The 72089-nt window shown below is 47.7% G+C and overlaps 3 protein-coding genes and 1 pseudogene across 3 annotated transcripts; 3 read left to right on the forward strand and 1 right to left on the reverse strand.

The window, feature by feature from the left end:
• The first annotated feature begins 66 nt into the window (after positions 1-66).
• Positions 67-1580, forward strand: LOC123412885 (3-ketoacyl-CoA synthase 5-like). Its single transcript, XM_045105844.1, has one exon. It carries the CDS (start codon positions 68-70, stop codon positions 1505-1507), a length of 1440 nt encoding a protein of 479 aa, XP_044961779.1. The 5' UTR covers position 67; the 3' UTR covers positions 1508-1580.
• A 13116-nt stretch (positions 1581-14696) lies between these two features.
• On the reverse strand, positions 14697-17138 carry LOC123408145 (beta-1,3-galactosyltransferase GALT1-like). Its single transcript, XM_045101326.1, has 6 exons — positions 16974-17138; positions 16491-16772; positions 15944-16072; positions 15636-15815; positions 15169-15276; positions 14697-14991 (listed from the first exon to the last, which is right to left on the reverse strand). The coding sequence occupies exons 1-6, from the start codon at positions 17136-17138 to the stop codon at positions 14803-14805; spliced, it is 1053 nt and encodes a 350-aa protein (XP_044957261.1). The 3' UTR covers positions 14697-14802.
• A 5689-nt stretch (positions 17139-22827) lies between these two features.
• Positions 22828-26010, forward strand: LOC123412939 (probable mitochondrial saccharopine dehydrogenase-like oxidoreductase At5g39410). The gene is made up of 2 exons (XM_045105898.1): positions 22828-23550; positions 25214-26010. Exons 1-2 carry the CDS (start codon positions 22876-22878, stop codon positions 25928-25930), a joined length of 1392 nt encoding a protein of 463 aa, XP_044961833.1. The 5' UTR covers positions 22828-22875; the 3' UTR covers positions 25931-26010.
• A 26527-nt stretch (positions 26011-52537) lies between these two features.
• LOC123410490 lies at positions 52538-59573 on the forward strand (annotated as a pseudogene).
• Positions 59574-72089: the final 12516 nt, after the last annotated feature.

The following is a 72089-nucleotide window of genomic DNA, read 5'->3' on the forward strand; positions in this document are numbered from 1 at the left end:
TGGACTTCCCCCCTATATATCCTCGTCGGTCACCTCTGCAGGCACGTAAACTGCACCACCAAATAACATGAGTTCACAGTCTCATCTCAAGCGGCTCACATTGCTATACAATTGCACTTCCAACACCCTTATCCTGCGAACTATCACCAAGAAAATTGCAACATGGCTTGCTGCTGGACCCGACATTGTGCCCCAACCCACTGCTATCTGTCCCATCCACTTATTTCTTGTCATAGTGTTACTGATCATCACATTTACTATGTACCTTGGACTCCGTTCTAGAACTGTATACCTTGTCGACTATGCTTGCTTCCGGCCAAACTCCAACTTAAGAATCACAAAGGCAACCTTCCTCGAGCATGCACATCTCTCTTGTTTGCTTGATGATTCTACTGTCAATTTTATAGCTACTGTTGTTGGGCGCTCAGGCATGAGCGATGAGACATGTGTCCCTCCTGTCCATCACTATATAAAGCCATGTTGTGTGCTTGATGAAGCACGCACTGAAGCAGAGTTGGTTGTATTCTCCGTGATCGATGACCTTCTGGCCAAGACGTGCATCAAACATGATGCAATCGATGGTCTTATCACCAACTGCAGCGCATTCTGCCCCATACCATCCATTGCGGACATGATTGTGAACAAATACAAGTTGCGGGGTGATATTCGTGTCATGAACCTCTCTGGGATGGCGTGCTCGGCTTCGATGATCGCAGTGGGGCTCGCGAGCAATATGCTACAGGTCATGGCTCAAGGGTCGCATGTGTTGGTGGTGTCGACAGAGACCATTGGGCCATCCTACTATTCAGGGAATAAGCCTTCTATGCAGTTGTCTAACATCTTGTTACGCGTAGGTGGAGTGGCGAAGTTGTTGTCGACTTCTAGATCAAAGGCTAGGTTTAGGCTTGTGCATTTCACGCGCACGATCACCGCAGCCAACAACTCTGCCTACCAATGTGTGTATCAAGAGGAAGACGAGAAGGGCAACCTAGGCATCGCTCTCTCTAAAGATCTTACTGTTGTTGCTGGAGACGCATTGAAGGCCAATATCATGGCAACCGGGCCTTATGTGCTACCAATGTCAGAGCTTCTTATGTTTTCGCTCTTCAACATGGCAAGAAAGGTGCCCCGTTGGAGGAAGATCAGACCATACATTCCTAACTTTTGTGTTGTATTTGAGCATTTCTGCATACACGCAGGTGGTCCGGCAGTTGTCAGCTCGGTACAACATGGCCTGAATCTATCTGATCAGTATGTCGAGCCATCGTGGATGACACTTCATCGGTTTGGAAACCAGTTAAGCGCATCGGTGTGGTATGAGTTGGCATACATCGATGCTAAAGGGCAGATGAAGAAATATGATAGGGTGTGGATGATCGGATTTGGTGCAGGGTACGAGTGCAATACAACTAGTTGGGTGTGTATACAACCATCTTCCCGTGCGGATGGACCATGGTCTAACTGCATCAATCATTATCCGAAGGATATCTACAAGAAAAATAAGTGATAGTCTTTATATTGTGTCATATACTATGAGGAAGAGGGAGTAGTATGATAAGCTAATAACAGGCACATTGCTTGGATACACAACCTTTTTTAAGGCTGCCCGTAATGGTAGTATCATAGGTAGTATCATGCATGCTAACTAGGCAATTTCGATGAGATGGCATAGAATTAAATGAAGAAAGAGAGGGTTGAGTATCATATTGATACCGTATCATATTAAATGATGTGCTACTATGTGTCTTGCATGTCAATAAATGAACTACCCTATGATACTAACATATGATAATATGCATTACGGATGTGGTATCATACACTAGTACCATATGCATGATACTAGTATATGATACTATCCATTACGACCAGCCTAAGATGAAGGGTCCGAGGAATTCCATTGGCGGGTGGATCAAGACTAGTGATCAATGATGATGTGGGGAATCTATAAAATAATTAAAAAACAATCCCTAGTTATTCTATGTGGTTGTATAGATGAGCATCTTATGAGTTGAGGGAGGATATATATCCCAAATAGTATAATGAAAATAGCCACACATAAATTTGGTAAATTTTGTAGCAATTATCATCACCAATCATCTAAAGTTAGTACGCACACAACTGAGATGAAAATATTGCAACAACACATGTAGTCCAGAAATTCAGAAATTCGAAATTCGAGTAGTGCGCGACCAGGAAAAGTTTGTCGGTAAACATGCAATCATCTTCTATGAAGCAGCAGAACCCTCACGTTACCATTTATCAAATAGGGGAATACCTGGCTTGCCTCTGCATCACCGGATCAACACAAATATTTTATGAAATATAAAACAAGTTTAAATCATCGAGTACCAGACAGTAATACATGACAAAATGAAAATACAATCACAACCTATCGGACCAGAGATTACATAGCTCATCTACATAAACTACGAGTGGCTCGCCAACCAAACTCACTAGTAGAAAAAGGGCCTTTTGTCCCGGTTCGTAAGGGTCTTCTGTCCCGGTTTTGGAACCGGGACTAAAAGATCGTTACTAATGCCCTCGGCCTTTAGTCCCGGTTCTTACACCAACCGGGACAGATGGGCCTCCACGTGGCCGATGCGGCCAGGCCAGGCAAGGGGGCCTTTAGTCCCGGTTGGTGACACCAACCGAGACCAAAAGGCATCCACGCGTCAGCACCTGGCTGAAGCTGAGTTTTATTTGAAAGGGGCTGGTTTAGGGGTTAATTTAGGTTGTTATATACACCAACCAAGGAGCATCCATGAGCAAGCACAAAAAGAAATGATTTTATCTTTCATCAATGAGCATCCATGAGCATGCACAAAATTTCACGAGGCACACCACCATCATACTTAAAAGTGCAGTAGCAGTTCAACACTATCGTACTTAAAAGGTTTACACTATAAAGATTAAAGCTCCATCAGGTTCTTAAGATCTTCACTCCTGCTTCTTCACCTTCTCCTTCATCATCCTGATGCGCTTAGAGCGGCGAAGCCCCAGGCCAGGCTGTGGGATGTACTCCTCTACCAGAATTGGCATGGCCCTGTCGCCCAGCTGTGGGATCATCATCGCGAGGCCATCGTTACTGCTACTTTTGCTATAGCCAGAGTCGCTGCTACTTTTGTTATAGCCAGAGTCGCTGCTGCCGTAGACATAGCACCTGTCACAGTACTCGATGATCCTGCTCCCATTGCCTTGCCAAATGAAAAAAAGTTTTTTTTTAAAATGAGTGTGAGACATAGCCTAATCGATAGGAAGAAGAGACAGAGCGTACTGGCATCGTCGTCGTCCTGGTAGCGCCTCCGACACATAGTCGTGTCGAACACCTTCACAGCGAATGTGGCGTTGTCGTCGTACCTGAAGACAAGGAAGTACCCGTGCCGCAGGTCGTAGGCACGGACGAACTGCTTCCAGCCACGATCTAGGTACATGCTTCCATCGGTGTCGAACGCCACCTCCATGTCCCACAGCTTGCGAAGCCCGTTGCCGGCCTGCCTCAGCTTCATGTTCTGTGGCCGATGACCATCCAACATCTTCACAAAATTGTCCGGCAACACCTGCCTGTTGGAGGATTTCTCAAGTATAATAATGAAGAACTCCATCTCTGAAAAGCAGCAGAAGAGACCAATTACTACCCTTTACGACAGCTCCTGCTCCCATTGTCTTGCCAAATGCAAAGAAGTTTTTTTTTTTAATGGGTGTGAGACATAGCCTAATGGAGAGGAAGAACAGACAGAGCATACTGGCATCGTCGTCGTCTTGGTAGCGCCTCCGACACATAGTCGTGTCGAACACCTTCACGGCGAACGTGGCGTTGCCGTCATACCTGAAGACAAGGAAGTACCCGTGCCGCAGGTCGTAGGCACGGACGAACTGCTTCCAGCCACGATCTAGGTACATGTTTCCATCGGTGTCGAACACCACCTCCACGTCCCACAGCTTGCGAAGCCCGTTGCCGGCCTGCCTCAGCTTCATGTTCTGTGGTCGATGACCGTCCAGCATCTTCACAAAATTGTCCGGCAGCACCTGCCTGCTGGAGGATTTCTCAAGTATAATCGTGAACAACTCCATCTCTGAAAAGCAGCTGAAGAGACCAATTACTACCCTTTACAACATTGTCATACAACATTTATAGCAACTTGATCATCAGTATTAGGTAGGACTTTTCTGCATAGTGCTCTCCAATTTTAGCATTTAAAGTAGGAGTACTTTTCCAATTTGAGCATTCAATAAGCAAAACAAAATCGTAAAATAAAGTAGTATTCAAATTAGCATGCATTCAATTATAAGCAAAACTACATCATCTCTTGTCATACATATAGTATCACTAATACAACTAGAACCGTAGCGCCCGACGGGTATCGTCGTAGGCGGTGGACACCCAAAGAGAAGGAACCATCACAGGATCATAGCTCCAGTGAGATCCCTGATGAACCTGCCCGGTATTGTCGAACCTGCCGTGCAACGCAACCATGTAGCGACGGACGTGCTCGTCCTCCTCTCTGACATGGTGACGTACCACCTCCGCGGTGTCCGGAAGCCTCGGCACCGTCACTGGCCCACGCGACCGCCACCAAACAAGGATCGGGTCAACAACGGGCAGACTCCTCACCAACCTACGCCCCCCGAAAGGTAGCACCTCCCAATATCAGCCGGGCGGAGCCCAGTCCCGGACAGGGCCCCTCTGATCAAGCAGGTGTCGTCCTCCGCCGAGTCGACGACGAGGATGCGGGATAGGCATCGTAAAATGAACTAAAAAAATAAACTACTTCTATTAATTTTCTTGCTAAAAATAAACTACTTATATCAGTGTGCTTCTAAAAATAAATAACAAATTACCACATCACCACATCACAGTATTTAAAAAGAGTGTGTGTTGACTATATGAGACAATTATGGTCCTATAGGCCATTGATTTTTCATGCTCTTTGCAAGTCAAGGATAAGACAATGATCTTGGTTGTAGAAACAATAAAGTATAGGTATTGGTGAAGCTTCTAAAAATTGGACCATTGCTCTTTGCAAGTCAAGGATAAGACAATGATCTTGGTTATAGAAACAATAAAGTATAGGTATTGGTGAAGCTTCTAAAAACTGGACCGTAAACATGTATTTAGAAGTTGTGCTCATAGCCACAGGCTTTGCTTTATCTAGAGGAATGTACAGTCTATAGTTGCACAATTTTCCTATACATACACAATATGAACATATACATAAATCGACAAAGAAAATACATGAACAAAATAATCATTAAAATTCTACGAACAAAATTACAACAGAAAAAAATCATAAAAATTTGACATATTCGATCTTTGTATATATATGAACATACAAACATGCATATTCAACAATAATATCACCAAAAAAATTCAAAAATTAAAAACAATAAATCAAAAAAAAAAAATAGAGCCGTGGCGGCGGCGGCTCACATCGGGGGCGGCCGGGGCGACGGCGTGGGCGGCGAGGGCGACGGCGACGACGGCGGGGGGAGGAGGGCGGAGGGCGACGGTGACGGGCGACGGCTAGGGGGCGGCGGAGGGTGACGGCGACGGCGGCGGGGGGCGGGGGCGGAGGGCGACCTTTTTATTAATGTTTTATTTGATTCTTTTTAATTCATTCTTTTTAGTCCATTTTTTAACAAATAAATACCAACCGGGACCAAAGGATGTGTGCTGGCGCGGTGCGGTGCTATGTTTAGTCCCACCTCGCTAGTCGAGAGGGGCTCGGAGTGGTTTCTAATTACTTATTTATTTTCTTTTACGATAATTCTTTTTGCTATTAAAGTTTGTAACAAAATTCTAATTACTTATTAATTTTATTTTATGATAATTCTTTTTCCTTTTAATGTTTTGAACAAAATTATAATTACTTATTTATTTTCTTTTATGATAATTCTTTTTTCTATTAAAGTTTGTAACGAAATTCTATATAATTTTAGTTTCAATAATACTAGAGGTTTATAAAAGCTTTTTAGTTGATTCCTTTAGTACCAGTTCTAAGGCTGTTACAAAGGCATTTTATACGAAAACTTGTCTGTTAAAACATGCATATTCATACGGAAACTTGTCTGTTACAACATGCGTTTTAAATGAATTACAAAAAGGTGGAAAGTTGGCATGGTATCATCATAATAGTTGTGGAGAAAGTCTTTACTTTTTCTGCGCTTGTGTCCTTTCTTTATTGCGCCGTAACCATGGATAATCTTTATCATTTATCAGGATGCTTGGGTCAGCCTTGCCTTTGAAGGGAGGAATTTCATGAAACTTTTCATAATCTTCGGACATGTCTATCTTGCCCTCCACTCCCACGATGTCCCTTTTTCCTGAAAGAACTATGTGGCGCTTTGGCTCATCGTATGATGTATTCGCTTTCTTATTTTTTCTTTTTCTCGGTTTGGTAGACATGTCCTTCACATAGATAACCTGTGCCACATCATTGGCTAGAACGAACGGTTAGTCAGTGTATCCAAGATTGTTCAGATCCACTGTTGTCATTCTGTACAGTGGGTCTATCTGTACCCCTCCTCCTGACAGATTGACCCATTTGCACTTAAACAAAGGGATCTTAAAATCTACTCCGTAGTCAAGTTCCCATATGTCCACTATGTAATCATAATATGTGTCCTTTCCCCTCTCGGTGGCTGCATCAAAGCGGGCACCGCTGTTTTGGTTGGTGCTCTTTTGATCTTGGGCGATGGTGTAAAATGTATTCCCATTTATCTCGTATCCTTTCCAAATCGTAACAGTCGAAGATGGTCCCCTGGACAATGAGTACAGCTCATCACAAACAGTGTTTTCATCTCTGAGACGTGTTTCCAACCAACCGTTGAAAGTCCTGATGTGTTCACATGTAATCCAGTCGTCGCACTGCTCCGGGTGTTTGGAGCGCAAACTGTTCTTGTGTTCATCGACATAAGGGGTCACCAAGGTAGAGTTCTGTAGAACTGTGCAGTGTGCTTGACACCAAGAATATCCGTCCCTTCATATTATTGTCTCCCCTCCAAGCGTGCCTTTTCCATTCAGTCTCCCCTCATACCGCGATTTAGGGAGACCTATCTTCTTAAGGTCAGGAATGAAGTCAACACAAAACCCAATGACATCCTCTGTTTGATGGCCCATGGAGATCCTTCCTTCTGTCCTAGCGTTGTTACAGACATATTTCTTTAGGACTCCCATGAACCTCTCAAAGGGGTACATATTGTGTAGAAATACGGGGCCCAGAATGACAATCTCGTCAACTAGATGAACTAGGACGTGCGTCATGATATTGAAGAAGGATGGTGGGAACACCAGCTCGAAACTGACAAGACATTGCACCACATCACTCCTTAGCATTGGTATGATTTCTGGATCGATCACCTTCTGAGAGATTGCATTGAGGAATGCACATAGCTTCACAATGGCTAATCGGACGTTTTCCGGTAGAAGCCCCCTCAATGCAACCGGAAGCAGTTGCGTCATAATCATGTGGCAGTCATGAGACTTTAGGTTCTGAAACTTTTTCTCTGTCATATTTATTATTCCCTTTATATTCGACGAGAAGCCAGTCGGGACCTTCATACTAAGCAGGCATTCAAAGAAGATTTCCTTCTCTTCTTTGGTAAGAGCGTAGCTGGCAGGACCTTCATACTACTTTGGAGGCATGCCGTCTTTTTCGTGCAAACGTTGCAGGTCCTCCCGTGCCTCAGTTGTATCTTTTGTCTTCCCATACACGCCCAAGAAGCCTAGCACGTTGACACAAAGGTTCTTCGTCACGTGCATCACGTCTATCGAAGAGCGGACCTCTAGGTGTTTCCAGTAGGGTAGGTCCCAAAATATAGATTTCTTCTTCCACATGGGTGTGTGTCCCCAAGCGTCACTCGGAACAGCTAGTCCGCCGGGACCCTTTATTACGTGTAAATTAGTGACCATAGCAAGTACGTGATCACCGGTATGCATGGCGGGCTTCTTCCGGTGATCTGCCTCGCCTTTGAAATGCTTGCCTTTCTTTCGACATTGATGGTTGGTCGGAAGAAATCGACGATGGCCCAGGTACACATTCTTCCTTCTGCTTCCCAGGTATATACTTTTGGTGTCAGCTAAACAGTGTGTGCATGCGTGGTATCCCTTGTTTGTTTGTTCTGAAAGGTTACTGAGAGCGGGCCAATCGTTGATGGTTACAAACAGCAACGCGTGCAGGTTAAATTCCTCCTGTTTGTGCTCATCCCATGCACATACACCGTTTCCATTCCACAGCTGTAAAAGTTCTTCAACTAATGGCCTTAGGTACACATCAATGTCGTTGCCGGGTTGCTTAGGGCCTTGGATGAGAACTGGCATCATAATGAACTTCCGCTTCATGCACATCCAAGGAGGAAGGTTATACATACATAGAGTCACGGGTCAGGTGCTGTGATTGCTGCTCTGCTCCCCGAAAGGATTAATGCCATCCGCGCTTAAACCAAACCATATGTTCCTTGGGTCACGTGCAAACTCAGCCCAGTACTCTCTCTCGATTTTTCTCCAATGCGACCCATCAGCGGGTGCTCTCAACTTCCCGTCTTTCTTACGGTCCTCACTGTGCCATCGCATCAACTTGGCATGCTCTTCGTTTCTGAACAGTCGTTTCAACCGTGGTATTATAGGAGCATACCACATCACCTTCGCAGGAACTCTCTTCCTGCGGGGCTCGCCGTCAACATCACCAGGGTCATCTCGTCTGATCTTATACCGCAATGCACCGCATACCGGGCATGCGTTCAAATCCTCGTACGCACCGTGGTAGAGGATGTAGTCATTAGGGCATGCATGTATCTTCTGCACCTCCAATCCTAGAGGGCATACGACCTTCTTTGCTGCGTACGTACTATGGGGCAATTCATTATCCTTTGGAAGCTTCTTCTTCAATATTTTCAGTAGCTTCTCAAATCCTTTGTCAGGCACAGCAATCTCTGCCTTCCACTGCAGCAATTCTAGTACGGTACCCAACTTTGTGTTGCCATCTTCACAATTGGGGTACAACTTTTTTTTGTGATCCTCTAACATGCGATCAAACTTCAGCTTCTCCTTTTGACTTTCGCATTGCGTCCTTGCATCAACAATGACCCGTCGGAGATCATCATCGGGCACATCGTCTGGTTTCTCTTGATCTTCAGCAGCTTCCCCCGTTGCAGCATCATCGGGCACATCGTCTGGTTCCTCTTGATCTTCAGCAGCTCCCCCCGTTGCAGCATCACCGTATTCAGGGGGCACATAGTTGTCATCTTCCTCTTCTTCTTCGCCGTCTTCCATCATAACCCCTACTTCTCCGTGCCTCGTCCAAACATTATAGTGTGGCATGAAACCTGTAAAGCAGGTGGGTGTGAAGGATTTTGCGGTCAGAGTAAGACTTCGTATTCCCACATTTACTGCATGGACAACACATAAAACCATTATGCTTGTTTGCCTCAGCCACTTCGATAAAAATATGCATGCCCTTAATGTACTCGGAGGTGTGTCTGTTACCATACATCCATTGCCGGTTCATCTGCGTGCATTACATATAATTATGTGTGTCAAAATTAAGAAAATCACACAAATATCTATCTAAAGTAAGAAAATCAGACAAGTATCATAAAGAAGATAAGAACAAGAGGCTCACCACGGTGGTGCCAGCGACGAGATCGGCGCGGGCGATCAACGGCAATGAAAACGGGGACGGGGTGTGACGGACCCCTAAATCTAGACAAATCTCGAAAAAAATGGAGCTCCTAGGTCGAGCTTCAAGAGGAGAAAGCTTAACTAGTGTGGCTCGGGCATTTCATCGAACACCTCATGTGCATAGGAGGTGAACTAGAGCACCCAAATGCCCTCTCCTCGCCGGATTGAAAAAACAGAGCACTGTGGAGAGCTCTGCCGCGGCGGTGGGTATATATAGGCAAGTTATTTGTCCCGGTTCGTGGCATGAACCGGGACTAAAGCCACCCCTTCTGTCCCGGTTGATGACACGAACCGGGACCAATGGTTGTGGGCCAGCAGCGAGGACCATTGGTCCCGGTTCGTGGCTCGAACCGGGACAAATGGTTCTACACGAACCGGGACCAATGCCCACGAGGCCCCGGCCGGCCCCCTGGGCTCACGAACCGGGTCTAATACCCCCCATTGGTACTAATGGGCTGGCCAGGGCCGAACGATAGCCCTGTTTTCTACTAGTGACTGTTGAAGAAACCATGTGCAACCATTTATAGCTGCACCCACCGAGAGGTGTGAGGGCCCGTGCATCCATATGTTGGAGTAATGTCCAAATACGGATTGAAGCCATAGTCTTGTAGATAACCTAATACATTAGGGGTAGATGATGTCCCGAAAAGACACTCATTAAAGTAAATTTCATATTGCTTAGAGAATGGCACAAACTCTCACACGGATTTGGCCCTTTGAGTATGATATGTACCACTAAATTAGTTTCCAGACAAATTTGGAATAGTCATTAATGGTGCTAAATTTCATGTCACGTGAATCATGCGCCAGATCAAGGTACTAAACATAAATAACAAAAACAATTGATGAATTTTCTCATCCTCGTCAGGAATATAACATTTTTGCTGCCATTCCAATTGTCTTTAGTAAGGTTATCTTTGGTAAGAACTACCCGTCTCTCCAATATGTATGCAGATTTAGAACCTTGAGGATACCCTCGGGCCCTCAAGGCTACGGACAACTGATGCACTAAAGTTTTAGATTTTTCATTATGTCTGAAATTTTAATTCATTTGGTTAAACTAAGGAGGGTCGTACAGTACCCTAAAGGTTCCAAATTTGCATCCCTAGTATGTAAAACCCATGTAAAAACTTTAATCTTGCAAGGAACATTTGTTTTCCAAATATGTTTTGTGCGAAAAGTAGATACAGAATCCATAAGATCGGCATATATAGACTTCACTAGGAAGAGACTACTACTGGTCAACCTCCAATGGAACGAATTAGACATCCGATTTAGATTAATTGCCATCAAATGAACCCAAATGGATCCACTTAGTCCATCAGTCACCTAGTAGAGCCTTACGAAATTGTATGTTAAAAGGATTGTTCCCCAGAACATAAGCCATTGAATCCTCTTTTCCAAACACATTATTATATAGGGCTTTGTATGGTAGAGCTAACGGAGTGTCCCTCCTCGACTAACCATCAACAAAATTTTCTGAAAATTTTCGACTAGCCTCAACAACTTAAATGAACTTTTCTTAGAAAAGGTTGAGTTTACCTTCATCAAGCCCATCCAAAACGGTGAAGCGGTAGGCTTAGAATCTAGTTGGGATAATGTTTTGCAGTTCATGTACTTCTTATGCAACAACTCTTTCCAAACAATTTTCTTGTTAAGTAGCTTATACGACCATTTCTGGACTTAGCATTTCTTTTTGATTTTTTGTTTTTAAAAGGGCAACCACTAATCCTTCAAATATCAATAGCAAGTTTCTACTTCTACTTGTTCTCCTCACAATGCCAAAAGAATCTAGACCAACAAAAATGTAGCCTTTTCGCAACCCCTTTAGGTATCTTAAATAAAGCATGGCATGAACACCAGTTGACTAGTAAGGACATTGTTGATGAGCGTAGGACGTCCTCTCCATAACAAAAGCTTAACCTTCCAACTTTTGAGCTTCTTTCCAAAGCGGTCTTCAATAATTATAAACTCCTTGTTGGTGACTTTACGATGTTGAATGGCAGTCCTAACATAGTTAAATTAAAGGGAACCCACCCACAACCAATCTGTTGCTTGTATTGACTGTCCCCCGCTTTGGCCATACCGGAATAGAAGAACCCACTTTTATGGAAATTATTTTGGGACCCAATATTTTCACAAAATTACACATGATCAAATTAATATTAATCACTTTTTTAAGATCATGTTCCATAAAAATGGGGGTTCCGAACAGGCAGATATCTGGTAGGGAGTCCCGAACAGTAGACATGGGATCGATGGGTTGCAGGAGAGAAGGGGAGAGAGTATTTACCTAGGTTCGGGTTCTCTTGAGGAGGTAAAACCCTACGTCCTGCTTGATTATACTGACGGGGAACGATGATTACAGAGTTGATCTACCTCGAGGTCGTATGAGCTCAAACAATAGATGAGAAAATTACGGATTTTTTGCTTACGGAGGTCATATTACAGAGGAGAATACCATTGCCCTTAATGTCTGCATGAAATGATCTCCAAATCATAGAAAAAATTATTTATACCAAATTGTATATATGAGAGGCAATTTCCTATGCATGGTGGTAGCTACATACCCTTTGGCATATGTGAATTTTTTTTGATATATGAGGTGTCAGGTTTCAATAACATTGGCACAAGTTCATTTTTGTTGAAATAAATGACTTTTAATACCTCTTCCTCTATTTTTCATTACCTTTTTGACACAAGTGTCTTTCCATTGTGTACAAATGGCATTTTCTCACTTCTCTCAATCTTTATGCTTGCCTATTTAATATAATTGCATGTTTGAAATGGGGCCGTGTGTAGCTACCACCTTGGGTACCAAATAATTTCCGGTGTATATATATGTACGGTTGTATAAAAAAATATTTTATATATGCATCAACGTTTACAATGTAGTAGTGTAAAATATATTTGAGATGAAAAAGAATTGAATGGAAAACATAAAATAAATTGGAAAAATAAACCATAAAACCTATTAAAAAAACACAAAAACCTTAGTCCCGGTTGGTGTCATCAATCGAAACTAAAGGTCCCCTAACCCCCACCACACACTCGTGGTCACATGGAGGGACTTTAGTCCGGGTTGTGCCCAACCGAGACTAAAGGGTGAAGGCCTTTAATCCTCATTCTTTAATCCTGAATTTTAACCAGATACTGAAGACCGTTGCCAGCCGGACTGAAACCCCGTTTTTCAGTAACGTACAAGTGCATGTCCGCATGTTTGCTAGCGGCATGTATGTTATTTGAATACTACTTCCTTTCCAGTTCATAAGCCTTGCGTGTTTCTTTAAATCTACAATTAAACAACATAAAATAAGTTATATAGTCTAAAAGTTATGCCACTAAAAAGTATGTGACTTCAAGGTTCGAATGATATATTTTATGTGATATATAACTTGTACTACTACATTGCTCTATTTGTTAACCTAAAAATGAGCGTAAGCCTTATAAACCAAAAAAAAGTAGTATGAATGATTGGCATGAAAAAGCTTGATATAAGCTCCAAAGTAAATTCCCGAAACTTTGTTCTGATATTTAGCTTCACGTATAGGTTTGCGTACGCCGTCTTCTGCGTATGTGTTTGCGTATGCCGTTGAAATAAGTGCGCCAGTGCACCTCGCTGACCCGAAATGATCCAACACGAATAGATGCTGGGATATGTTGCAAGCGTTGATCATCGTACCAACGAACTGGAAGATTTCGGGATCATCTGAGATTGTGCTCTTGGATATACGCTCTATATTTCTACGACCATGTGAAATTATGCAATTGCAAAATTCAAAACAAATAAAAATGAGAAAAGTCACAGAAAGAAAAAAAAACATCAAGGAAATTACATGTTTTTAAGCATCAAATAGTATCTTCCTCTGAAATAAATATTTACCATTGCATGACTATGTATCCTAGTTAGTACTTCCCAAAACCACAACCTCATCATTCAGCGTCACATAAACAATTCATGGACGCAAATTCTTTCACTCGAGCAACACTGCACCTGCTGACAAACCTAGAACTGAGCATAACTTAGATGGTTATAATTTTTTTGGCGGACCCAACACATCACGGGTTAAGTTTTTCTTAAAAAAAAAGAAGGATGACTAGTGGCCTCTGCATCTTGACGATGCATGCAGCCATTTTATTATTTACTAGTATAGTACCCGTGCGTTGCCACGGAATAACAAAATGTGTGTATCAAGAAAAATGTAATGTGACATGAGGAATAGACTATCCAGATATGATATCTCATGGTACTAAAATGGTAGATAAATACATCTCATCGTCATCCTCTCCCCTCCCTCTTCTGGAGAGGAAACCTCCTTCCACGACCCTTTATTTTCCGTGTTATCTTCCTCATACTTTGCCGTGCACAATCTCTACTACTAAGTATCTTGTCCAATCCCTGTGTCTCGCGAGAGATTAAAATTTACAATGATATATAATATTATACAATCAAATTTCAAGAAATTTTTTTGTAGCTTCTATAAAGATTGTCACACGGGCACATTCCACACACTAAAATATGATGGTGCTTCAGTTATACAGTACAATATTAAAAATGCAGCTGGTAAAAATTAAGTCCTAAAAAATCCTAAACAAAAGGATAATATATTGTCGCTAGAGTCCTTTCTGAATGTGATTATGCGGACCTGGAAAGAAGAAATAAATTTCAATGCACTGGACGTGTATTAAACACATAAACTAAACACCACCTTGTAACCATGGAATGGTTCTCGAATAGCTTTATAACGGATGCAAAATGCATTCACTCATTTTCCTTGGCTAAAGCTGGGCCTCCAACTATCCTAAAAATGTAGCCCTGCGTTCTCGTATAATATGTTACAAGCAGCCACACCATCCTACCTATGGCCAAAAACCGAAGGGAACTACTACATATCTCCTACAAAAATATATGGTTGTAAGCCTCGGAGGTACTCCAGAATGCGGACACAAAAGAATGGCCGATGTCAGAAAAAATATTGTGGCCTGACAATTGTAATGAGAAACCATCAGCGAGAAGCTCTCTGGCTCCTCTTTCATGGATGTTCTCGAGCTCGTAGGTGTCAGCAAGTGGTGGCCATTAGAAAAATACAGAAGTTCGTTTACTCTTACTTGTTGCAACAGGTTCCTCACTTTGTTTTCTGGAATTTGTCCCAGAGGCACATCATCTGCCTAGGCTCCTGGTAGTGGGCAACCACATACCCATCCTCACAGCCTTCCACCAAGATCCTTCCGTCGTTCTGGTATGTGACATCGAAGCCTTCCTTCTTCATCTCATTGATCCATATTCCCATCGCCACATCCTCCAGCTTGAACACCTGCAAGTCAAAATCCCTCGTTAATATTCCACGCCACAGCAGGGAGAAACAGCTGGAGAACGTGGTGTTTTCTCTAGACTGCCTTCAGTATCGTTTCAGACTGAAGCAACTGAAGAGAATTCATTATCTCTGCTCGAAAAGAGGGTACCCTTGTAAAAAAATTAGAAGGGCGTGTACCTGTAGCTCCCCTCTTTTGTGTTTTCTGTAAATTTCTTTTGCTATATCCTGAGATACAATGTATCCTAGTCCATGTGCCCATGGGGAATAGCTCTCTTCAGGCCATTCCTACATAAAGGACAAAAGTAACAAATCAGATGATTAAGAACAGGTAGCATCAGAAGATTTTGCTAAGCATCTGCTACATGATAAATGATACTAATACACATGGCAGTCCAAACCAGAGATAGTGATAAGTTTCCATCAATTGTTTAATACTCCCTCCGTTCCAAAATATATGTCGTGGTTTTAGTTCAACCCGAACTAAAACCAGAACACTTATTTTGGAACAGAGGGAGTAATAAAAAAATAAGGTTCAATCACACAAACAAAGAGATTCCATGTGTTGAAAACACGTTTGCATAATCCCGCAAATAAAGAACACGTTTGCATAATTGTGCAATAGGGAAAAAAGTTTAACACGTTACCTCTGAAGTTATGTACCACTTGCTGTACGGATCTCGATGAGGCTGAGAATCAGAATTGACGCGGCCATACAGCAGCCCATGGCTGATATTTACTTGACGCTGGGACAAAAGTATCTCATCTACACGAACAAAAGCATCATCATCGGTTTTCATAACATACTTGGCTGAAAGCACATTTGTCTGCATGAGAAAAGTGATGTCAGAAAATGCAGGTTGCAGGCAGAATTCCCAGGGTTCCACTATACTCCTAAATAAAGAAATACCCGCAAAGAAATTAAAGAAATTCTACCAAAAAAGTAGATACATACCCCATATATGCAAATAGCAATGGTCTTCCAAAGAATCAAGCTGTAATAATCAACAAATGGCATCAATTGGATGTCTCCATATGTCCGTCCTTCGTTCCAGAGCTCCTCGTTCACCACCTCATTTTTATGCTTTTATCAAAGAAGTCAAAGGGGTACATGAGTATTGACCATGAAGTGAAGAGCGGGAATTCTAGTATATAATAGAACACAAGAAGAGTTATCACAAAACTTCAAAAATTGTTGTCTTGTGATGAGGGGTAAGCAAGTACACAGTGAACGCAAATGCAATCAACAGAGGAGAAAGATCTTCAATAAGGTGGTCACTACACAAGCATGATACCCCCACCCCAACCCACGCACAAAGTAAGGACTAAGCATGTTCGTTTGTGAGGAAAAGTATGAATAAAGCCTGTGTTATGCTGCTATCCATATGCAACTCTACACCTATTATTTGACAAATGTACACATATTGCATATATGTAGGTACAACAACTATATGGTATACAAATTACTGTAAGATACAATATCCTATGTCTTTCATCCTTACCAGGCCAACAAAGAACCGAACTGCGACTTTTCCTGAGCAGACAGCATCGGACTGCATCCAGGTTCTTCGAACCACCATTCTGCGTTTAAAATTATTTTCTGTAGAGAATATCCCAATAAAAATATCAATGGATTTATCCGTAGGGACAGGTGGAGCCTTCAATATTTCCAAGTCAGCGACATGCTCAAAGTCCTCTGTTGTAGCCAAGCCACTTGCTAGCACATACAACAATTTAATATCTCCTTCAATCCTTACTTCACCAACAAACCCAGGCTCCAAATCCTGGTAAAAATGTGGTACATTAGTAATAAGAACATACTTTGAAACAATTACATAAAATAGTTTGATAATGAGAGTATGGAATAATAACTTATACATACCATCGTAAGACGCAACAAAAAAATTGTTACCCTGGCAAAATCAGTTTGCCAGGACACTGTTACAAAATGCAATAGCAAAACGAATGTCTCATACACGACTCGCCTCTCGAAATGCATAGGAAGTGACATGTTTCCCATCTACAGTCATATGGATCCCCTCTGCTCCAACACGAAGAATTGTTATAGCAAGATATCCTTGATACAAAGAGGAGAGGCGGATCCCCGCCCGTGCTGCGCCCTTGTTCTTGGGCCGCCCGAGCACCTCCATCGCTCGACGCCGGCGAGGATGAGGAGAGGCGGATCCCCGCGCCCTCTTCTTGGGCCGCTCGAGCACCACCATCACTCGACGCCGGCGAGGATGAGGAGAGGAGGATCCCCGCCCACGCCGCGCCCGCTCTTGGGCCGCCCGAGCACCACCATCACTCGACGCCGGCAAGGATGAGGAGAGGCGGCCGTGGGTTTTTGGATGGCGCGTTCGGGACGGGGCTGAGGCAGGGGCGAGGCGGCTAGATCCGATCGGGTCCGGAGTGGTGGAACGAATCAGGGATGGGTCGGGCTAAGGATCTGGGTATCTTCTGACATTGTACATCGTACTAACATTTCCCCACATCTAAGGAGCTCTAAATGGTCTAGTAGATTAAAAATCCACTCAAAAATCCACTCAGAAGGTGCAAATATATACCCAGTTGACTGAATTATTCAAATGAGTAGAGATTATTTTGCGGGCTTTAATAGTAGAGATAGCAAAAAGTTCAAGATGTAGGATCAGGTTTCCTTTTCCATTAATTGTACATTTGTTGCTCTTCGTCACCTCTTTGAAAGCACACAGTACACTAAATTTTCTCGTGTTCGGTTCCCATACTTTTACATTGCTTAATACGAACGATGAATGGCTAAGCACCTATTTATTTCTAGGTTTGATATGTTGGTACATGCTGAGGAGAACGATATCGCTGGGTCTGCTCCTAGTTTACGTCGATGCAAAGAAACAATGCAATCTATGTTGCATGTAAGTTTGTAAAATGTATTAGTTGGACACGCTCCTATTTTTTGTTGGCACCACATCTCTTACCTTGCCTCTCAGATTTCTTATATCCGCGGGCGAATGTGGGATGACTCTGTACAGCGTGCTAGATTATGAAATGTGGATTGTTGGAAACTTACGTTGGTGGATACTTATCCTCTCCGAGCCTATTAATATTCGTGGAAGCTGCAAATTCAAGTAGTCAATTGCCATGAGGTGGACACTAACCGTCATCCAGGGTCCAGACTATCAATCTTCGCTAATACATTAGTTTAACCTGCACTCAGTCCAATAGTAATCTTGTATAACAGGAAAATATGATTTTTTCCTTCAGGTTATTGCTTGCTTGTTTTCAAGCATAAACGAGATGGGAATGTGCTATTTTTGGCGAGTAATCATGCGATTCTAGCTAAGCCCCATCAATTTAATTTAGTCCATAGCCATGGATGGTGTAAAGAAAATCCGTACCATTATCTTTACATGAATGCCTTTCTCGGGGCTGATTTTCCCTATTTAAATTGGTTGTTCAAATGTCTCCTTGACGCTTTTATACATGGGCCATCAAATTTCTTAAGCTGGTTCTCAAATTTCTTAGGCCGGTGCTTAGAGTGTGCACAAAAAGAATTACTGGACCATGCAGATGTGTTTTTCATAACATTTAGCATTGAAATATTCCGTACAAAATATTATGCTCCTATTCACATATGTTTAAAGATACTTTTCACATACCACAACACTCGTCTGGGAAATACAACACTACACCAAAATTTTGAAGAAATAAACAGTTGCCAATCCAATGTAAGCTTGTAGGGTAGATGTGTCCAAAAGAAATATATTTGGAGATGTAATCTATCCAAATTCTGCTACCTAGTTTTCTTACTGAATTCAACTTAATTCAAGCAAAATACTTGGCATGGCAGAGTAAATGGAGACATACTCATGTAAAATGACAGGGGGGGACGATACTGAAGAACTCCGCCTGTAACAGCTAGTTACTGACCGTTGTTGTGAGAGGAGATGCAGCCCGCATTAGGAAGAATGCCAACCACCACTGTACCCTGATAACGAGACCACCGGTAATGTTAAAAGATTATACAACAGGAGAAATTGCTACATGAAAACAGTATATAGGCACATAATTGCAATAGTTATACATTGGATGGGTGAGTAAATAGACACATGCTCATATAAGTTGATGGAGTGGGGGCAATACTGATTGCATTACTATGTTCATAGGAAATGGTAAAAAGTACACTGTAATTTCTTTTTTGAAGTTATTACTTGATACAACTTCTGATTTATCCACTAATCTATGTGGATACTTTTGGAGCTAACTTGCCATTTCGTTGATCTAACTTATAGAGGCCCTGGTTGTCCTTTATAAATTTTCAAGTTGTGCATAAAAAAATTCAAGCAGCTAACGCAATATTTATGCACAGAGGTTAGGTTAGCTGAAACCAAATCAAAGTGAATACGATGATAGTCATAAGTTTATTTGACTTTATTCTGTACTCCTTAAAATCAGAATCCGAATCTTAGATCATGATTAGTATTTAATGCATTTTTCTGCAACCACCAAACAGAGCACTTCATGTACAGCCTGTGCATGCGCTCCTGCTTTTTCTTCTTCTATGCATCTTTCTGCTTTTCTTCTTCTATGCATGCGCTCCTGCAGCAATAGTCGAAGATCTGAGGAATACAGCCATCAGCAGGAAACATTTGGGCAACCAATTGAGGTTATTAAGGCATATACAACCATAGTCGCGAGTCTGTGAGATCTCCATCTACTCGATTACTCGGGCCTAACAAAGCAATCTATGCAAACGTTGTAGGAATGAAAAACTCTCTCAAAAATGAATCAAGAAGACATGGCTGGGTCCTCAAGTAATCACTCAGGCATCAATCAGAGACTGTCAAAGTACCTCTTCAAGCAGCAGACACATCTCGCCGCGCACATCCAACCATGACCAGCTCCTCGTCCAGCCAAGGACACCGACACGCCGCAAACTCCTGGCTCATGGAGTTGGCATGTCTTCGGCCGAGTGTTCGTCGCGAGTGACTCGGTCGACGAGGCGCCGTCCAAACGGGAGATGTCCCCGTATCATGAGGACACCAAGCACTACTGATGTCCTCCTCCTCCTCGAGATGGGCAAGGCCAACACCCTCCTTCCGTCATCGCGGTCTCCGCACCATGTTAACCTGCAGGAAGTGGCAGATAGGAGAAAAAGGTGAGGAGGAGAGGGTGGATCCACACAAGGAAGGATGGGAAGGTCCTACCTATGCAATGCCGGCGACGGATCCTGCGAGCTTCACCTCGCCATTGCCGGTTCCGGTGGGTTCTGACGCGGAAACCCTAGCCTCGGGCGAGGATGCGGGACCTGAGGCACGGACCTGGACAGAGGGGAGGGAGGGGCGGATCTGAGCACGGGGTTAACCGCAAATCGGAGCCAGCCCGAGTCCAACGGCGTTTCCTCGCGACGGACGCCTTGTAGGGCTCCTCCACGAGGCCGGCCATCACGTCCATGGAGCGGACCATGGAGCGGATCCCGGGGGCGTCGATGCCGGCGCGCTCCTCGCCTTCTTCGCCCTCCGACGGACAAGGAGGCGGCGCCGGGTCTCGGGGAGAGGGCGGTCCCGCTCCCGGGGGGCGTCGATGCCGGCGCGCTCCTCGCCTTCTTCGCCCTCCGACAGACAAGGAGGCGGCGCCGGGTCTCGGGGAGAGGGCGGTCCCGCTCCCGAGGGGCGTCGATGCCGGCGCGCTCCTCGCCTTCTTCGCCCTTCGACGAACAAGGAGGCGGCGCCGGGTCTCGGGGAGAGGGCGGTCCCGCTCCCGGGGGGCGTCGATGCCGGCGCGCTCCTCGCCTTCTTCGCCCTCCGACGGACAAGGAGGCGGCGCCGGGTCTCGGGGAGAGGGCGGTCCCGCTCCGGGGGGGCGTCGATGCCGGCGTGCTCCTCGCCTTGCTCCCGGGGGGCGACGATGCCGGCGCGCTCCTCGCCTTCTTCGCCCTCCGACGGTCAAGGAGGCGGCGCCGGGTCTCGGGGAGAGGGTGCATCGGGGTGGTTGCGAGGGAGGGGGTGGGGGAGAGAGATCTGGGGATGGAGACCGACGGGGAAAGTGGAGGGCGTGCAGGTCGTTTTGGAATTTTTTTTTCTGCGTTTTTTTGGTTCAGGATGGGTAAGACGAGGTGGGATCGCTGGGAGAGGTCGAACCATCGCTAGGTTGAACCATCACGACGTTCGATCCTGCTTTAATAGTAGAGATTCATAAGGACCTTACAAAGTAATACATCAGTAAGTTCGAAGCCATCATCTTGATAAAATTTGTCGGTACTCCTATCCAATTGATAAAATATAAGGTAAGTCCAAACTGAATATCAAAGAGACCTCGCACCAAACCTTACATCTAAAACCAGAGGCCCCCACGAAGCCACTTGCTGGGTCAAGGATACACACCGGTCCGGGAACTCTGAAAACTCGCCGTCACCGTCTTCCACCGATCCATCTTTAAAGCATGTACTGACGCATAACCATGTCAGGCCTGCCGTCGATGCAGCTATGATGGCAGACAACACCGCCTCCCTATGCACGTCCATCAAGACGCATCTGACGTCGAGACTCTGTTGCACCATGCCGTTGAGTCCCACCGTCGACGATACGGTTGATGCCACACCGCTACACCAACATGCCCTCTCATGTCGACTTCGAACTAATAGGAACTCCACCACCATGAGCAGTCCCCAATCGACGCCGTCAGAAAGGAACACGGCACCAAGGTCAGGTAGTCGGCCAAACAAAAGAACATATAGGCTTTCGCTTGGGCTTATGGCAGAGGTGGAAGGAGCACGATCCACACGAAGCCACCAGGAAGGGAATCCGTGCCAAGGGGCATTGACTTTGGTGCGACCGCCACGCCGGCTTGGAGTTTCCCCCGTATCCATCCCACAGACCAGATCCGTCCAGGCAACACCGGTAAACATCGATCGCAGTCGCCAGGCACCGGAGCGAGCACAAATCAGAGAAGATCAAGTCCGAGACAACGCTTCCCATGGAACTCTAGTCGGCCAGCAAGGAGCCGCCGCAGCGTCGCCGCCTCCATGCCACTCACGCAGCCGTGCAAGGCTGCCCATCAGCACCCGCCAGTGCCGCCCGCCGGGCCCTCTGCACCGCGCACCACCATTCAAAGTCGCTTCTCCGAGAACCGATCTGTCAGCTGCCACGACACCGTGAGAGCCAGAGCCCACCACGACTGCGTCCAAGCACCGCACGCTCTGCGGCGCGCCGTACATTCTATGATGTTTTTACAAGTTATGTTAGCTTATAAAAAGTCCTATATTTACATGACAGCGGGAGTAACTTAAAAGCTCTATTGATCGCTCAAGTGTAATACATTCATGGGTAACCGGCTGCGTATCTAGAAAATGCTAGACCTACAAAAATTTATAAAGGTTTACTTAACCTTTCAAATTAATTCTTCTCTTCCCCCTGATTTTCATTGGAGGTGGGGCCTTGATCCTCCAATTACCAATTACTATTTCCTCCGTTCCTAAATATAAATCTTTTAAGCGATTTCACTATGTGTCTACATACGGAGCAAAATGATTGAATGTACACTCTAAAGTATGTCTATATACATCCGTATATAGTTCACTAGTTAAATCTCTATAAAGACTTATATTTAGGAACGGAGGGAGTACAATCTTACACATATTTAAAAAATTTAAATAAGCCTTTGTAGATGTAGCATTACTCAAAAAAAAAAAAACTCCCAGCGCGGACATGAAGCGCCAACAGCGAACAGCCACCTACGCGGTAACGAAGCACGACAAAATGCGTGAAAACGTGACCGCGTTACTCCCAGTACTCCCACACCAAAAAAATTCTGAAAAAGGGTGAAGTACTACCAGTACTCGCAGTCGCACCAGTCCAACCCACCGCACACGAGTCTCCCGTCCGAGTCCGACAACCCAAACCCCTCCGCTCCATGTCGCCGCCAGTGCCTGCAGGGCCGGAGACGTTCGACGTCGTCATCTTCGGGGCCTCGGGCTTCACCGGCAAGTACGTCATCCGCGAGGCCCTCAAGTTCCTGCCCCCCAACGCTTCCCCGCTCCGCACCCTCGCGCTAGCTGGCCGCAGCCGGGAACGCGTCGCCGCCGCGCTCAGCTGGGCCGCCTCGCCGGGGCCCGCCCCCGACGTCCCCATCCTCATCGCTGATGCCTCCGACCCGGCCTCTCTCGCCGCGGTCACCGCGCGGGCGCGTGTCCTGCTCTCCTGCGCGGGCCCCTTCCGCCTCCACGGCCGCCAGGTGGCTGCGGCCTGCGCGGAAGCAGGGGCCCACTGCCTCGACATCTCCGGCGAGCCCGAGTTCATGGAGCGCGTGGAGGCCGACCTCCACGAGGTCGCCGCCAAGAACGGGTCGCTGATTGTCTCCGCCTGCGGCTTTGCCTCCACCGTTGCGGACCTGGGGTTCTTGTTCCACTCCAGGCAGTGGACGCCGCCGTCGGCGCCGGTGAGCGTCGTCGCGTATGTCAACCTGGAGTCCTCGGCTGGAAAGATGGTCGGGAACTTCGCCACGTTTGAGTCGGCCGTTCTCGGTGTGGCCAACATCAGCCAGCTGCAAGAGCTGCGCCGATCCCGGCCAAGGCCGGCGAAGCCCAGTGTGAGCTACTAATTAATATTCTTACATTTTACTTTTGACAGATTCTCAAAGAAAAAAAAAATTAGACGAGGAAATTTTCTTAATTAAGTTCTTTTTATAAAAATAATCAAGCATTGAGCAGTGGCGGTGTCAGGATCCGAAGTCTCTGATGTCATTTTAAATATGTGATATTAAATACATGTGTTTTTATTAAATTTATATAAAAAATACATGATTTCTATTTGTATAGAGGGGATTAGTATACATGTGTTTTCACTAAATTTATATAAAAAAGAGAAAAACGGCGCCCGGCCTCAGCATCCATATATCTGATGCATGCAATCATATCATTAAAGTAGTACAGAAACGAAATCATAAATCCACAACTGGCTCATGAGCATAAAAAAACTGTAAATAAACCTTCATATTCGGCGAGACCAAAAAAAAACCACGATGGATATACACCTAGCCTATTATTAGGTAGTCATTCAAATCCTAATCCGTCGACGCTGGTGGAATTCTCGCCACCCGATCCTGGCGTGATGGGAAGCCAGGAGAACACCGCCGCCGGACCCTAACCTAGGGCTCGTGATCGTTCACACGAGCGGTTTCGTCGACCGAAACGCTCTTGTCCGCCTCCAATCGAGAACCAACGTTGTATACGACGGACCCAGAATCTACTGCGTGTAACTGGGCCGTATACCTAGTTGACACCAGCCCAATCTGGTCTATCCTTGGCCCATCTAAGCTCATTAGGGGATTCAAACGATTTTCTCTGGCCGCTCTGATCCCCATCTTTAGATCGCCCGCCCATGTCCGTAGGGGTGGCTTCTTCTCCATCGGTTGGCAACCGGCCGGCGACCGAGGCACAAAGCATCCTCAGCCTTAGCATTGTCTTCAATAAGTTTTATGACACTATTCTGTGTGATAATATTCCCGATCAAGATGCAGTAAATATCTTTAAAACATTTGCCGTTCAGAAAATTTCAACTTGTATATTGAAGGGAGTAAAAGGTATTAGGAAATAAACATCGTTGTGGTGTTACAAGATACTACTCTCTCCGTTCCTTGATATAAGCTGTATAGATTTTTGAGAAAAATTCCGAAATATAATGTGTATTGTGTTGCACCACTCATTTGGATATTTATTTTAGGGATTTAATTACATTTCCTTATATCAGGCAAGCTTCTATATTTTTTGATGTCAATTAGTCAGCTGTAATCTCATCCAAAACTTGTGAAATTTTCTCCCCACGTGTGTTCTTTAATTTCCGTATCAAAAACTATACACCCTATATTTAGGAATAGAGTATGTATTAATATCATGGTTATTGGGTATTTTCATCTTAGTAACCCGGACAAAACTAAGAGAAGGGGGAGTGATGGAAAATGCTTTATGAAGACAAAGAAAAATGGCTTGGCGGCAAGGCCACGATCTTTGTTGTGATAGATTGGTTATGGCATGATGGCAATATGGCATACAGAATCTTCAATATTTATTAAAGTTTTGTAGTAATTCGTAATTCAAAATTTCTAGGAAAAATATCCACTACATCGGTTATAGGCTTGAATTCCTGAGTCCAATGTGTGCAATTATGATGGAATCGTTTTTTTAAATTTTACGGAATCGTTTTTTTATTGGACAATTATCACATTCGACGTTATGATTTATTTCTTTGTGCAGATTCCGGGTCCTCCGCCTCCCATAGGAACATTGATGATCGAGCATGACAAAGCACTAGGATTGTGGGCCATGAAGTTACCTTCTGCTGACACAGTGGTTGTGAAGAGAACACTAGCAAAATTGACAGAGCATCCCGAGGGCCTTCCTTGTTTGGACGAGACCTCAGATTCTGAGAAGCATAGGAAGGAATTTTGGTCCTCTATCAAACCTGCTCATTTCGGTGTGAAGATCGGCAGCCGTTCCATCCTGGGCCTTGTGTGGTGCCTGTCTACTGCAATTTTCGTCGGCATTCTTGCAGGTTTCTCCTTCGGCCGGTCTCTCTTGCTAAAATTCCCTGAGTTCTTCTCCCTGGGGTTTTTCAGAAAGACAGGACCGACAGAAGAGGAGGTCAGCAGCGCCTCGTTCAAAACGTGGTTCGTCGGCCGTGGCTACAACGATTTGGCCCGCGCATCTGAGCGTGGAAGCAAGCCAGACAAGGAAATCGTCACCAGAGTTTCAGGGCCAGAGATAGGGTACATCACGACTTCGATCATCCTCGTCCAGTGCGCCCTCGTCCTGCTTGGCCAGCGAGGCAATCTGCCGAAAGGTGGGGTGTACACGCCCGGCGTCGTCTTCGGACCAACGGATCTCCAGAAGCGCCTCGAGGAAAACGGCTTGTCGTTCAACCTCATCTCCACAAGGACCATCCCTTCAGATTTACAGGCTCATGCTTCCTAAACAAGACATCACCTGACAGTCCAACAGGTTAGCAGTGATCACGGCTTCCGAATAAACATATATGTTGTCATGTATGCTATTACTACCACAGATGAAAGAAAGAATAAGATATTCTCGCATAATGTGAATCGTATGTGTGTGTGAAATAAATATATGATAAGCGTGTAATCCGTGAGTTTGCTTTGATCTGTAAAAGTGAAGAAATGATGTCTACCGACTTCCAGATTTCATATGATTATTACACGGAACATGTCAGGGCCGTCTTCACAAATTCGGGGCCCGGGTGAAAACTATAATGGGGCCCAAATATTTAAATCATTCATATAACAAAGAATTAAATATATTAATGTTAGATGGGTGTGGATGCACTTTTGAACAAAAAGGAAAACGCTCCTGATCTGTAGTCTGAAGACGCGCCCGTGCCAGACTACTCAAAGCCCGTCGATACACTGGAAAGTTGACGATCCAGATTTCGTCTCGTATTCCTTCATGCTTCAGGAGGGCTTTTGACTCTTTCAAGGCTTGCCATGAGGGGTTTCTCAAATGTTGCAGGCCCTATTTTGCTGTGGATGCAACTGCACTGATTGGAAGATGGAAACGACAATTAGTTGCTTCTTGTGCAGTTGATTCACACAATTGGCTTCCAATTGCTTTTGGTGTGGTGGAGGTGGACTGAGAGGAAACTTGGAGGTGGTTCTTGGGGGAATCTGCACAATGTCATAGGGTGCCCAGAAGGATTGGCTATACACACAGATGCTTGCAAGGGTTTGGAGACTGCAGTAGAACACGTGTTCCTTGAAGCATAGCATAGGGAATGTATGCGACACCTTGCTGGTAATTTCATGAATTTCAGGGGGAAAGTTTTTGATGACAACTTGTGGCCAGCATCGTACACATGCATCCAGAAGAAGCATAGCCACCACTTGAGGGCGATGTACGCTGAAAATCCATCGGTGTAGATATACTTGGAAACACATCACGACAAGTTGTGGACAAGAAGCAAATTTGGTCACACATGCAAGGTGTATTATGTGATAAGTAACCTCGCTAAAAGTTTCAACGCAAAGATTAAGGGATTGAAAGATCTTTTTGTGTGGGAAATATTTGATAAGATAAGGCAGATGATAATGCAGAAGATGGTATTGCGAAATAGAATTGGTCATGCATGTTTCATATGTTGGCCATCTCATCATTCCATCTATGATCAAAGCTTTGCATTTGAAAGGTAGACATTTGGAAGTTGAGGCTGAGGTGGCATGATAACGGGCAAGGAGGTTGTTGGAGGTACCCAGTGAATTTGAGAGAAAGGACATGTAGTTGGTAAGCTGCATACATGCCGTGTATTTCCTGAACATCATCGGAGGTGAGCAGGGCAAAGTTGATCCGTATGTGTCTGAATACTTCTTTGTTGACATGTTTCGGAAAACATATGAGGATAACGTGCCTGCTTTGTTGGGAAAATACCAATGGGACAAGGTCGATCCAGGATTCAAGCTATGCCCTCCAGTTCTGACCAGACCACCCGACAGGCCAAGGGTTAACGGATTTAGAGGTGTTGCCGAGGGTGGAACCATTAAGAGGTGAAAGTGCAGTAGATGTGGAGAACTTGGACATATAGGTAGGGTATGCAGCAATGCAGTGCCCGTGGGTTTTGGAGATATTGACGCATATCAAGCTGTCGCTGCCGCAACCACCGGAGCAGCACTAAAAGTCGAAAAAGCCGCAGCCGCCGCGGTTTCAGCTAGGTATGTATGTCTTTGATTGTTTTGTGCACCAATTTTTTATTTTCCATATTTTGAAATCTTTGTTGCACTTTTGTCTCGAATGCCAGCTCTAGGATAAGTAAGAAGGGCAAAACGAAACAACATTGGCAACCAAGGAGTAATAAAGGTAGTGATGGGGTTATAGTCCTAGGATAGGGTCATAAGCCTACCCTATAGATCCTACCCAAGGACTACCCTTCATAAGGGACAAAGCCCTTTGTCAGTTCCGACCGAACTAAGGAATTCCCATCATTCAGTCGGTAACAGACATCCGACCATCCAGTCGAAGGCGAGCATTCGGAGCGTATCGATCGGGCCGAGTGGATGCCACTTTGTACATCGTAACCCCCCAGGAGGGAAACGGTCGTACGTTTCCTCACGCTTTTATTAGCATTTAGACCGTACGTTACCTGTAACGTAGGTGTTTATTCACCATTATTCCACCCCTGCGCACCGACCGTTGTGAAGGGCAGCGCACTCTATATAAGCCACCCTTCCCCACTGGTGCAAGGGTTAGCAACTCATTGTATTCCATATTTCCACTCGACAACAAGCTCCCTGAGCACTGAGACGTAGGGCTATTACCTCCACCGCAGAGGGGCCTGAACTCATACAACCTCGCCGTAGCTAAGGCTCTGCCCATCCCTTTCTTACCCTACACATCTACTGTCAGGCTTATACCCACGACAGTTGGCGCCCACCGTGGGGCAGGCGTCTAAGCGACTTCCGGCGAGTTTGCGACTACTTCCTTTCGTCATGTCGTCCGGTGGAGGTTCGAGCATGGGTCACCAGATCTTCTTCGGCGCTCTCTCCTTCATCATCGACGACTCAGCGTGGCTTCGGGATGCTCCTCTCGACGTCGAGGCGCTTCCCCGTTGTGGGGCTACGCACTTCCGTGCCGGCGCCCGCGACATTCTTCTTCTCCAACAGTTGGCTCCGGTGTCGACCTGCACTGCCGTCACGCGCCGCAGCAAGCGGTCTCGCCGTCCGCGGCTCCAGCGTTGGGTGCAACACGCCCAAGCGCGCCAGAGTGCGTCTTCACAAGTGGCGGTTCTAGAGTCCGTTGTGGTTGCCCCGCTGTCCCAGCACTCGGACTCGGTTCCGACTGAGTTTCCTTCCGAGTATCCGGGTCGCGGGCCCGCAGCAGAAGTACACATGACCAACTCCCATGAAAATCCCCGTCAGGCTGGCCGAAGTGAGCGCGAGGTCGGCGAAACGTCCGGCGCGCGCCGTCCACCTCGCCGTTCTGTTGGAAATATGCCCTAGAGGCAATAATAAATTAGTTATTATTATATTTCTTAGTTCATGATAATCGTTTATTATCCATGCTATAATTGTATTGATTGGAAACACAATACTTGTGTGGATACATAGACAAAACACTGTCCCTAGTAAGCCTCTAGTTGACTAGCTCGTTGATCAAAGATGGTCAAGGTTTCCTGGCCATAGGCAAGTGTTGTCACTTGATAACGGGATCACATCATTAGGAGAATCATGTGATGGACTAGACCCAAACTAATAGACGTAGCATGTTGATCGTGTCATTTTGTTGCTACTGTTTTCTGCGTGTCAAGTATTTGTTCCTATGACCATGAGATCATATAACTCACGGACACCGGAGGAATGCTTTGTGTGTATCAAACGTCGAAACGTAACTGGGTGACTATAAAGATGCTCTACAGGTATCTCCGAAGGTGTTCGTTGAGTTAGTATAGATCGAGACTGGGATTTGTCACTCCGTGTGACGGAGAGGTATCTCGGGGCCCACTCGGTAATACAACATCACACACAAGCCTTGCAAGCAATGTAACTTAATGTAAGTTGCGGGATCTTGTATTACGGAACGAGTAAAGAGACTTGCCGGTAAACGAGATTGAAATAGGTATGCGGATACTAACGATCAAATCTCGGGCAAGTAACATACCGAAGGACAAAGGGAATGACATACGGGATTATATGAATCCTTGGCACTGAGGTTCAAACGATAAGATCTTCGTAGAATATGTAGGATCCAATATGGGCATCCAGGTCCCGCTATTGGATATTGACCGAGGAGTCTCTCGGGTCATGTCTACATAGTTCTTGAACCCGCAGGGTCTGCACACTTAAGGTTCGACGTTGTTTTATGCGTATTTGAGTTATATGGTTGGTTACCGAATGTTGTTCGGAGTCCCGGATGAGATCACGGACGTCACGAGGGTTTCCAGAATGGTCCGGAAACGAAGATTGATATATAGGATGACCTCATTTGGTTACCGGAAGGTTTTCGTGCATTACCGGAAAAGTTTTGGGCTCATCGGTAGTGTACCGGGAGTGCCGGGAGGGGTGCCGGGGACCATCGGGAGGGGTGTCACGCCCCAAGGGGTCTCATGGGCTATGGGAAGAGATAAACCAGCCCCTAGTGGGCTGGAATAAGTTCCCACTAAGGCCCATAAGGTTTGAGAAGGAAAAAACACAAGGTGGAAAGAGTTTCCAAGTGGGAAGGTGGAATCCTACTCCAAGTAGGATTGGAGTAGGACTCCTCCACCTCCAATTTCGGCCAAACCTTTAGGTTTTGAGGCTGCCTCCTCCCCTCCCTCCCACCTATATATACGGAGGTTTTAGGGCTGATTTGAGACGACTTTTCCACGGCAGCCCGACCACATACCTCCACGGTTTTTCCTCTAGATCGCGTTTCTGCGGAGCTCGGGCGGAGCCCTGCTGAGACAAGGTCATCACCAACCTCCGGAGCGCCGTCACGCTGCCGGAGAAATCTTCTACCTCTCCGTCTCTCTTGCTGGATCAAGAAGGCCGAGATCATCGTCGAGCTGTATGTGTGCTGAACGCGGAGGTGCCGTCCGTTCTGTACTAGATCGTGGGACTGATCGTGGGATTGTTCGCGGGGCGGATCGAGGGACGTGAGGACGTTCCACTACATCAACCGCGTTCACTAACGCTTCTGCTGTACGATCTACAAGGGTACGTAGATCACTCATCCCCTCTCGTAGATGGACATCACCATGATAGGTCTTCGTGCGCGTAGGAAATTTTTGTTTCCCATGCGACGTTCCCCAACAGTGGCATCATGAGCTAGGTTCATGCGTAGATGTCTTCTCGAGTAGAACACAAAAGTTTTTGTGGGCGGTGATGTGCGTTTTGCTGCCCTCCTTAGTCTTTTCTTGATTCCGCGGTATTGTTGGATTGAAGCGGCTTGGACCGACATTACTCGTACGCTTACGAGAGACTGGTTTCATCGTTATGAGTAACCCCCTTTGCTCAAAGATGACTGGCAAGTGTCGGTTTCTCCAACTTTAGTTGAATCGGATTTGACCGAGGAGGTCCTTGGATGAGGTTAAATAGCAACTCATATATCTCCGTTGTGGTGTTTGCGTAAGTAAGATGCGATCCTACTAGATACCCATGGTCACCACGTAAAACATGCAAACAACAAAATTAGAGGACGTCTAACTTGTTTTTGCAGGGTATGATTGTGATGTGATATGGCCAACGATGTGATGTGATATATTGGATGTATGAGATGATCATGTTGTAATAGAAATATCGACTTGCACGTCGATGGTACGGCAACCGGCAGGAGCCATAGGGTTGTCTTTATAACTAACGTTTGTGCTTGCAGATGCGTTTACTATTTTGCTAGGATGTAGCTTTAGTAGTAATAGCATGAGTAGCACGACAACCCCGATGGCGACACGTTGATGGAGATCATGATGATGGAGATCACGGTGTGACGCCGGTGACAAGAAGATCGTGCCGGTGCTTTGGTGATGGAGATCAAGAAGCACGTGATGATGGCCATATCATGTCACTTATGAATTGCATGTGATGTTAATCCTTTTATGCACCTTATTTTGCTTAGAACGACGGTAGCATTATAAGGTGATCTCTCACTAAAATTTCAAGACGAAATTGTGTTCTCCCCGACTGTGCACCGTTGCTACAGTTCGTCGTTTCGAGACACCACGTGATGATCGGGTGTGATAGACTCAACGTTCACATACAACGGGTGCAAAACAGTTGCGCACGCGGAACACTCGGGTTAAGCTTGACGAGCCTAGCATGTGCAGACATGGCCTCGGAACACATGAGACCGAAAGGTCGAGCATGAATCGTATAGTTGATATGATTAGCATAGAGATGCTTACCACTGAAACTATTCTCGACTCACGTGATGATCGGACTTTAGATAGTGGATTTGGATCATGTACCACTCAAATGACTAGAGAGATGTACTTTTTGAGTGGGAGTTCTTAAGTAATATGATTAATTGAACTAATTGTCATGAACATAGTCTAATGGTCTTTGCGAATTACGATGTAGCTTGCAGTATAGCTCTACTGTTTTTACATGTTCCTAGAGAAAATTTAGTTGAAAATTGATAGTAGCAAAACTTTGCAGACTGGGTCTGTAAAACCGAGGATTGTCCTCGTTGCTGCGCAGAAGGATTATGTCCTTAATGCACCACTCGGTGTGCTGCACCTCGAGCGTCGTCTGTGGATGCTATGAACATCCGACATACACGTTTCTGATGACTACACGATAGTTCAGTGCAAAATACTTAATGGCTTAGAAGCAAGGCGCCGAAAACGTTGTAAAACGTCACGGAACATAAGTGATGTTCTAAAGAGATGAAATTGTGATTTCATGCTTGTGCCCTTGTTAAGAGGTACGAGACCTCCGACAAGATTCTTTTTCCACAAAGTAAAGGAGAAAGGCTCGATCGTTGAGCGTGTGCTCAGATTGTCTGAGTACGACAATCGCTTGAATCAAGTGGGAGTTAATCTTCCAGATGAGATACTGATAGTTCTCCAAAGTCACTGCCACCAAGCTGTGAGAGCTTCGTGATGAACTATAACATATCAAGGATACATACAATGATCCTTGAGCGATTCGCGATGTTTGACACTGCGAAAGTAGAAATCAAGAAGGAGCATCAATAGTTGATGGTTTGTAAAACCACTAAGTTTCAAGAAAGGCAAGGGCTAGAAGGGATACTTCGTGAAACGGCAAAACAGTTGCTGCACTAATGAAGAGACCCAAGATTAAACCCAAACCCGAGACTAAGTGCTTCTGTAATGAGGGGAACAATCACTGAGGCGGAGCAACTCAAGATACTTGGTAGATAAGAAGGCTGGCAAAAGTCGAAAGAAGTGTATTTGATATACATGATGTTGATGTGTACTTTACTAGTACTCCTAGCAGCATGAGGGTATTGGATACCGGTTCGGTTGCTAAGTGATTAGTAACACGAAATGAAAGCTACGGCATAAACGGAGACTAGCTAAAGGCGAGGTGACGATACGTGTTGGAAGTGTTTCCAAGGTTGATATGATCAAACGTCGCACGCTCCCTCTACCATTGGGATTGGTGTTAAACCTAAATAATTGTTATTTGGTGCTTGCGTTAAGCATGAACATGATTGGATCGTGTTTATTGCAATACGATTATTCATTTAAGGAGAATAATGGTTACTCTATTTTCTTGAATAATCACCTTCAATGGTTTATTGAATCTCGATCGTAGTGTTACACATGTTCATAATATTGGTGCCAAAAAGATACGAGTTAATGATGATAGTACCACTTACATGTGGCACTGCCGCTTGAGTCATGTTAGTATAAATTGCATGAAGAGGCTCCATGCTGATGGATCTTTGTACTCACCTGATTTCGAATCACTAGTGACATGCAAACCATACCACATGAGCAAGGCCTTGTTTTCATTGAGATGAAATTAAGATAGTAACTTGTTGGAAGTGATACATTTTGATGTATGCAGTCCAATGGGTACTGAGGCACGCAGTGGATATCATTATGTTCTTACTTCACTGATGATTTGAGTAGATACGGGAGTATTTACTTAATGAATCACAAGTCTGAAATGTTGAAAAGTTCAAATCCGTTTCAGAGTGAAGTTCGTCGTAACAAGAGGATAAACTGTCTACGATATGATCATAGAAATGAATATCTGAGTTACGAGTTTTGGTACGCAGTTAAGACAATGTGGAAATTGTTTCGCAGTTCATGCCACCTGGAACATCATAGTGTGATGATGTGTCTGAACGTCATAGCCACGCACTATTTGGTATGGTGCATACTATGATGTCTCTTATCGAATTACCACTATCGTTTATGGGTTATGCATTAGAGACAACCGCACTCACTTTAAATAGGGCACCGCATATTTCCGTTGAGATGACACAGTATAGACTGAGGTTTAGAGAAATCTAAACTGTCGTTTCTTGAAAGTTTGGGGTTTCGACACTTGTGTGAAAAAGTTTCAGTCTGATAAGCTCGAACCCAAAGCGGATAAATGCTTCTTCATAGGGTATCCAAAACAGTTGGGTACATCTCCTATCTCAGATCCGAAAGCAAAGTGTTTGTTTCTAGAAACGGATCCTTTCTCGAGGAAAGGTTTCTCTCGAAAGAATTGAGTGGGAGGGTAGTAGAGCTTGATGAGGTTATTGAACCATCACTTCAACCAGTGTGTAGCAGGGCACAGGAAGTTGTTCCTGTGGCACCTACACCAATTGAAGTGGAAGCTGATGATGGTGATCATTGAGCTTCGAATAAAGTTACTACAAACCTCGTAGGTCGACAAGGTCGCGTACTGCTGCAGAGTAGTACGGTAACCCTGTCTTGGAGGTCATGTTGTTGAGCAACAGTGAACCTACGAGTTATGGAGAAAGCGATGGTGGGCCCAGATTCCGACAAATGGCTGGAAGCCATGAAATCCGAGAGAGGATCCATGGATGAAAACAAAGTGTAGACTTTGGAAGAATTACTTGATGGTCATAGGACTATTGAGTAAAGATGGATTTTTAAAGGAAGACAGACGATGATGGTGATAAGTCACTATTAAGAAAAGCTCGACTTGTCGCAAAGATGTTTTCGATAAGATCAAACAGTTGACTATGATGAGACTTTCTCACTCGTAGCGATGCTAAAAGTCTGTTAGAATTATGTTAGTTGTTGATGCATTATTTATGAAATATTGCACGTAGGATGTCAAAACATTGTTTTCTCGACGGTTTCCTTGAGCAAACATTGTATGTGATACAACCAGAAGGTTTTGTTAATCCTAAAGATACTAGCAAGTATGCAAGCTCCAGTGATCCTTCAATGGACTGGTGCAAGCATCTCGGAGTTGGAATATACACTTTGATGAGATGATCAAAGATTTTGGGTTTGTACAAGGTTTATGAGAAACTTGTATTTCCAAAGAAGTGAGGGGAGCACTATAGAATTTCTGATAGGTATATGTGGTTGACATATTGTGGATCAGAAGTAATGTAGAATTTCTGTAAAGCATACAAGGTTGTTTGAAAGAAGTTTTCAAAGGAGTACCTGGATTACGCTACTTGAACGTTGAGCATCAAAGATCTATGGAGATAGATCGAAAGCGCTTAATAGAAGTTTCAACAAGATGCATGCCTTGACAAGTTTTTGAAAGAGTTCAAAATAGACCAGCAAAGAAGGAGTTCTTGGTTGCGTTGTGAGGTGTGAATTTGAGTAAGACTCAAAACCCGACCACGGCAGAATAAAGAGAATAGACGAAGGTCGTCTTCTATGCCTTAGCCGTAGAATCTAAAGTATGCCATGCTGTGTACCGCACCTGAAGTGTGCCTTGACTCAAAGTATGTTGAGAGGTACAGAGAGTGATCCATGATTGAATCACTAGCAGCGGTCGAAATTTATCCTTAGTAACTAATGGACTAAGGAATTTTTCTCGATTATGGAGGTGGTTAAAGAGTTTGTCGTAAAGGGTTACGTCAATGCAAGCTTTGACACTAATCCGGATAACTATGAGTAGTGAAACGGATTCGTATAGTAGAGTAGATATTTGGAGCATTTCCGAATAGCACGTAGTAGCAGCATCTATAAGATGACATAAAGATTTGGAAAGAACACACGAATCTGAAAGTTTCAGAACCGTTGACTAAAACCTCTCTCACGAGCAAGACGTGATCAGACCCCATAACTATATGGGTGTTGGATTCGTTGGAATCACATGGTGATGTGAACTAGATTATTGACTCTAGTGCAAGTGGGAGACTGTTGGAAATATGCCCTAGAGGCAATAATAAATTAGTTATTATTATATTTCTTAGTTCATGATAATCGTTTATTATCCATGCTATAATTGTATTGATTGGAAACACAATACTTGTGTGGATACATAGACAAAACACTGTCCCTAGTAAGCCTCTAGTTGACTAGCTCGTTGATCAAAGATGGTCAAGGTTTCCTGGCCATAGGCAAGTGTTGTCACTTGATAACGGGATCACATCATTAGGAGAATCATGTGATGGACTAGACCCAAACTAATAGACGTAGCATGTTGATCGTGTCATTTTGTTGCTACTGTTTTCTGCGTGTCAAGTATTTGTTCCTATGACCATGAGATCATATAACTCACGGACACCGGAGGAATGCTTTGTGTGTATCAAACGTCGCAACGTAACTGGGTGACTATAAAGATGCTCTACAGGTATCTCCGAAGGTGTTCGTTGAGTTAGTATAGATCGAGACTGGGATTTGTCACTCCGTGTGACGGAGAGGTATCTCGGGGCCCACTCGGTAATACAACATCACACACAAGCCTTGCAAGCAATGTAACTTAATGTAGGTTGCGGGATCTTGTATTACGGAACGAGTAAAGAGACTTGCCGGTAAACGAGATTGAAATAGGTATGCGGATACTAACGATCAAATCTCGGGCAAGTAACATACCGAAGGACAAAGGGAATGACATACGGGATTATATGAATCCTTGGCACTGAGGTTCAAACGACAAGATCTTCGTAGAATATGTAGGATCCAATATGGGCATCCAGGTCCCGCTATTGGATATTGACCGAGGAGTCTCTCGGGTCATGTCTACATAGTTCTCGAACCCGCAGGGTCTGCACACTTAAGGTTCGACGTTGTTTTATGCGTATTTGAGTTATATGGTTGGTTACCGAATGTTGTTCGGAGTCCCGGATGAGATCACGGACGTCACGAGGGTTTCCAGAATGGTCCGGAAACGAAGATTGATATATAGGATGACCTCATTTGGTTACCGGAAGGTTTTCGTGCATTACCGGAAAAGTTTCGGGCTCATCGGTAGTGTACCGGGAGTGCCGGGAGGGGTGCCGGGGACCATCGGGAGGGGTGTCACGCCCCAAGGGGTCTCATGGGCTATGGGAAGAGATAAACCAGCCCCTAGTGGGCTGGAATAAGTTCCCACTAAGGCCCATAAGGTTTGAGAAGGAAAAAACACAAGGTGGAAAGAGTTTCCAAGTGGGAAGGTGGAATCCTACTCCAAGTAGGATTGGAGTAGGACTCCTCCACCTCCAATTTCGGCCAAACCTTTAGGTTTTGAGGCTGCCTCCTCCCCTCCCTCCCACCTATATATACGGAGGTTTTAGGGCTGATTTGAGACGACTTTTCCACGGCAGCCCGACCACATACCTCCACGGTTTTTCCTCTAGATCGCGTTTCTGCGGAGCTCGGGCGGAGCCCTGCTGAGACAAGGTCATCACCAACCTCCGGAGCGCCGTCACGCTGCCGGAGAACTCTTCTACCTCTCCGTCTCTCTTGCTGGATCAAGAAGGCCGAGATCATCGTAGAGCTGTATGTGTGCTGAACGCGGAGGTGCCGTCCGTTCTGTACTAGATCGTGGGACTGATCGCGGGATTGTTCGCGGGGCGGATCGAGGGACGTGAGGACGTTCCACTACATCAACCGCGTTCACTAACGCTTCTGCTGTACGATCTACAAGGGTACGTAGATCACTCATCCCCTCTCGTAGATGGACATCACCATGATAGGTCTTCGTGCGCGTAGGAAATTTTTGTTTCCCATGCGACGTTCCCCAACATGTTCTGCCAGTCGGCACACTCGGCGGAGCAACGTAGAGTTGTTCCGCACACCCCTCCTCAACTTGGCTGCGGCTGCCAAGATAGCCGATTCCCTCCAGCCGACTGATTCGGAGGCTGGTAGAGGGATCGAGCAGATCCGAGCCCTGTTGCACACGGCGCAGCAGCAGAATTCGGCGGTCTCCCAGTCGCACAACAGGATCCATAATAGTTCTGTTCATGCGAATACGCATCGGTCGGTTCACAGCCCTGGTTCCCATCAGCGGTACACGGGAGGCAGCCGTTCCATGAATCACGAAGATCGCCGCCGCTCACACACCCCTCCGCGGGTGGGCCCTATGGGTCCCGACATCATGATGATTGGCGCTCAGTCGGCGACACTTACGACCCAAGACCCGACGCAAGAGGGCGTATCGCCCAGCGAAGGGTCGACAGGGGCCGAGCCCACCGCGATTGTCACGATATGGACCGCCCAAGTGGAAGCAGGACCATCGTGTCTAGTCCCGAGTGTTTCAGTCGAGCCATCCGCTCGGCTGACATCCCGCCCAACTTCCGATTGGCGGCGGGAATCAGTAAGTTTACAGGAGAGTCCAAGCCGGAGACATGGCTAGACGACTACCGGGTGGCGGTCCAGATCGGAGGAGGGGACGACCATGTCGCCATGAAGCACCTCCCTCTGATGCTCGACGGTTCGGCGCGAGCGTGGCTGAATCAGTTAGCCCCCTCGAGCATCTACAGTTGGGCAGATCTGGCTTGAGTGTTCATCAAGACCTTCGAAGGGACGTGCAAGCGCCCTACCGGCCTCGTGGAGCTCCAGCATTGCGTCCAGAAGCCGAATGAGCCCCTGCGTGACTTCATTCAGCGTTGGACAACTCTCTACCACACGGTGGAGAACGTCACCGAGCATCAAGCAGTCTGCGCCTTCAAGGCAGGCGTGCGGTACAGGGAGCTGTACCTGAAGTTCGGCCGAACAGGTGACATCTCCATGAGCAAGATGATGGAGATAGCGGCTCGCTACGCAAATGGCGAAGAAGAGGACCGCATCCGAAGCGGCAAGCACAAGACAGTCGGCGACGGAGATGGAAGCAACACTCGGAAGCAAAAGCAAAAAGCTCCATCCACTCCGCAGGCAGAAGCTGCAGTCGTGACCAATGCCAAGTTCAAGGGCAAAGGGAAGGCACAGTTTACCCCCAAGAAGAAGCAGTTCAATAATCCCATCCTAGACCAGCCATGCCCGGTTCATACGAAGATGGACGAAGAGGGCAACCCCATATATCCAAAGCATACCACTCGGCAGTGTCGCCTCCTGATCCAGGGGTTCGGCGAAGGACAACCGAGTGAGAAAGTCAATGAACAAGATGAGGAGCCTAAGGAGGATCCGTTCCCCCAAGTCCATGCGAAACTCATGATTTTTGCTGACGTCGAGAGCAAGAGTCGACTGAAGCTGGTGAACAGGGAGGTGAACATGGCCACCCCTACCAGCCCCAAGTTCCTCAAATGGTCTCAGACTGCGATCACCTTTGACCAGTCGGATCATCGAGCACATGTACCCACCCCAGGGAGACAAGCTCTGGTCGTCGACCCGGTGGTAGAAGGAGTCCGACTGCGCAAAGTCCTCATGGACGGCGGCAGCGGTTTGAACATCATGTACGCCGACACTCTCAAGGGGATGGGCATTCCGATGTCCAAACTCAGCGAGAGCAACATGCAGTTCCATGGAGTCGTCCCTCGACGGAAGGCCAAGTCACTCGGCCAGATCGCGTTGGATGTCGTTTTCGGCTCCGACAAGAACTTTCGCAAGGAAAAGCTCACGTTTGAGGTGGTGGATTTCCAGAGCGCTTAACACGCAATTCTGAGCCGCCCAGCGTATGTGAGTTTTATGGCCCGTCCATGTTACGTATACTTGAAGCTGAAAATGCCAGGCCCAAAAGGCGTGATCACCATCACGGGCAATCGACAGCGAGCCGAAGAGTGCCTGCAGCAGGGATCAAGAATCGCCGACCAGCAGATGGCCGTCCTCGAGCTCGACGAGTACAAGAAAACAGTCGACCCCGCCGACCTGATGCGCTCAAAGAAGCCAGCTTCAGAATCCGCATTCCAGTCGGCGGGAGAGACGAAGAAGGTCAGCATTCACCCGACGGACGACACTGCTGCCCCGACGAACATCTCCACCACCCTCGATCCTAAATAGGAAGCCGAGCTCACCTAATTCCTCCATGAGAACTGGGACATCTTCGCATGGAAGCCCTCTGACATGCCAGGTGTATCCAGGGAGTTGGCTGAGCACCGACTGCATGTGGACCCCATCGCTCGGCCCGTCAGAGAGCGCTTGCGCCGGTCCGCCGTGCACAAGAGGAAAGCAATTGGAGAGGAGGTGGCCAAGCTGCTGGCAGCCAACTTCATTCGCGAGGTTCACCACTCCGAGTGGCTCGCCAATGTCGTCATGGTGCCGAAGAAGGACAAGTCACTCCGAATGTGCATCGACTTCAAGCACCTCAATAAGGTCTGCCCGAAGGACCACTTTCCGCTCCCTCGCATAGATCAAATTGTCGATTCGACTGCGGGGTGCGAGCGTTTGTCATTTCTTGATGCCTACTTGGGCTATCATCAGATCGTCTGTATGGCCCCGATGAATTAAAGACAACCTTTATCACCCCATTCGGGTGCTTCTACTACATCACTATGCCATTTGGTTTGAAGAATGCAGGAGCTACCTTTATGCGCATGATCCAAAAATGCCTTCTCGACCAGATCGGTCGTAACGTCGAGGCATATATGGATGATATCGTAGTCAAGTCAAGCAAAGGTTCCGACCTGCTGACTGACTTGGCAGAAACATTCGCCAACCTTCGTAGGTACGATATCAAGCTCAACCCCGCCAAATGTTCATTCGGCGTTCCCAGTGGAAAGTTACTCGGTTTCTTCGTTTCCGAACGAGGGATCGATGTCAACCCCGAAAAGATCGGGACCATCGTTCGAATGGAGAGGCCGGTCAGAATACACGATGTTCAACGGCTCACAGGTTGCCTAGCGGCTTTGAGCAGGTTCATCAGTCGACTTGGCGAGAAAGCACTTCCTCTGTACCGACTCATGAAAAAATCAGATACTTTCGAGTGGACAGACGAAGCCCAAGTCGCATTCGACGACCTCAAAGTCATACTTTCCACCCAGCCGGTTCTTACTGCTCCGCTCAGTAAAGAGCCCCTTCTTCTGTATATCGCGGCTACAGATCAAGTCGTCAGTACTGTTTTTACAGTCGAACGAGAAGAAGAAGGCAAAGCATACAAAGTTCAGCGGCCAGTGTACTACGTCTCCGAGGTCCTGACTCCTTCCAAGCAGAGGTATCCCCACTATCAAAAACTTATCTACGGGATTTACATGACTGCGAAGAAGGTGGCTCATTATTTCCAAGACCACTCGGTGTCTGTCGTTTCTGATGCTCCGTTGTCGGAAATTCTCCACAATCGAGACGCGTCAGGCCGAGTGGCGAAGTGGGCAATGGAGATGCTGTACTGCGATATCAAGTTCGAGGCCAAGAAAGCTATTAAGTCTCAAGCTCTGGCTGACTTCATAGCAGAATGGGTAGAACAACAGCAACCGACCCACATCTACTCGACCCATTGGACAATGTTCTTTGATGGGTCCAAGATGTTTAATGGCTCCGGCGCTGGCGTTGTGATCATATCGCCAAAGGGCGACAAACTCAAGTACGTGCTGCAGATACACTTCGATTCCTCCAACAACGAGGCAGAGTATGAAGCTCTCCTCTACGGATTGCGCATGGCCATCTCACTCGGCGTCCGTCGCCTGATGGTCTACGGTGATTCGGATTTGGTGGTCAATCAAGTGATGAAAGAGTGGGATGTCAGGAAACCCACCATGACCACATACTGCAATGCAGTGAGGAAGCTTGAGAAAAAGTTTGAAGGTCTGGAACTCCACCATGTTCCGCGACTGAAAAACCAAGCAGCAGATGAATTGGCGAAACTCGGATCCACTCGGAGACCAGTCCCGAGTGACGTCTGCCTCGAGCATCTTCACCTCCCTTCAGTCAAAGAAGATCCTTTTACAGAAGAACCAGTACAACCAAAGAGTTCAACATATCCGACTGAAGTCGACGTACCTGCTATGGTTGATCTGGTTGTGGAGATTCTTACTGTCATCCCCGATTGGACTGTGCCGATCATTGCATATATCCTGAGACAGGAACTACCAGAAGACGAAGTCCAGGCCAGGCAGATAGTCCGCAGATCGAAGTCGTTCACTGTCATTGATGGCCAATTGTACAAGGAGAGCGTTTCGGGCGTTCTCCAACGTTGCATCTCCCCAGAGGAGGGGCAGCTGATCCTGGAAGATATTCACTCGGGGACCTGCGGTCATCACGCCTCTTCGACAGCAATCGTCGCCAAGGCATTCGGAGCTAGTTTTTTCTGGCTGCAGGCAAACGAGATGGCTAAGGATATGGTCGACCGATGTGAAGGCTGTCAGTTCTACTCCAACAAGTCCCACAAGCCGACATCTGCGTTGAAGACAATCCCGCTTGTGTGGCCGTTTGCAGTTTGGGGATTAGATACAGTCGGGCCATTCAAGACAGGCCAAGGAGGATACACACATCTGTTGGTGGCAGTCGACAAGTTCACGAAATGGATAGAAGCCAAGCCCATCAAGAAACTCGACGCCTCAACAGCCGTCAAGTTTTTCAGGGACATCATCTCCAGATTCGGTGTACCTCACAGCATAATCACGGACAACGGAACAAACTTCGACTCGGACAGATTCAAAGGTTTCTGTCCAAGCCAAGGTATCCGAGTAGATTTTGCTTCCGTAGCACATCCTCAATCCAATGGACAAGCAGAGCGGGCGAATGGACTTATTCTTCAAGGTTTGAAGCCCCGACTCCCGCGAGAGGTGGGACACGCCGCTGGCGCATGGGTCACCGAGTTACCTTCAGTACTTTGGGGTCTTCGCACAACCCCGAACAAATCTACAGGGCGATCACCGTTCTTCCTCGTTTATGGAGCAGAAGCGGTCCTTCCGAGTGACTTGCTTCATAATGCGCCACGAGTCGAACTCTTCTCCGAAGTTGAAGCAGAACAAGCAAGGCAAGATGGAGTGGACCTTCTGGAGGAGGAGCGCGAGATGGCACTGACTCGCTCAACCATTTATCAACAAGATCTGCGGCGTTTTCACGCACGCCACGTCAGGAGTCGCACGTTCCAAGCAGGCGACCTGGTGCTCCGAGTGGATCAGCAAAGACCTCACAAGTTGGCTCCGGCCTGGGAAGGACCTTTCATCATCTCCAAGGTGCTGAACAACGGAGCATACAGACTCTACAACATCGAGAGAGAGACAGTCGAGCCGCGTGCATGGAACGGAGACCTCCTGAAGCGCTTCTACACGTGATCGTCGACTGAAGCAGTGTAAAGAACAAATATTGATGAAATAATATAAAGCAGATTCAGTTTTTGCAGATTCAGAATTCTTCCGCGGTCGCACACTCCGGTCACAAAAAAAAACTTAGCTGCGTTCCAGAATCGTCTAAGTTCTAACTTCCTCCGAGTGTGCACTAAACGTCGCACTCGGGGACTTAGCTGTGATCAAGAATCACCTAAGTAATACATTTCTCCGAGTGCGCACTAAACGTCGCACTCGGAGACTTAGCTGTGATCCAGAATCACCTAAGTAATAAATTTCTCCGAGTATGCACTAAACGTCGCACTCGGGGACTTAGCTGTGATCAAGAATCACCTAAGTAACAAATTTCTCCGAGTGTGCACTAAACGTCGCACTCAGGGACTTAGCTGTGATCAAGAGTCACCTAAGTATTAACTTCCTCCGACTGTGCACTCAACGTCGCATTTGGAGCCTCAGCTGCGATCAAGAATCGCCTAAGTACCAACTTCCTCCGAGCGTACACTCAAAGATCTAGCTGCGATACAGAATCGCCTAAATACATGACTAACACTTACATGCTACGCATGTTTGCATTTGGCTTCATCAAGAAATGCCAAACAGAAAAACACGAAACAACTTTGCAACACAAGAGCTAACGCTTTGATTCAGATTCAAAAGTTCTAGCAAAGATAGTTCACTCGGTGCGGATCAAGCTTGCCCGCACCGACCTAAGAATGTGACGGCCAACAGCAGTGGCCAAAGTACCTTACAGATCAACACTCAGCATACCGAGGATAAAAGTGTTCTTACGCATCATCTGGATTAACGCCAGGACTGGAGGGCTCTACGAACGTGTCCAGATCAATACCGTTGGCGATGCGGGTAGAACTCTCAAGGAAAGTTTCCATGAAGTCTTTGAATCGAAGTTTCTTCGTATTGGCGACCTTCAATGTCTTCAGCTTCTCCTCGCGCACCTCCTTGCAATGGACTCGGACCAGGGACAGAGCAACATCTGCACCACAACGAGCTGCAGATTTCTTCCACGACTGCACTCGGTTCGGAATCTCCTCCAGTCGCGCCATCAGGTTCTCCATCTCCTGCCGCGACTCATCTTCTGGCCAAAGCTCCTAATCGATTCGGCCGACGACTTCTCTCAGTCGACCTATGAAAGGGCCAACTTTGCCCACGCGGATGTGCGCCCGGAGCAAATCCCGATTGGCGTCCTCGTCGAGTGGCACGTTGTCGCGAATCGATCGCTCCACGTCCGCTGCTTCAACTTCAGCATCAATGCAAAAATCTGCAACAGAAGGACAAGCAAACAATAAGCGCCGAGTGTGACATACACAGTACAAGCACTCGGCAAAAAACATGACTTACCAGCCAGACGCGTCATCATCTGCCGAGCCCAGTCGCTGACGTATTTCTCCTGAGCTATGCATCGTTTGTTCAGCACGTCCATCTGCCCCATCAGAGCAGTCCTCTGTTTTCCCATCTTCTCAACTTCCTCAGTCAGCACCTTGTTTGCTTCACGAGCCTGCTCCAAAGACCTCTCTCGTCCCTCCAGAGCATCCTTCATGCCAGCCATTGCAAGATGCGCCGCCTCCAGCTCACCAGCGAACTGATTCCTCTCCGCCCTGAGAGTCTCATAGGTTGTTCCCATTTCACAACTTTCTGCCAGCAAACACCAAGGGACAATCAGCAAATTCAACAATAAAAGTTTACGTTCTTCAGACCCCTGCCGACGCAAGCAGTCGACAACGGTCTCGGGGACTACACCCAGTGGGTTCACTAAGAGTGACCCCACTGGCATGCAACTCAAGCAGGCCCGCCCTATTGAGATGCATGTTACCACCTACGCCTACGAGGCCAATACTACTCGACCTGAGTACAAGTTACTCTCGGGGACTCTTACAGTAAGTGCACTCCGAGTGCCACAACTGCTCGCAGTCGGTCATATTGTTTACAGACCTGACCAAAGCAAAGACAATATGTATAAAGACAACTGCCGGTGCAAGCACTCGACAGAAGTCTCGGGGACTACACCCACTGGGTTCACTCAGAGCGAACCCATTGCAAACAACAGATGCCATCCAAGAACACCCAGTGGGTTACAAGAGAAAAGTAAATACTTACTAGCCCACTTACTCGGATATCATCCCGCAGCTCCAAGCTCCGCTGGTACAAGGATGCGACGGAGTCGTAGGCCCTCTTGGCTTCTCCAGCCATCAGCTCCGCCTGCACCATGGCTCCCTTGGCCGCTCCCACCTGCTCCTCCGGGAGACGCTGGATGTTGAACTCGACATTCGACGAGCCTGGCATCGTCGGAAGTTCCCGAGGCATCCCAAGGTCCATTCCAGTCGGCTCCTCAACCACCAGCACCGGTTCAGTCGGTGGCAGCGCCTCAGTCGGCAGCACGTCGGCGGCGAGAGCAGCAGCAGGTGGAGCAGCCTCAAGAACAGGCTCCGCAGCTGGTTCGGCTCTCCCCTGGTCGCCCTCGTCCATGCAAATCGCCCCTGATAGACCAAATGGCGCGAGATCTCAGAAAAAGAAAGAAGCAGGACCTATGATAGAATTCGAGACGCGATAGTATAAAGCACTCGGAGTCACTAGAACGCACCTGGCTGGGACGAGATGACGTTGTCCATGTCCATGGGGTCATCTTCCTGGCGCGTCGGAGAGGTGGCAGAAGTAGCGACTCTGTCAAGCGAAACCCATTCGACCATTAAACAGGAGTTCACTCGGATATCAGAAGAAATTAGAAGATCGATACACTTACGTGGAGGTGACGGGGACAGCAACCCTAATTCGCGGCAGAGCCTTCCGAGGCTTAGGCCCACTCGGTTTGGCCGCCTTAGAAGACTGACCCGCAGGCTCAGCGGCGACATCCCTGGCCCTCTTGGCGCTCCGGGCACTCGGGACCACCGGGACAGTGGGCCGAGCACTCGAAGACGCTGGAGGAACCGAGGGAACGGCAGGCTTGTGTCGGCGCTTGGTCCGATGCTCTAATTGCGGAGGCGGCGAGTCCTGCTCTTCGTCTTCCTCCTCCTCCTCGCTAGTCTCCTCCTCCGATTCCCCGCTGTCGGAGACATACTCAGCGCTCTCCACGCTTCCCTCCTGGCTGCTTCCTCCTCCTCCTCGGTCGGGTTCCCGTTCGAGACGGGGGAAAACCAGTTGGTCCACTTCTGCATAAATTTCAGTCGGCAACATCAAACGTCACGCAGAGATTCAAACAAACGATAAGATTGAGACAGTTAAGCGCACTCGACAAGTGTTACTCACCTGATTCGGAGGAGGATGATCCGCGCAGAAAGGCTTCACTCGCCGAGATCCTTTGGGATTCTCGCAGGGGCCTGTGATCTGGAGCACCCACGAGGTCACCTTCTCCTCAGTCACGCCCACGATGTTGGTCCGAGTGGAATCCTCGGGCCCCGTATAATGCCACATGGCGTGGTCGCGAGCCTGCAGAGGTTGGATACGCCGACCGAGGAAGACCTCCAGCAAGTCTATGCCGGTGACCCCCCTCCTGACGGCATCTACGAGTGCCTCAACCAAAGGCTGGATGTCGTTCTTCTCCGCCTTCGTGAGCGCGAGCTTCTTAGGCGGGGCGGGCCGATCTAAGCTAAAGGGAGGCAGCCCTGTCGCCGCATTCGGGCAGGTGATATCCTGGCAGTAGAACCATGTCGACTGCCAGTTCCTGACCGACTCACTTAACTGAAGAGCAGGGTAACTACTCCGACTCTTTTTCTGGAAACCTAAGCCCACGCAGAGCTGGAGAAGATGTGTCTTATCATCCGACTGGCTGAGTCGTTTGATGGTTTGGGATCTAGCAGAAAATATGTGCTTGAACAGCCCCCAATGGGGAGGGCAGCCGATGAAACACTCGCACAGAACTATAAAAGCAGAGAGATGGGCAATGGCATTCGGGGGAAAGTGGTGAAGTTGTGCCCCGAAGTGATTCATGATGCCCTTGAAGAAAGGATGCAGGGGCAAGGAGAAACCTCGATGGACGGGGCTGAGCAGCAAGACGCGCTCCCCCTCCCGGGGTGCCGGCTCGACCTCGTTCTCCGCCGGCAGCCTCCAGGACTTGTGCACGATCATCCCGTGCTCCACCAGCTGCAGCAGATCCCTCCGTCACCGTGCAGGGGAGGAAGTCGCCTTGAATCCACTCCATCGGCAGCAGCCGCTGCCGCCGCTGAGCAGGAGCCGCCGCCTTCCCCTTCTTCTTCCTCCACTCCATCTTGCTGGTCTTACCCTTGGTCATGGCGGCAACTGCGAACCCTCGGGAGGAAGGAGGAGGAAGGAGTGTAGAAGCGCTGGAGGTGGCAAGAAGGACGGAGCAGGCGAGAGCGAGAGATTCGGCGAGCGTAACGAAGAAGCCTTGCCGCCGAGATTTAAGTAGGGTTCCGACTGGGTCGCTGGCAGGTGGCCCCGAAACCTTATCCCCCCGACCCACCGCGGCGATATTAGTGGAGAGGTTGAAGGCGCGAGAATCGAGGCGTCAGGCGCTACTCGAGCGCGATGGCGTCATCCCCGCTGAGCGCGCGGAAACCGAAATTTGAGGATCCCGGAAAATCCGCCGCTGTCAGTTGACCGGTCGCGTCAGAAGATGCCGCAGAAGCACTCGGATTCTGACAGTCTGTTTCGCGAGTACTTCCACTCGGATCGTTGATCGGTAAAGATAAAATGGACCGAGGCAAGCAACGCCAAAGTCACGTCCGCGCCAGTCGGATCCAAACCACAGGCATCACTTCGTTGTTTCAACCTCAATCCATTCGGGGACTAATGATGGGGTTATAGTCCTAGGGTAGGGTCATAAGCCTATCCTATAGGTCCTACCCAAGGACTACCCTTCATAAGGGACAAAGCCCTTTGTCAGTTCCGACTGAACTAAGGAATTCCCATCATTCAGTCGGTAACAGACATCCGACCATCCAGTCGAAGGCGAGCATTCGGAGCGTATCGATCGGGCCGAGTGGATGCCACTCTGTACATCGTAACCCCCCAGGAGGGAAACGGTCGTACGTTTCCTCACGCTTTTATTAGCATTTAGACCATACGTTACCTGTAATGTAGGTGTTTATTCACCATTATTCCACCCCTGCGCACCGACCGTTGTGAAGGGCAGCGCACTCTATATAAGCCACCCTTCCCCACTGGTGCAAGGGTTCGCAACTCATTGTATTCCATATTTCCACTCGACAACAAGCTCCCTGAGCACTGAGACGTAGGGCTATTACCTCCATCGCAGAGGGGCCTGAACTCATACAACCTCGCCGTAGCTAAGGCTCTGCCCATCCCTTTCGTACCCTACACATCTACTGTCAGGCTTATCCCACGACAGGTAGAGACATGAATTTATGACATCAACAGAACGAGAAGCTTGTGTTCATGACCAAGAAGGAGAAGAATTTGTATTGGCGGCTTGTGCTAGATTTGGAGATGATACTTCTTTTCCTGATATATAGAGAACTATTTCAACCCCTAGAACATGATTTTGTAGCTTCAGCTACTGGAAGTAACCAAGGAGCGACACCTACGCTAGATACTTCTGTTCGTGAGATCACCCGTGTCCCAGCCAAGAACCCACCAAGGAACAAACAAGCCAAGAAGGTTGTGCAACCAATGAGTGATCCAGCAAAGAACAGAAGGAGCAAGGTCGTGGCCCCATCATCTAACACAACGAGTAAGAGAAGAGTGTGAACATTGAATTTGTAATACCCTATTTGTAGTGGTACTTCTGTCGAACAATTGATGCGCGCGCTCTGGCACTTTGGCCCACTCTAGCGCGAACGGGCATGTCCCATAGTCATCTAGCTATGGATATTCACCCCAATATGAAGGGCTTGGTGAAATTTTTGATATTTTTACATTTCAAACACCCTAGACCTTCCTCATTTCCCTGAACTCTGAACAACTTTATTCAAGGTAGCTCATTTGTGTGAAGGTTCTTTCATGAAAATGTTCGTAGACCAAGTTTATTATTTTTTATGGTTACTCTATCACATAAGACGACAATTTGTGCAGGAATTGTATTTTTCGATTCTTTTTGAATTAGTTATGCTCATTTGAATGTTGGTCAAACATCAGAAAACCCCGTTGACCGCCTCAAAACCCCGCTAACCCTAGCGCCGAACTACAGCCGTTCGATCATACCCTAGCGTCGAACTACATCCATTCGATCATACCCTAGCGCCGAACTACAACCGTTCGATCATATCTTAGCGTTGCCGAAGGAAATTCTCTGTCGAAGCGTTGCCACTCACTAGTGGGGCCTGATGTCCCAGTGACACGTGGGTCCATAAAATGTGGGTCCATAAGCTCGCTCAACATTGCCTCCCCTTTCCCCTAACAAACAGAGCAGTCGTTCTTCTTATTCTCCCCGTACTCGATCACCATTGCCTCCCCTTTCCCCCACACATTCTTCTTCTTCTTCTTCTCTGGTTACGAAGTGCAGAAAGGTCGGCCGGTCAGAGATGTTGAGCTCTACCTCAGCCTCCAACCCCTCATGGCCACGGTATGGTGAAGTACTGCTAACGCGATGTTCGGATTGCCAATGCACCACGCCACTGGTACATTGTGTTACTCGGAAAAAGGAGGATGGGAACAAAGGGCGCAAGTTTGTGACATGCGAGAGCATGCCAAAGGCGGGGAAGGTAATATCTCTCCAGATTTCTCCAGATTTGTTTTTTTCTCAGATTTGGGATTTAGGGTTTATGTTTACGTTTTCAGGACCTGCCTCCATGCAACCATTTTGAGTGGATGGATGAATACATTGAGAGGGTTCAAATGGAGGGCTTAATTGATTCGACGGGGGCAGTAAAGATGATGCTTGATCTGCGGTTAGCTCAGAAGACGATAGGGGCTGCGGAGATTTTGCGCTATCACAGCGGTGCTCCAATGATGGGGGATGCGGAACTCAAAGGGGAACTGAAGTTGATCAAGCACTTGACGCAGATGATTGATCTGACGAAGCAGGCTAATATGATAGCTGCAACATCTTATTTGTGTATAGTTGTTCGAGGATTTGCTTACTTGCTGATCATCAATCATTAGAGGATATTAGATGTAACTTAATGTCACTAATGTGATGGATCAATTATTTGTGTAGCTTAATCCATGTAAGCTTAATGTGATGGATCATATGCTAAGTGTATTGTTATTAGATGTAACAAACCCACCGAAGAATCTAACTCTAACCTCTAACCGAGTCAGAGTATCCAAACAGGGCCTAATTAATGCGAGTGTATTGTCCTAAGATTTATTGGGCGTAATATTCTTGGATTCATACGCTCTCTCTCTGTCTCACATAGAAATGACCACAGTTTTCTTGAGTCGATCATGTGCAATGCCCAGTAGATACCCTTTATCTAGTTAACCCTCCTTTTCAACTTGTAAAAGAATAGAAGATCATTTCATTGTTGTCGCTAAATGCAAATGAAATTTGTATTACTCAAGTGGTACAGCCACGGTCCGTATTACAAAGATAAATAACCTCTCAGAAGCCAGAGTTAAGCCAAATGACAGTTCTATTCTCAGTTCTAGAAACTTAGCTGAATAATCACTAACAGTATTTTGGGTACGAAAAACATGAGTAAATTTAGTTTTACGCAGATCACTAAGAAGCTTGATTTCCTCCACAATAGGCATTTTGGTAAATCCTATTAAACTCATATAGTGCATGGAATATAGTTAAAAAGCTCAAAATATAGTGATTTTGGCACTAAACAAATATAAAATATATAATATATCGTTGATATGTGTACACCGATAGACGATTTCAACCAGTACAAGGCTAAAAACGTACAAATACATATAAACAACGTACACATTCAACTAACTTCATTGCGATTCAGATAAAGTTCGATTGAAAACAAAAATAAACAATATATATACCCTATAAACAAAAAAGGCGAACCCTATACTAGTTTCGCCGTCCCACCAGTCGCCGCCTTGCCGCCTGCTCTGTCCCCATCGCCTAATCCTCGTCGCTGTCGGATGCGGGCGTCACCTCCTCCTGTGCTGGAGGCGCCTACACCAGCGGCAGTGGAGCTGCCTGGTCCTTTTCTGGTGGATCAGCCACCTCTAGCGGCAGTGGAGCCGCCTGTCCTTGCGCCGGTGGAGGCGGTGGATGCGGCCCCGGCCCGACGGACGCAAAGTACATTTGTTGGCGCCCCTTGGGCACAACGCCGGGGATGAACCAGCGATCCCAGAGGTCGCTGGTAGGCGCAAACCCCGGGTCCAACTTGAGATCGAGCGGCAAGATGCTTCGTGCCGCCTGATCTCGCGCCGCCGCTCGAGGACATATGCGGGAACCTGTGGCACAAGCACCCAACTATCGCTGAGGTTCCACCGCTCCAGGAGCACGACGCTTGGCCATGTCACCGGCTCGTTGTTCTCCCAGAGGTACTGCGTGAAGTCCTCATTCACCTTCCGGCACATGTTAGGGCTCGACGGACCTGCGTCGCCGTCGCGAGTGGCGAGGTTGCTCTTCGCCATCGTTCCAGGGTTTTTTGCCTTGGGGAGTGGGGTGGACGAGTGGGGAAGAAGGTGGCGGTGGTTGCTATTTCATGGGACCCGTCAAAACAACCGAAGCATCGCCACTATCGCTGCCCTGTGGGCCAGCGGGAGATGAGTCGTTCCTGCATCGGGACCGGTCAAAGTATAAGTGTCGCCGTTGTCGCTGCCCGGTGGGCCAGTGGAAGACGAGTCATTCCCATGTGGACTGGTCAAAGTAGCCTCGGCGTCGCCGCTGTCGCTGCCCGGTGGGCCAGCAGGAGACGAGTCGTTTCCATGTGGGTCTGCTTGCATGATCGAACCCCACTCATGAGGGCGATGAGGTGCCCCAGGCCAACCCTACTAGTCAAGCGACTTAACGGTCAAAAGAGGTTGACTAGACGGAAACGCCCCATTTGATCGTCTGCGAGAGTGGATAGCGCGAAGTAGGGGAAAAACCAGGAAAGCAAAACGAGTGATGCAAAAACAAGCAAAACTAAGTAAAGTGGGGAATAGAAGTAAATAACCCCTTATATTATTGGTCTAACCCGATAAGTGATAAATCGGCCGATAAATTGGTAATCGGCCTATATTTTAAACACGGAAACTTAAAACACATTACGATGTGAGCTACGAAAAAGCCAAATTTCAGCCCTAAATAGTGACATTACTATTTGGCACTATTTAAACTTGATTTTGTTTTTTTCATAGCTCACATCTTATAATGTGTTTCAGTTTGAAATTTTACGTGACAATAAAACATCATCCTCTTGACACACCGTATTTTTTTTCAGATTTTTTTGAAAGGTCAAAACATATGTTTCTTGTGGTTTTTATTGGTTTTCATCGAATGTTGGTTTCCGTATGAAATTCTCTCTTCTGCGGGAACCTGCTTCAATCAAAAAACCCTTCTGAATTCGAAGGTGTCACCCCGTGCCTAGCATGGGCTACTCATATCAATTACTCCACGAACCTCCAACTTCCCTCGGAACGTATGTACTTGGTTGATCACAACTTCACAAGCGACAGTATATGTAGACCCCTTCATCGGTTCACCGGATCCAAATTAAGGTGCATTATCCAGAAACATTGATCCTGATGGAGCTGATCCGCTTGTTTGCAGTTCCCATGCTGCCGGCGGCCATGGCGTGTGTTTTGAAATTCGGCCGTAAAAACTGGATTTCGGCCGAATTTCGGCCATCTCGGCCTGGGCCGAGATCTATCTTTCCGTCGAAATTGATCAAATTTACCAAATTTTGGTCAAACTTGAGTCAAATTTTGGACAAATTTCGGCCGAAAAATTTGAAAATGGTCAAAATTCGGCCATCTCGGCCTAGGGCGAAAAAATTGTCAAACCGAAAATCAAAACACTTTTTGTACATGGCCTCGACCTATCTGGCCTGGACCGCTGCCTCCCGTCGCCGGGGTTCACAGTGCTATCTCCTAGATTACGTCTGCTACAAAGCGCCAGAAAACTAGAAGGTCACAACGGATATGGCGGTTGCAATGGCCGAGCGTAACAAGCATCTCGGTGTCTCTGAGTTACGCTACCTCTTCCGCCTAACATCTCGCGGCGGTCTGGGTGAGCAGACCTACCCCCCCTCTGGCGTCTTGGCCGGCCGCGAGAAGTGCCTCACCCACCAGGACGCGCACGACGAGATGGACGCCTTCTTCATTGACGCCGTCGCAGGCCTCTTCGCCAAGATCGTGTTCGGGCCCCGGGACGTCGACGTGCTCGTGGTGAACGTCAACATTTTCTGCCCGCAACCTTGTCTCGCCTCACGGATCGCGCACCACTACGGCATGCGCGACGACGTCGTGGCGTACAACGTTTCGGGCATGGGCTGCAGCGCCACGCTGGTCTCGTTGGATATCGTCCAGAACGTCATGCGGGCACGGTCACCGCGCCGCGTGCTGGCGCTCGTGGTGTCGACGGAGGTGCTCTCAACTGGTTGGTACAGGGGCACGGACAGGTCCATGATTCTGGGACTATGCCTTTTCCGTTGGGGCGGTGCAGCGGCGCTGCTCACCAGCGACCCCGCGCTAGGCGGGCGCGCGAAGATGAAGCTACGCCGCCTCGTGCGCGCCAACGTCGCTGGCAACGACGATGCTTACTCCGCCATCTTTCAGCGTGATGACGCAGACAACAGAACCGGGTTCAGTAAGATGAAAGGTGATATTCACTGTATATTCATCATCAGCTGTTACACACATATATATATACACGGAGTCAGATACAACGGCACTAGCACCGGAGGTGGCAGGAGTGCGGAACGGCACTAGCGCATGCAGGCGCGACGTGCGCATGCGGGGCGACGTGCGCGGGCGCATCTCCTCCCGCTAGACCCGGTCAGGTTGTGGGCGTGGACGTCTTCCAACAGCCCCCCGCAGTCGAAACGGGGTCGGCGACGACGTTGAGGCTGGACCGGAACTCGATGAAGACGCTCGTGGGCAACCCTTTGGTGAAGATGTCGGCGAACTGCGACGTAGTGGGGACATGGAGAACACGGACATCTCCAAAGGCGACGCGGTCGCGAACGAAGTGGAGGTCGATCTCCACATGTTTGGTGCGCTGATGGAGCACCGGGTTGGAGGAGAGGTACGTGGCCGAGACATTGTCGCAGTAGACGACGGTGGCGCGCTCCGGTGGCCGCCCGATCTCCTGGAGGAGCTGCCGAAGCCAGCACGATTCGGCGACCGCATTGGCCACCGCGCGGTATTCAGCCTCCGCGCTGGACCGGGACACGGTTGTTTGCCGCTTCGAGGACCAGGACACAAGGTCGTCGCCGATGTACATGCAGAAACCAGAGGTCGACCGCCGAGTGTCAGGACAGCCCGCCCAATCGGCGTCAGTGTAGGCGATCAGCTGGGACGAGGCGGAGGGGCGGAGATGAAGCCCGAGGTGAGTGGTGCCGCGCAGGTAGCGCAAGATGCGCTTAAGCAGGGCGACATGCAGGGCACGCGGCGAGTGCATGACGAGGCAGACTTGCTGGACGGCGTAGGCAATGTCAGGGCGCGTGAGCGTGAGGTACTGCAAGGCACCGGCGAGGCTGCGGAATAGAGAGGGATCAGTGGCGGGGGCGCCGGCGGTGGCAGACAGTTTGGCTTTGGTGTCAACGGGAGTGGAGATACGTTTGCAGTTGAGCATGGAGGCTCGGTCGAGGATCTCTAGCGTGTATTGCTGCTGCGAGAGGAACAAGCCGTGGGAGCTGCGTTGCACATTGATGCCGAGGAAGTGGTGGAGGGCACCAAGGTTCGTCATGGAGAACTCCGATGTGAGAGAGGTGGTGATAGAGGCGAGCAGTGTGGAGGAGCTAGCGGTTAGGATGATATCATCTACATACAGGAGAAGGTAGGCCATGGCAGCACCGCGGCGAAGGATGAACAGGGAGGAGTCACACTTGGATGCCACGAAGCCGAGCGAGAGGAGAAACGTGGTGAAGCGCTGGAACCACGCCCTCGGAGCCTGCTTGAGCCCATACAGGGACTTTTGAAGCTGGCACACGGCGGAGGGGCGAGCAGCGTCGAGGAAGCCGGCCGGCTGCTAACTGTAGACGACCTCGTCGAGAGTGCCGTGGAGGAAGGCGTTCTTGACGTCGAGCTGGTTGATAGCCCACTTGTTGCTGACGGCGAGGCTGAGGACGACGCGGATGGTCGCCGGCTTGACGACGGGGCTGAAAGTCTCCCCGTAGTCGATGCCAGGCTGTTGAGTGAAGCCGCGTAGCACCCAGCGAGCTTTGTACCGGGCCAGCGAGCCGTCAGGGTGAAGCTTGTGGAGAAAAATCCATTTGCCGGTCACCAAGTTGACACCTGCAGGACAAGAAACCAAAGACCACGTTTTGTTTGCCACCAAAGCGTTAAACTCCTCAAGCATAGCATTGTACCAGTTGGGGTCTTTGAGGGCATGTTTGTAGCTGGCAGGGATGGGAGAGACGGCGGTGGTGGCTGTCGAAACGGTCATGAGTTTCTTGGGCTGGAGGAAGCCGGATTTGGCGCGGGTGCGCATGCGATGAAGGTTTTTCGGTGGAGCGATAGGCACGGCGTGGGGTGGGAGGACGGTTGCATGCGGGGGCGGCGTGTAGACGGGCGACTTGGAGGCGCGTGCATGCAGGGGGAAGGGTGGTGTGTTGGTAGCTGGCGCGGTACCCGGGGGCGGGGAACTAGATCCTGGCGGCGCGACAGGCGCGGATCCCGGAGGCGAGGGACTGGGTCCTGGCGAGGCAACATGCGTGGATCCCGGGGCGGCAGGCGCAGGGGCTGGAGCGGACGAGCTAGGCCCGGGAGGTGTAGAAGCCGCGCGTGAGGGAGGCGCGCGATCCGGGAGGGATGTGGGTGTCAGGTGCGCAGGTGGCGCAGCTGGTGGTGCAGGTGGGCCGAGGTGGAAGCGTTGCGGATTGTCTGTGGCCGGGGAGGTGAGTTCACGTGAAGTGGTGTGGCCGATGGGTGAGGCAGCATAGGGAAACTGATCTTCGTCAAAGACGACGTGGCGAGAGGTGATAACCCGTCGGGTTTGAAGGTCGAGGCACCGATATCCCTTGTGTTCGAGGGGCATGCTGAGAAGGACGCAGCGGACCGAGCGGGGGGCGAGTTTGTGTGGCATGGTGGCGTAGAGATTTGGGTAGCACAAGCACCCAAAGGCGCGTAGGGAGGAGTAGTTAGGGGAGGTGCCGTAGAGAAGATAGTAGGGTATTTGATCATAGATGGCACGGGACGGTCGGATATTGAGTAAGTAAGTGGCGGTGTGAAGGGATTCAACCCAGAAGGGGGGTGGCATGTGTGCTTGGAGTAGAAGGGTGCGGAGGATGTCGTTGGTGGAACGAATAGCGCGTTCTGCTTTCCCGTTCTGAGGAGAGGTGTGGGGGCAGGAGAGACGGAGGGTGACACCGCGGTCGTAGAGGAAGGTGCGGAGGCGAACGTTAAGGAACTTACCGCCGTTGTCACATTGCACACACCAGAGGGCGACGTGGAACTGGGTGAGAGCGTATGTGTAGAAACGTTCGAGGGTGGCAGCAGCGTCAGACTTGTTGCGGAGGGGAAAAGTCCATGAAAAATGCGTGAAATCATCCAGGACAAGCAAGTAAGATTTATAACTAGAGAAACTCGCGGTGGGAGAAGTCCAGAGATCACAATGTATGAGTTGAAACGGAGATGTAGTAAAAGACGTAGATTCGGGAAAGGGTAAACGAGCCTGACGGCCTAATTGACAAGCATCACAAGCACCACGCGGGTGAAGTTGTTTATTACAAGTTGGTAAGAAATCTTTTGCTAAACGCGAAAGAGAGGCGGCGCTGGGGTGGCCGAGCCGCTGATGCCAGAGGGTGCCGACGCCCACAGAGAACGCGACAGTGTTGGTGGTGTTGCCGCCGGAGAACGAGTACAGCTGGCCGTAGCTACTGGAGCTCATGAGTGGGGTCCGAGTTGCTAGATCCTTCACAACAAAACCAAAGGGGTAAAACTCAATGGTGACAGAATTGTCAATACAAAACCGACGGACAAAAATAAGATTGGTGACAATGTGAGGAGAGTAGAGGATGTTGCCGAGGTAAAACGGGCGAGAGGTGAGTTTGGCAGAGCCGGTGGCAACAACGGGAAGATGAGACCCGTCCCCGACAATGATGCTGCGAGAGGAGTGCTTAGGGGGAGAACAGAACGAGTCGAGGTTACCTGGGTTGCCGGTGACATGGGACGAGGCGCCGGAGTCGAGATACCACTCGCCGGGCTGGTGAGGCTGCTGCATCGTCATGTTTTGCATGGCGGCGATGAGGCCGGCTTGGTCCCACGAAGAAGGTGGCGGAGCGTTGGTGGGCGTGGGGGCGCGGGGGTAGATGACGGGGTAGGCGTGGGCGGGGTTGCCAGGACGGGGCCCGAGCACCCCGGCGGTGTTGGGAGGTACCCAGGGCGCACGGCCCTGGGGAAGGAAAGGTGCGCCCCACGGTGCAAAGTACCCCATCCAGGGGGTGTGCCCCCCGGGAGCCAGATGCGGCTGGCCGCGTCCGCCGGTGTGGCCGCCGCCACGCCCGTTGCCGCGTCCGCGACCGCGCGCCTGGCCGCGTCCGCGGTTGGTGCCGCAGCCGCGAGGGGCGGGATCGGCCGGTTGTTTGCCGCGGTCACTGCGGTCACTGGAGGAGTGGGGAGCACTCGAGGAGGAGCCGGTGCCGGTGGACGGGCCGCCGCCGCCGCCGATGCCGATGGAGAGGGCGGTGGAGCCGTCGAAGCGGTCGCGTGCGTCCTGCTGGATCTCCTCGAGGAGGAGGCGCGAGCGGGCCTCGTTGAAGGAGGGGAAGGGGGTCTGCATGGGCAGAACCGTGGCGATCACCTGATAGCGGCGGGAGAGGCCGCGGAGCAGCTGCAGCGTCATGGTCCGATCCTTGACGGGCTCATCAACGTCGGCCAGTGCATCGGCCAGCGCCTTGAGGCGGGCGCAGTACTCGGCCATGCGGAGGTCGCGCTGAGAGAGAGAGCGGAACTCGGCGGAGAGGTGGACCGGCTGCGCCGACTGGTGAGCGAGGGAGAATTCCTGGAGCTTGTTCCAGGCGAGGAAGGCAGTGTTGGCGTCCCCGCGGATGACCTCGTAGAGGGCATCGGTGATGGTGGTGTAGAGAAGCAGGAGGAGGGTAAGATCGGTGTGGCGCCAGGCGGGGGTCTGCTGGTCGGGAGCGGAGTAGCTGGCGACATGGTGCTGCACGGCGTACATGGTAAGGACGCAGCGCCAGAGCTCGCGCCACTTGGAGTAACTGCCGGACTGGACGTCCAACTTAAAGGGGATGAGATTGCCGATGTTGTGGAGAGAGTGGATGGAGGGGACGGTGGCGGCGGCGGAGGAGGCCGTGGCATCGGTAAGGAGGGGAGTAGCCGGCAGGGTCATGGCGGAGGAGGCCATGGCTGGGGGACCGCGGCGACGGGGGAGACGGGCTCAGGCGAGGAGAGCACCGGGTTTGTGGCGGGAGGGGAGTCGCCTGGGAGATCGCCGGAGGGCGCATCAGAGGCCATGGCCCAAGAAAAAAGAAGAAGGTGTGGCTCTAATTACCAAGGTGAAAGGTGATATTCACTGTATATTCATCATCAGCTGTTACATATATATATATATATATATATATATATATATATATGTATACACGGAGTGCTACAACGGCACTAGCGCCCGAGGTGGCAGAGTGCGTGCGCATACGGGGCGACGTGCGCGGACGTCTTCCAACACAGTATCAACAAGACCCTCCCAAAGGCTGCCGTGCAAGCGTTCGCCGCCAACCTGAAACGCCAGGGAGCTCGTCCGGCTTGCCGCCAGCTTTACGTGGCAGAAAATGCAGCGCCGCCAGCGAGTGAAGATCGATGTTAACTTAAAGACTGGGGTTGACCATTTGTGCCTCCACTCAGGCGGGGTTGCGGTCATCGACGCCGTGAAGAAGAACTTCGGGCTCAACGAGGCGGACGTCGAGCCGTCGAGGATGACGCTGCACCGCTGGGGGAACACATCGGCCAGCAGCGTGTGGTACGTGCTTGCGTACATGGAGGCCAAGGGGAGGCTCAAGAGGGGAGACCGGGTGCTCATGGTGACCTTCGGATCGGGCTTCAAGTGCAACAGTTGCATGTGGGATGTGGATCGCGATCTGGCAGACAAGGGTGCGTGGGGATTTTTTTTCACGCGTTAACGTTGCTGACCCATTATGAAACGCAGCGACGATATCCAACCAGCCTACGGCATGCTGCCAGCAATATGTGTACTGCTGAAACGCCATGGACCAAGGCGTTTCACGCGTGGCCTGCAACGCCATATTAGACTGGCGTTTGAGTGGGTCTGCAACGCTACATTAGACTGACGTTTCTATGTGCGTCTGCAACGTCACGGGCTCTGGCGTTTTAAAAAAGGTTAAATCGTGAAATGGTTTCAATAAAAGTTCATTTCATGCAATACTTTCATCGTATAGGTCAAAATCGTGAAAAAATCCGGTGCGTGGGCCGACTGCATTGATGAGTACCCGGTGGAGAGCACAGCCTACCCGTACATGGACAAGTACGATTCCACGCTGCCTGTTTTGTAAAACACGTGCAAGGCGCGTACGTCAATCACAGATCACATCACAGTGCGGCGAATAAAAGCATCACAACTTCTCTTGCTCAGATTATACTTGAGAGTAAAAACTACTTGAAAAGCTATCAAGATGGCACTCACAACTGCGAGGGCATGTATTTACTGAATATGTTTGCCTGTGTAATATTTATGTTTTCAGAGATCCTGAAAATGTAAATTTCAAATTTTATTGTTCTGTATCCACCAAAAATGTTCAATAAAGTATGACATGGGCAGAAATATTGTGTATCATTTTAGTTTGTGGGAAAACAATAGCATACAAGTAATCCAGAAAAAACTGCTACCTGTTTAGCACCGGCTAGACAACTACTCAAAAGTCCTGGCTAGTGAGGAAGCACACAATCCGGAAGCAAATATACTAGTAAGGTACACGATGCACAGAAATTCATTCGACTCTCCTGTCTATGAAAAATGCTTTTTTGCAAATGTCAAAACAATTTGAAAAAAATAGATGTGTTCATTGTCGCACCAAAATGCTACCTGCAAATTTTTAGGAGAAAAACTTACATATTTCGATCTGTACGAAAGAAACAAGTCGAACGACAAATGTTACGTCCATATACGTTAAAACTTATTTTCCCTTTTTCCCTATGAAGCACCGTCATTTCGTTTCGCATGAATATGGTATAATACTACAGGAAAGCCATTTGAATATGTGTAGCACATTGCCTTTTGGTATCTTGTATTGCAGTGTTTTTATTTCACAATAAATTGGTTTTTACCAGCGGCGTACCTAATATAGCACACACCATTACTAATTGGTTCAGTTTTTGATATTGTGTGTCCTTTACATGGCACACCACTAAGGGATCTCCAATGGTTGTAAGATAATTGTTGGTAGATTTTGACACATAAATTTTTTGATTATGTGTTATGTAATAATTGAGAAAAAAGAGCAAGGTTGTATGTAAATTAACAAACATCCTTGCAGAAGCGCCAATGTAGAATGAGAGAACACCTTATTTATTATCTCACATCCTATTCGGCAAATTAGATACAAACTATTGGAGTAGTTGTATGTGAAGGTGTTTGTTGATGACATGCACTAGTAGAACAAAGGGCTTTGGTCCAGGGCCTGAAATTCTATTAGTCCCGGTTCACTCACGAACCGGGACCTATGGGGGCACCGCACTAGTAGAAAAGAGGGCTTTGGTCCACTTGATGAAATCCCATTAGTTCTGGTTCACTCACGAACCGGGACCCATGTGGGCATAGGTCCCGGTTCGTTAGGCCAGGGCGCCGGCCGGGCCTCATGGGCCATTTGTCCCGGTTAGTTTGTCACCTTCGGTCCGGTTTCATACACGAATCGGGACCAATGTGCCTCGCTCGGGGCCCACAACCAGTAGTCCCGGTTTGTGGCTGGAACCGGGACCTCAGGTTGTCCTTTGGTCTCGGTTCCAGCCGCAAATCGGAACCAACGGTTGGCCTACATATACCCTCGCGAGCAGAGCAGTGCACTACTCTGTTTTTTCGGCCGGCCGTAGGAGAGCTTTGTGGTGATCTAGCTCACCTCCTATGCACATGAGGTGTTCGATGAAATGCCCAAGCCACACTTAAGCTTTCTCCTTTAGAAGCTCCTTGTCCAAGCTCCATTTTCATCAAGATTTGTGTAGTTTTTAATACACTTTGTTATATAACGCACGCAGATGAACCTCAATGGATGTACGGTGACCGACGCACCTCCGAGTATATTAATGGTCTGCATAATTTTCTCGAAGCGGCTAAGGCAAACAAGCGGAATGGTTTTATGCATTGTCCATGTACTGGCTGTGGGAACACGAAGGAATTCTCCGACTATAAAACCCTTCACTTCCACCTGCTTCAGAAGGGTTTTATGCCACACTATAATGTTTGGACCAAGCACGGAGAAAGAGGGGTTATGATGGAAGACAACGTAGAATAAGAGGATGATGACAACTACCCGCCCCCCTGAGTACGGTGATGCTGCAATGGGGGAAGCTGAAGATCAAGAGGAACCAGGCGATGTGCCCGATGATGATCTTCGTCGGGTCATTGTTGATGCACATAGAGAATGTGAAAGTGAAAGGGAGAAGTTGAACTTCGATCGCATGTTAGAGGATCACAAAAAAGGTTTGTATCCAAATTGCGAAGATGACAACACAAAGCTCGGTACCACACTGGAATTGCTGCAATGGAAGGCACACAATGGTGTATCTGACAAGTGATACGTCTCAAACGTATCTATAGTTTTTGATGGTTTCATGCTGTTATCTTGTCATCCTTGGATGTTTTATGTACCTTTTATATCTTTTTTGGGACTAACTTATTAATTCAGTGCCAAGTGTCAGTTCCTGTTTTTTCTGTGTTTTTGGCTCTTTTCAGATCTGATTTTGGAACGGAGTCCAAACGGAATAAAATCCCCGAAACAATTTTTTCCCGAAAGGAAGAAGATCAGGGGGCTTGTGGGCCAAGCCAGGAGGGCTCCAGGGAGCCCACAAGCCCCCCATCCGCCACCAGGGGGGCGGCGGATGGCAGGCTTGTGGCCTCCCTGGCGCCCCTGACCTAGATCCTTCGCCTATATATTCCCTAAAATACAAAAAAAATCAAGGGATCCACGAAAATACTTTTCCGCCGCCGCAAGCTTCCGTTTCCGCGAGATCTCATCTGTAGACCCTTCCCGGTGCCCTGCCGGAGGGGACTTTGGAGTTGGAGGGCTTCTACATCAACATCATCGCCCCTCCAATGACTCGTGCGTAGTTAGTAGCTAGATGGTTTCTTCTCTCTCTTGGATCTTCAATACAAAGTTCTCCATGATCTTCATGGAGATCTATCCGATGTAATCCTCTTTGGCGGTGTGTTTGTCAAGATCCGATGAATTGTGGATTTGTGATCAGATTATCTATGATATATATTTGAGTCTTTGCTGATTTCTTATATGCATGATTTGATATCCTTGTAAGTCTCTCCGAGTCTTGGGTTTTGTTTGCCCAACTAGATCTATGATTCTTGCAATGGGAGAAGTGCTTGGTTTCGGGTTCTTACCGTGTTGTGACCTTTCCCAGTGACAGTAGGGGCAACAAGGCACACATCGTGTAGTTGCCATCAAGGGTAACAAGGTGGGCTTTGTCGTAGATATGAGATTGTCCATCTACATCATGTCATCTTACTTAAAGCGTTACTCTGTTCTTTTGGACTTAATACACTAGATGCATGCTGGATAGCGGTTGACGTGTGGAGTAATAGTAGTAGATGCAGAAAGTATCGGTCTACTTGTTTTAGATGTGATGCCTATAGATATAATCATTGCCATAGATGACGTCATGACTTTGCGCGGTTCTATCAATTGCTCGACAGTAATTTGTTCATCCACCGTCTACTTGCTTTCATGAGAGAAGCCACTAGTAAACACTACGGCCCCCGGGTCTATTCACACCTATCATTTCCACTTTCGCTTTTACTTTGCTTTGCTACTTTGTTGCTTTCAGTTCTCACTTGGCAAACAATCTATAAGGGATTGACAACCCCTCCATAGCGTTGGGAGCAAGCTTTTTGTGTTTGTGCGGGCACTTGAGATACTCCTTCACTGGATCGATACCTTGGTTCTCAAACTGAGGGAAATACTTACCACCGCTGCGCTACATCACCCTTTCCGCTTCGAGGGAACACCAACGCAAGGCTCCAAGGCCACGGGGGAAATCCTTTGCATATTTTCCTAGGAAGTCCCTTAAGGCGTAGCCGTAGCAGAAGGATTCCTGGTGCCATCAACACGCCTATTTCTGGCGCCATTGGAAGGTCTTTTGTTGCAGTAGCAACAAGGCATTAATTTGCTACTGAAATTAATGAAGAAGAAGCTTCCAAAGGATAACGAATTGCCCGACAGAACGTACGAAGCGAAGAAGGTTCTATGCTCTCTAGGATTGGAGGTGTAGAAGATACATGCATGCCCTAATGACTGCATCCTCTACCGTGGTGCGTACGAGGATTCGAACGCATGCCCGGTATGCGGCGCATTGCGGTATAAGATCAAAAGAGATGACCCTGGTGATGTTGAGGGCCAGCGCACCGGGAAGATGGTTCCTGCCAAGGTGATGTGGTATGCTCCTATAATACCATGGTTGAAACGTCTGTTCAGAAACAAAAATCATGTCGAGTTGATGCAATGGCACATAAAAGACCATAAGAAAGACGTGAAGTTGAGAGCACCCGCTGTCGGGTCGTAGTGGAGAAAGATCGAGAGAAAGTGGAGCGATTTTACACGTGACCCAAGGAATATATGGTTTGGTTTAAGTGCAGATGGCATTAATCCTTTTGGGGAGCAAAGCAGCAAGCATAGCACATGGCATGTGACTCTATGTAGGTATAACCTTCCTCCTTGGTTGTGCATGAAGCGAAAGTTCATTAGGATGCCAGTGCTCATCCAAGGCTCTAGGCAAACCGACAATATATATTTGGACAAATGCAGGAAGGATGTGTACATGTGGCATCATCGATTTCTTCCGACCAACCATCAATGTCGAAAGAAAGGAAAGCATTTCAAAGGTGAGGCAGATCACCGGAAGAAGCCCGTCCTCCGTACTGGTGATCACATACTTGATATGGTCAATGATTTACAAGTAATCTTTGGAAAGGGTCCTGGCGGACTATCTGTTCCGAATGACGATGCGGGACACGCACCCATGTAGAAGAAGAAATCTTTATTTTGGGACCTATCCTATTGGAAAGACCTCAAGATCCGCTCTGCAATCGACGTGATGCACGTGACGAAGAATCTTTGCGTGAACCTTCTAGGCTTCTTGGGAGTGTATGGGAAGATAAAAGATACACCAAAGGCACGGGAGGAACATCAACGTGTGCATGAAAAAAACGACATGCATCTAGAGTAGTATGAAGGTCCTGCCAGCTACGCTCTTACCAAAGAAGATAAGAAAATCTTCTTTGAATAACTGCTCGGTATGAAGGTCCCGTCCGGCTTCTCATAGAATATAAAGGGAATAATAAATATGGCAGTGAAAAAGTTCCAGAAGCTAAAGTCTCATGACTGCCACGTGATTATGACACAACTGCTTCCGGTTGCATTGAGGGGGCTTCTATCGGAACACGTTCGATTAGCCATTGTGAAGCTATGTGCATTCCTCAATGCAATCTCTCAGAAGGTGATCGATCCAGCAATCCTGCCAAGGTTAAGGAGTGATTTGGTGCAATGTCTTGTTAGTTTCGAGCTGGTGTTCCCACCATCCTTCAATATCATGACGCACGTCCTAGTTCATCTAGTCGACGAGATTGTCGTTCTGGGCCATGTATTTCTACACAATATGTTCCCCTTTGAGAGGTTCATGGGAGTGTTAAAGAAATATGTTCGTAACCCCGCTAAGCCAGAAGGAAGCATCTCCATGGGCCATCAAACAGAGTATGTCATTGGATTTTGTGTTGAATTCATTCCTGACCTTAAGAAGATTGGTCTCGCTCAATCGCGGTATGAGAGGAGACTTACTGGAAAAGGCACACTAGGAGCGGAGTCAATAATGTGTACGGACGGTCATTCTTGGTCTCAAGCGCACTACATAGTTCTACATAATTATACCTTGGTGACTTCGTATGTCGATGAACAGAAGACTATTCTGAGCTCCATACACCCGAAGCAGTGTGACGACTAGATTACATTAGAACACATCAGGACTTTCAGCAGTTGGTTGCAAAAACGTCTCATGTGTGACAACACTGTTTCTGATGAGCTGTACTCGTTGTCCAGGGGACCATCTTCGACCGTATTGACTTACCAAGGGTACGAGACAAATGAGAATACATTTTACACGAGCACCCAAGATGAAAAGGGCACCAACCAAAACAGCGGTGTCCGCTTTAATGCATCAACCGAGAGGGGAAAGGACACATATTATGGTTACATAGTGGACATGTGGAAACTTGACTATGGACATGATTTGAAGGTCCCTTTGTTTCATTGCAAATGGGTCAATCTGTCAGGAGGCGGGGTACAGATAGACCCAGAGTACGGAATGACAACAGTGGATCTGAACAATCTTGCGCACGCAGAGGAAGCAGTCGTCCTAGCCAATGATGTGGCGCGGGTTTTCTATATGAAGGACATGTCTACCAAACCGAGAAAGAGAAAATATAAGGAAGCGAATACATCATACGATGAGCCAAAGCGCCACATAGTTCTTTTAGGAAAAAGAGACATCATGGGATTGGAGGGCAAGACAGACATGTCTCAAGATTATGAAAAGTTTCATGAAATTTCTCCCTTCAAAGTCAAGGCTGAACTAAGCAGCCTGTTAAACGATGAAGATTATCCATGGTTATGGTGCAATAAGTGAGGAACACAAGCGAAGAAAAAGTGAAGAAATGAAATGCCCTTTGTAACAGATGAGTTTTCGTATGAAATCCTCATACTTCGAAAGAGATTGTACGTTTTGTATACGAAGTGCATCCGGTTTTTGCCGCAACCCTCTAAACTTTTTAGCACTTGTAATTGTGGGTGAAATGATGATACCATGCCAACATTCAACCTTTTCAGAGTTCATTTGTAGTGCTTTTCAATTTAAGGGTGATTTAGTTAAAAAAAATCACTAAATGCATGAAAAATACCAAATGAAGTCAGAAATAGTTAAAAATTGATGATGTGTCTTTGAATGGTGCATTTTGAACACACAAAAAGTTCAGAGTTCAAATTAGTTCAAAGAAATGAAATCCCTTTGTAACAGATGAGTTTTCGTATGAAACCGTGATACTTCGAAAGAGATTCTCCATTTTGTACACGAAGTGCATCCAGTTTTTGCCGCAGCCCTCTCAACTTTTTAGCACATGCTATGTGGGTGAAATGATGATACCATGCCAAATTTCAACCTTTTCAGAGTTCTTTGTAGTGCCTTTCAATTTAAGGGTCATTTAGCTCCAAAAAATCACTAAATGCATGAAAAATACCAAATGAAGTCAGAAATAGTTAAAAATTGATGATGTGTCTTTGAATGCTGCATTTTGAACACACAAAAAGTGTGGAGTTCAAATAAGCTCCAAAAAAATGAAATCCCCTTGTAACAGATGAGTTTTCGTATGAAACCGTGATACTTCGAAAGAGATTGTCCGTTTTGTACACGAATGTACACGAAGTGGTATCTAGTTTTTTCCGCAACCCTCTCAACTTTTTAGCACATGCTATGTGGGTGAAATGATGATACCATGCCAACTTTCAGTATTTTCAGTGTTCATTTGTAGTGCTTTTTAATTTAAGGGTCATTCAGCTAAAAAAACAGTAAATGCATGAAAATATCAAATGAAGTCAGAAATAGTTGAAAATTGATGATGTGTCTTTGATTGATGCATTTTAAACACATAAAAACTCTGGAGTTCAAATAAGTTCAAAAAAATAAAATCCCTTTGTAACAGATGAGTTTTCGTATGTAACCCTAATACTTGGAAAGAGATTGTCTGTTTTGTACACGATGTGCATCTAGTTTTTGCCACAACTTTTTAGCACATGCTACGTGCGTGAAATGATTATACCATGCCAACTTTCAACATTTTCAGAGTTAATTTGTAGTGATTTTCAATTTAAGGGCCATTTAGCTTAAAACAAAAATCAGTAAATTATGAAAAATATCAAATGGGCCGACGGACCTTTTGTCCCGGTTCTAGCCAACAACCTGTACGAAAGTACTCTTCTCCCCGCCCTTTTGGGCCTTTGGAAGTGTGGCTTTGGTCCCGGTTGGTGCCACAAACCGAAACCAAAGGTTTCGCATATAGTGCGGGAATTGTTGAAATTGACCTTTAGTCCCGGTTGGTGTAACAACCCGGGACTAAAGGTGTGCTTTGGTCCCGCTTTGATCCACCAACCGGAACAAAGGTGTTCGTATATTGCGGGAGTTGTCGAAATTTTCATCAACTTCCATTCCCCCCGTTATCTCTTCGTCGCCGTCGCACCCGAGCCCGTTGACGCCGGCACGCGCCTCCTCCACGAGCCCTTCGTCTCTGTTGCCATCGCTCACGAGCCCGTCGTTGCCCCGAGCCAATCCCCGTCACCGTCGCTCCCGAGCCCGTCGTCGTCGCCCACGAGCCCATCGTCGTCCCCGAGCCCATCGTCGTCGCTGTCATCCCCGAGCCCATCGCCGTCGTCGTCGCTCCTGAGCCCATCGTCGTCGTTGTCGTCGCCCGTCGCCGCCCGTCGTCGCCGTCACCGTCGTTGCCGTTGCCCCCGAGCCCATCGCCGTCGTCGTCGTCGCCCGTCGCCCGTCGTCGTTCCGAAGCCCGCCATCGTCGCTCGTCGACGCACCGGTAGCACGTCCATCGATCTCTCCATCTCCGTATTTGTGAATCCATGTGTGTGAGAAGACGTAGTCTAATTGCGAATCCTTGTGTGTGTATTAAAGTCATATTAGAATATGTTGGGTACATTTTTGAACTCCCCAATGTGACACAAGTTATAAAAACTATAAAAGTATATAGATTAGATTCAGTTTCAATAGAAAATAAAGTTATAAAAATTATAAAAATATTTAGATTAGATTAAGTTACAAATTAAGTTTTTATGTTAATATTTGAGATTATGTATAAAGGGCTCCCCCACTTTGTAACCTTTGCGGAAACAATGGATATTCCAGGAGACATGGAAAAAGAAGAAATTTTGGGGGATATAATGCACGACGACGGTAGTAATTTCGAGTTTTTGCTCAGCGAACTCGGTGACTACCGAATCCCGGAGGAAGGACATTATCATGAAGGCTTCGGTGATCGAACAATGGAGGAGGAAGGACATTATCATGATGGCTTCGGTGACTACCGAATCCCGGAGGAATGAGACCATGTTGACGGCTCTGGTGACCGAACACAGGGGGGAGCTATTGAAAAGTTCAGATAGAGCCAAACTTCGCTAACGAGACGAGGCCCTACGAGAAGGTTGGGCAAGGATCAAAAGTTCACGATCACAGAACTGTCGAATGATGGCCAACGGATTGAACCCAAGCGGACCAGGGACACATTTTCTGCTCAGTGCGGAGCTATTGTCAGGGACAACATCCCGATCAGCATCAAGCAATGGAAAAAGGCTAAGGGCGACAACGTCCCTGAAGGTGATTATGTCACCTATAGGCTGAAATATGATATTTGGATCGCGTTTAAGGAAAATTTCACCCTACTGCCAGAGGAGGATCCGAATAAGCCAGTTATAGAGCCACTGGTCAAGGCGTGTGCTCTTAAGAAGATGGTAGAACTATTCAGGAGGTGGAAGAAAGAGTTAAAATCAAAGTATGTCGACCAAGGGAAGACTCCATAATTCGTCGGCTGATTTGAGAAGATTAGAGATCACTGGCCCGCATTTGTGGCCTACAAGTCATCGGACAAGAGTAAGGAATTGTCAGAGAGAAACAAGAACAGTGCTGCAAAGAAGCAGTATCACCATCACACGGGGTCAGGTGTCTACCTCAAAGGCCGTCCGTTGTGGGACAAAGCTCAGAATGACCTGATTGCTACAGGTGTCCAACCACAGACATGGAACTGGCCCGACCGTTCAAGGAATTGGTTCTTCGGAGTTGGGGGAACTTTGGACCTTGAAATAGGGGAGTGTCGTTGGACGGACGAGAAACTTGCAACACCCATCGACAAGCTTCAGCAGTGTATCACCGCAGTGCAGGAAGGGGCGTTCTTTCCCGAAAGAGAGAAGGACGAGCTGATTGAGGCCCTAGGGAATGCTGAGCACCCTGGACGAACACGAGGCACACCTGGCTCCGTTCCATGGAAGGTTGGGTTTCCCGGCGCAACCGGTTATAGAAGCTGAGCGAGAAAGAGGAAAGCGGAGCTGAGCGACATGCAGAAGATCAATGCAGGACTACAAATTCTAGAGGAACATCAGAGCCAGCGAGCTGTCGACCAACCATCTGAGCAGCACGAAACTACCCCTGAATTTACCCCGCCATCTCAACGGGGAAGCAGCGTGGCTTCCACAGAGCTCGTTCAGTGTGACTTCACGACTCCTAGCTACCCCGTGGATACTATCACGGAGTCTCAACCTTGCGAGATTTTGACGAAATGCCGGAACCTCACTTTCCAGGCTGCTATCGGCGTTGTTGCACCTCCTCAATCCAACGAAACTTTTCACCCCTGTTCAAGAATTCGTTGAGTTAACCAGTTAACTTGTCGATTAATCCCTACTCGCAGGGTCACCGAGTAGCCGATTAACTGATAAATCGCCCAATTAATGGATTAAATGGCCGATTAACTTGCCGATTAGCCCATTAATCCCCTACTCACCAGCCAACCGAGCAGTTACCAGTTAACGATTTCCTCAACAATGCTTTTCACTGCCGTCCGATTCCACGTGGTTATGCTCTTGTGATGGTGGATGAAGTAAATAAGGATTTTGAGCAGCTCGATCTTGACCACCCTAGAGGTGAAGATGAGAATAATAAGTTGGTTCATGCTTTGAGGAGTAAATGTCTATGGCCGAAGGAGTACATCAATCTTCCAAACTGGACACCTCCTCCTTCTCCTCTAGCGGGTGATCAGGGCACTCCTCATCCTCCTTCGGCGAATGATCAGGGCACTCCGGCTCCTCCGACGCGTGAGGGCACTCCGCCTTCTTCTTCGGCTCCTCCTCCGACGCGTGAGGGCACTCCACATCGTTCTTCGACTCCTCCTCCGGCGCGTCGGAGCAGTCCGCCTTCTTCTTCGGCTCCTCCTACGGCGCGTTGGAGCACCCCGCCTCCTTCTTCGGCTCCTCCTCTAGCGCGTCGAAGCACTCCGCCTCCTTCTTTGGCTCCTCCTCCAGCGCATCGGAGCAGTCCGCCTCCTTCTTCGGCTCCTCCTCCGGCTCGTCAGAGCACTCCGCCTCCTTCTTCGGTTCCTCCTCCGGCGCGTCGGAGTAGTCCTCCTCTTTCGGCTCCTCCTCAGGCGCGTCGGAGCAGTCCGCCCTCTCTGCAACAGTGGAAGACAGACGTCGTCGCCACTCCACTGAAAATTACACAAGTAAGAAAGATGCCGTCTCCTCCTCCTTCTCTCAAGCGGAAGACAGACTCCGCCACCGCTCTGGCGGCTAGCAGTGATGCAATGTTAGCAAAACGAAGAAGTGTGAACACAATTCCCCAGCTCAGCCAACAGAAGAAGCAATCATGCCGCCCGCTCAAGGTTTCTAGCGATATCGTCATCGCTAATGATTCGGGATTGCTACCCGGTACCAATCCTGGTGATTACGTGAGCGATTTAGTAATTTTTAAGATGGCTGAGGTAACAAAAGAAGAAAAATATAAGTTCGTGCTCGGGAAGCCTCTCGTCAAACCTGGTCATCCTCCTATAACACCGAGGATGCACGAATTGCATGAGTGGTACATGAACATCTTCAGGGAGAAAACTCATGTGTATATGAGAGTGAAAAAAGATCACGAATTCATTGGAGCTGCAGTGCTTCTTGTTGAATTTGAGGAGTTATTTCAGTTATACAATGACCTGGCCCTCGACAAACAACTCCTGACTTCCTACTGTTTGGAAGTATTACTTCTATAGTTAAGCCTCTAGCTCAGCTTGTTCATTGCATGTATATATAATTATCCTCTCTATATATATTATGCAGACTGAAGATCGTCGAATTAAAAAAAGAAGGAATCTTCAATGTTGGGTTCATTAGCTCAGAATTGGTAAATGTATTGTCGATATGAAATGAAACCAAAGAGAACAAGGTTAAGTTGCTAAATTCGTTGCTTGTAAATCAAAACAAAAGGGAAATACTCTTTCCTTACAACTTTAGGTGAGGGTTGTTGTCTTCTCTGTATACTCGGTTTCGCTTACTCGAGATTAATTAGTAAATGTAATTGATGAGTTATATATGCGTGCGCAGTTACCACTGGATTCTGCTAACCATTAAGCTTGACGCGACAAAAGTAATTGTCTTAGATTCGAGACGTAAAGATCCCGAGGATTATGAGGACATGACTGCAATGCTCAAGAAGTAAGTTCACTCAATATAGGGACCATACCGGCATGCAACTTTCGTTAATTTCCTGATATGAAGTAATCATTTTCTTTGCCTGGCAGGATTTGGAAGAAGTTCACGAATAAGGTTCGCGGTATACCCAAAGAGTTGCAATTTACGCACCCCCAGTAAGTAGTACTAGCTAGCTAGTTCCGCGCATCTCTACTTGATTCAAATTTTCATCAATATATCATTACCATGTTTGCTTATGAGTTTGATTGAACTCTACATATTCTCGTAAATTGCTTGTACCAGGCAGTTGGGACTAAAAAATGTGCATACTACCTATGCGACTTCATTCGCCTCTCGACCTCTGGGCGCGACATCTCTGACGAACAATTTGATGTACGTAAATAATATTCACAATTTTATTTTATATATTACCATCAGTTGTGTTGAGTTTCATATATATGCATGTATTGACCCCCTTCTATAAATTAGATCTGGAAGAAGCGGGATGAACCCCTATCAGAGGATGGCATATGAGCAATTAAGGAGGAATTGGCGGGATTCCTTCTTGACCACGTCATACCTCGTAACGGAGAATACCATGTGAGCTATTTGTGATTGGATCTTAGGTAGATGATGTTAGTCATTGTAAAAGATGTTATATTGTAAAAGATGTT

Source organism: Hordeum vulgare, chromosome 7H, assembly GCF_904849725.1.
Source record: "Hordeum vulgare subsp. vulgare chromosome 7H, MorexV3_pseudomolecules_assembly, whole genome shotgun sequence".
Classification (NCBI taxonomy): Eukaryota; Viridiplantae; Streptophyta; class Magnoliopsida; order Poales; family Poaceae; genus Hordeum; species Hordeum vulgare.

Excerpts from the sequence above, each read along its gene's own strand:
- LOC123412885 (XM_045105844.1), top strand. The coding sequence starts at position 68 with ATGAGTTCACAGTCTCATCTCAAGCGGCTCACATTGCTATACAATTGC.
- LOC123408145 (XM_045101326.1), bottom strand. The coding sequence starts at position 17,138 with ATGGAGGTGCTCGGGCGGCCCAAGAACAAGGGCGCAGCACGGGCGGGG. Across the intron at positions 15,816-15,943 it reads TTGCTATTTGCATATATGGG|ACAAATGTGCTTTCAGCCAA; the intron begins GTATGTATCTAC and ends TTTCTCATGCAG. Across the intron at positions 15,277-15,635 it reads AGTGGTACATAACTTCAGAG|GAATGGCCTGAAGAGAGCTA; the intron begins GTAACGTGTTAA and ends TCCTTTATGTAG.
- LOC123412939 (XM_045105898.1), top strand. The coding sequence starts at position 22,876 with ATGTCGCCGCCAGTGCCTGCAGGGCCGGAGACGTTCGACGTCGTCATC. Across the intron at positions 23,551-25,213 it reads CAAGGCCGGCGAAGCCCAGT|ATTCCGGGTCCTCCGCCTCC; the intron begins GTGAGCTACTAA and ends TTCTTTGTGCAG.